This window comes from Musca vetustissima, unplaced genomic scaffold (assembly GCF_032173495.1).
Source record: "Musca vetustissima isolate MV318-11 ecotype Yass unplaced genomic scaffold, APGP_CSIRO_Mvet_v1 utg561, whole genome shotgun sequence".
NCBI lineage: Eukaryota > Metazoa > Arthropoda > Insecta > Diptera > Muscidae > Musca > Musca vetustissima.
This window is the reverse complement of record NW_026886958.1, coordinates 64066-136154: the sequence shown is the minus strand read 5'-3', so window position 1 is coordinate 136154 and position 72089 is coordinate 64066. Positions and strand designations below refer to the sequence as shown.

Genomic DNA, 72089 nt, shown 5'->3' with positions numbered 1-72089 from the left:
TAAGAATTATAAAAATGGGTTGAGACGTCGGGTAAGTTGCCGTACTCGGAAAACCCCTCCTACTATGAAAAGACAAAGAAAAAGAAGACAAAACCCCCCTAATGACCCCCGCAAACGTATAAAAAATCACGATCTGCGAATCTGCACTTGGAATGTGCGCACGTTGTACAGAACAGGTGCAGTTTTCGCTTTGGCGGATGTACTGAAGAAGAACAAAGCCGATATTATTGCCTTACAGGAAATGCGATGGAAATGGAATGGCGTAAGTAAATCAGAATATTACGCCCTGTATTATAGCTGTCATGAAACGAGACGTGAATTTGACTGCGGATTTATGGTTAACAGGAGAATAAAAGACCTCGTCTCCCGATTCACTCCAGTAGATGAGCGAATTGCTATAATCCGCATAAAAGCGAAGTTTTTCTAAAATAGTCTCACTTGCGCCCATGCTCCGACCGAAGACAAAGATGAGCAGACCAAAGACATATTTTACGAGCGCCTAGAAACAGCATATTACCGCTGCCCTGGCCATGACATTAAAATTCTACTAGGAGATTTTAATGCAAAAATCAGAAGGGAAAATATTTTTTGTCCCACCGTCGGGAAATTCAGCTTCCATGAAGAAACATTCGACAACGACATAAGGTCGATTGAATTCGCGGCAGCAAAAAATATGGTAGTTAGCAGCACCAGATTCAAGCATCTCGATATACACAAGACCACCTGGATTTCTCCTGATCAAGCAACGAGAAATCAAATTGATAATGTTGTGATAGACGGAAGGCCTTCGTCCAGGAGCGAATATCGATTCGGACCATTACCTTGTGGCAACCAAGGTTCGCACCCATCTTAATGTGGCAGCAAAGGTGCGATCTAATGTAACACGGAAACTCGACATCGAAAAGCTGCAAACACAACAGATAGCAGAAGCATACTCCACTCAACTTACCCACTAGCTTGACGAAAGCACTTCTTCACCCGATAATAATATAGAAGCACAATGACAAAGATTTGCCCACTCCCTACAAACTGCAGCAAAAGCAAAACGTGGGTACCTAAAACCACCATCAAGAAGCCCGTGGCACGATCAGGATTGTCGTAATGCTACTGATGTGAAAAACGCAGCGTATAGGGTTACGTTCTTGGACTTCACTTATTCCCGTGTAGACGTTGTTTTATTTCCCGATACAGTTCGTACCAAATAAAACGCGGGTTCGTTCAGATTACGATTATTACAATGACTTTATTCACACAACATTACTTTGCACTTTACTTTACACGACGGTTTCAATTCGCGATCTGATTCACAACTGACTCACTGCCTTTCCATTCCCTCTATTTATATGAGCACTGCCTGTCGCTACAGAAGTTTCTAGACGATCTGGTAACACCTAGATCACGAACAATCTACCAATGCAACAAACACATTGAGTAACAATAACAACAACAAACTTACTGAGTGAACAATAACAACAACAAACTTGAGTAAACAAACTTACAATAACAACAACACATATACAGGCGAGGGAATAACAAAGAAAGAGGAATAACAACAACACATATACAGGCGAGGGAATAACAAAGAAAGAGGAATAACAACAACACATATACAGGCGAGGGAATAACAAAGAAAGAGGAATAACGTTTAACAAGAATTGTACGACAATAACAAAATAGAAAATGAAAGAGGAAATGGAAGGATGTAGAAAAATCTATACAGTGGTTGTTGTTGTGAAGTTATTCAAATAAACTGCGTAGTAGAAATTTACGTTACAATTCAAATTCTTAAATTAACGGAATTCATCTAAATTAACTTAAATCTAAAGTTATATTCGTAACATTGCCCCCCGCTTAAGCCTGTTCGTCCCGAATAGGCACAGTTCCCGTTCCGTAGGGGGTCAGCCGCTCCAAATGTACAACTTTCATCTTCGACCTGGGACTGTCGCTCCTCTGGATGCGATAAACGACGTCATTTATTTTCGTGACAATCTTGTAGGGTCCTTCCCAGTGCGTTTGCAATTTGGGGCATAGTCCTTTCTTTCGTTGTGGGTTGAACAATAGTACCAGTTGCCCTTCTTGAAACCCATCGGTATTTGCCGCTCGATCGTACCTTGCCTTCATGCGGTTGCTAACCATTTTTATTCGATGTCGGACTGCATCGTGGACTTTACTAAAAGAGTTTTGGCTGTCTTCATCTTGGTTCACATCGTCGTTTGGGGTAGCGCCGAATATCAAATCGCCAGGTAGCTTTAATTCATTTCCGAACAGAACTTTGGCTGGGGTCCGGGATGTGGAATCATGAATGGCCGATCTATAAGCCAATAAAAACTTTGGAATATGCTCATCCCAGTCTCGTTGGCCACTGTCCACCACTTTCCGTAGATGTTCTTCAAGGGTGCGATTGAATCTTTCCACCATGCCATCTGATTGTGGATGTAGGGGCGTCGTTCTGGTTTTCTTAATTCCGTAGGAGTCACACATTTCCTTGAAGATCGCTGATTCAAAATTCCTACCTTGATCGGAATGAACCTCAGATGGAACACCATAGCGACAAATCCAATTTTTGCTGAACACCTCCACAATTGTCCTGGCTTCTTGATTTGGGATAGCATAAACCTCCGGCCATTTACTGAAGTAATCCATGACCACTAAGACATACCGGTTCCCAGAGTCGCTTGTGGGGAACGGTCCAGCTACATCCATTGCGATTCTTTCAAAAGGGGCTCCTGAATTATACTGCTGCATGTAGCCTCGACTCTTCCGTGTTGGACCTTGATGCGCCAGTATCTAACGTCAGAACTCGCTTGTCACCATTGATGTACCCAGTTGTTGTTAGGTTGTGACTTTTCTGTTGTACTATTGCTATGGAGATTGTGGGGCCATCGTCGATGGGAGCCAGTTCATGCCCCGCTGGACTGGCTCGATTTAGTTTAACGGTGACTCCTTGGTGGACTGTTGAGCCATTCTTCTACCATCTTTCGTTGGAGGTGGTGACGATGACCTGGATCGTTTGCGCTTAGCTCTGCATTCGCGCGCAATATGACCTGCTTTATCGCAGTTGTAGCATCTAACCCTGGGCTTAGTCATCCCTGCTAACTTTGTTTCTTCTATTACCTGCCTCATGGCGTCCTTGATCGAGTTAACGAGAGATTTGGGTTCGCAATCTTCGGTCTCCAGTTGGCGAATCTTGTGGGTCTGGGGCTTAACAATTATTCTTGCCGTCTCTTGGGCAAGGGCAAACGACACAGTTTCGGCAAATGACGCTTTTGGTGACGCATATGTTGCACATTTAATCTCAGGGTCACGTATGCCATTCACAAAGGTTTCGATTTTCATACGGTCCAGCAATGGGTGATTCTCTCCTGGATACGCCATTAGCACCAAACGTTCCACCTCAGCTGCGAAGTCTTGTAACGTCTCGTTTGCCCTCTGTACTCTTCCCCTTAATTCCATAAGGTAGATGTTTTGTTTATGTTCGCCACCGTACTTACGTTCCAGTGCAGCAATAACATCTTCATAGTTGCTTCTAGAAGCGACAGGAATACTCTGTATAACATCAGCAGCACTGCCCTTCAATGCCAGAAGTAGTGCAACCGCTTTGTCGCTGTCGTTCCACGAATTTCTAGAAGCCACTGTCTCGAACTGTAACTTGAAAACATTGAATGACGTAGAGCCGTCGAATACAGGAGGTTTGATTTTTAGCGTGTTATCAGGAACTCGGACCGGACCACCTTTGATTTCCAGTTCCGACATTTTCTTCTCCAGATTCGTAAACCTGTGGTCGTGGGCCAGAAATTTTTCATCCACAGACAGAATCTTCTCGTCGACCGACTGCACTTTCTTATCCAACTCTTTAATTTGGACCTCCACGGTTTCCACTCTCCTTCCAATAACTTCTGTAATTTTCTCGAGTTTCTCGTCAAACATTCTACAATTCTCCGCCTTGAGTTCATCTAACTTTCTGGAATTCTCTTCGAACAATCGTCTCGTGTTTCTGGAATTCTCTTCGAACATTTTAGCCAGCATTTCCCTGAAATCGTCACCCCTGGCAGCTACTGACGAGACTTCCCCACCGTTGGATTCGCCCATTTCCGATAAATCCACTTCATCCTTACTGTCAAACTCATATGTATCGATGTTCATACCACGGCGCTCGAACTCATCCAACAGACGTTTTTGGAGTTCAGCCTTGTTGCCAGTAGAGGACAATTCCAATTTATTCAGCTCCTTCTTCAAGTCTTCCACTCGTAGATCCTTAAACTTCATCGTAGTACTATCGTAATCCCACTTCTGACACCAATTGTTACGTTCTTGGACTTCACTTATTCCCGTGTAGACGTTGTTTTATTTCCCGATACAGTTCGTACCAAATAAAACGCGGGTTCGTTCAGATTACGATTATTACAATGACTTTATTCACACAACTTTACTTTGCACTTTACTTTACACGACGGTTTCAATTCGCGATCTGATTCACAACTGACTCACTGCCTTTCCATTCCCTCTATTTATATGAGCCCTGCCTGTCGCTACAGAAGTTTCTAGACGATCTGGTAACACCTAGATCACGAACAATCTACCAATGCAACAAACACATTGAGTAACAATAACAACAACAAACTTACTGAGTGAACAATAACAACAACAAACTTGAGTAAACAAACTTACAATAACAACAACACATATACAGGCGAGGGAATAACAAAGAAAGAGGAATAACAACAACACATATACAGGCGAGGGAATAACAAAGAAAGAGGAATAACGTTTAACAAGAATTGTACGACAATAACAAAATAGAAAATGAAAGAGGAAATGGAAGGATGTAGAAAAATCTATACAGTGGTTGTTGTTGTGAAGTTATTCAAATAAACTGCGTAGTAGAAATTTACGTTACAATTCAAATTCTTAAATTAACGGAATTCATCTAAATTAACTTAAATCTAAAGTTATATTCGTAACAGTATTTTCAGAAAGAACAAGTGCGAGTAAAACACCAAACCAAAGGCTTTGGTGCAGCACATCCTCCTGTAGAGATGAAGAAGGAACCCTGATGACAGATACCGACAGCGAGTTGAGGATCTGAAAGGAACATTTTGAAAAGCTTTTGGTATCAAATAGTGGCGATGAAGAAGATACACCTGAAGAACAATAAAGCAGCAGGTGCCGATGGATTACCAGCCAGAACTATTCAAGACTGGTGGTCGGATGCTGATCAGGAGTATGCAACAGAGAAGTGGTCTGCCAAAGTGGGTCTGGCAGTAAACGGCGTGAAGACCAAGCTGATGATATAAACGCGCAAGACGTCCAGTAAACTCGGACCAACTGTGGAACTTGAAAACGACAGCGTCGAGGTAGTAAACGATTTAATATACCTCGGTCCCGCCGTAAACAAAACTAATAACATCAGCTTAGAAATCCGGAGAAGAATGGTTTTGGTCAACAGATGCTACTATGGTCCGAGTAAGCAACTCAAAAGCAAGGCTACCTCTCGCCAGACCAAACTCACACTTTACAAGACGCAGATGCTACCCGTGCTGTTAAATGGATCTGAAACATGGGTACTTGCGCAAGCAGACGAGGCTGCTCTTGGAGTGTTTGAGAGAAAAATTCTCCGGAAGATCTCTGGGCCGACCTGCGTCGATGGTGAATATCGCTGTCGAATGAAACATGAGCATACCTATGTCTATTCTCGGACATCGACATACTCAGACGGATCGAGCTGCAGCGACTACGTTAGCTAGGCCATCGTGTGAGTATGGATGTAAATTCCCCAGCTCAAAAGGCATGTAAAAGCGAACCAAGTGATGGTTCACGCAGAAGGGGAAATCCACGATTCCGATGGACAGCAGGACAGCATCTCGGAAAATGGTCTTTCAAATTCGATGAGATGTGCACAAGACCGACGCGCCTGGAAATCTTTTTTAAGCTCGGCTTATGGAACAACCGTTCTGTCATAAACCAGATAAGTAAGTAAGTAATATGACACCATAACATCAACCCTTCTGACTATGGCATTCCTGAAAGTCAGTTCGTAATTGTACTTATTTTGATACTTATATTACGTTCTTCTCCATGTAATAGCTCTTCTGGGTATCTCTCCTTGAATCCGGAAAGATTCATAATTTCGATAATATCATGTATAGTTTTTAAAAAATATATTCCTTTCCTTCTCGATTTTTGTTGGTGGCGGTAGTCTTTTTGATTCGTCCTATGGGATATGGTACCATGACATCACCTCTTCTGTCCGACAAACCCAAAAAGTTTTTTAGCAGATAGTTTTTTTAGTAGATATAACATCCTTTTAGACTAACAGTAATATGTTCTGTTGGAAATATGACACCAAAGCCTCACACCTTCTGTCTGCACTCTGCAGACTCAGATATGGTATTTATTCGTTATGCTTTGCTTCTGACTTAAAAATCAATATCGAAAACTTTGAAAAAATCAGAATCTGTGTTCTATATAACATAGACTTTGAATGCACTGTGAATATCCTGCATAGTCCGCGACGTGATTGCGTTAACGACCGCATGACTATGGACATAACAAAACCTTACAGTCGATATCTGTTACAGTGCCTTCCTCTATTTTATAATAACCTGCAGAGATTCCATCCATAAGTTATACGCCACCTTTCCAGATACTCCATTAGGAATGATTGACGACTTTCAGTCTTCGTGTATATGTCAGTGTATGAAAGTTAACCTAAAATTCGACTGTAGCTAAGAACCAATGTGCACCTTCACATGCTGCCGAATTTGTTTTAATCTAATAAAATCATTTATTCTTGCAAATAAAAAAATCCCGTTGGTCTTTATGGATCCTATACATTTATTATCACGATAAGCCCAAGTAGTGCTTCGGATTTTTAAAGTGTTTTTTCATTTTTTGTAGAAAAACAATCCTCGTATATCCTCCCCAAGACGCCAAGTAAATTAGTGCCACTTTTTTTAAATTCCACTACGAGTGCAGTTCGGAAAGTTCTTAGCCTAGCACAAAAAGCGCGGTATAAATAGAAAAAAGTTAATTGTTTTGAAAACGTCCATCTCTGTTATGAACACATGTTTAATTATGTTGTGTTCAAAAAAGACGCTTCCACAATTTTTTTACCCTTCACCACACTGTGGTACAGGGTATTATGTCTTTGTGCATATGTTTGTAACAGGCAAAAGGAAACGAGATAGACACATGGTTCCTTTTGAGAATATGCATAGAATCACTTTATAACTAGATTTATTCATGTCCGTCCGTCTGTCTGTCTGTCCATTTATGATCCGAATTGGATGAAATTTGGCATAGGTCTCTTATTTTGCCCAAGGACAAACCCTATTGAAATTGGAAAAAATCGATTCAGATTTAGATATAGCTCCCATCTAATTTTTGTCCGATTTAAAGTAAATATTATACCAAAGTCCCCATATATCTTTCGATTTGCACGAAATTTGGCACAGCGTACTGAATTAGGTCTAGATGTGTTAAGGTCTAGGTGTGTTAAGTTTCCTGAAAATCGGTCCAGATTTAGATAAAGCTCCCATATATATTTTCGTCCGATTTAATGTAAATGGTGTACCAAAGTCCTTACATATCTTTCGATTTGCACGAAATTTGGCATAGCGTAATGAATTAGGTATAGACTAATGTGTGTCAAGTTTGATGAAAATCGGTCCAGGTTTAGATATAGCTCCCATATATATTTTCGTCAGATTTAATGTAAATGGTGTGCCAAAGTCCCTACATATCTTTCGATTTGCACGAAATTTGGCATAGCGTAATGAATTAGGTCTAGACTAATGTGTGTCAAGTTTCATGAAAATCGGTCCAGATTTAGATATAGTTCTCACATATATTTTCGTCCGATTTAATTTAAATGGTGTGCCAAAGTCCCTATATATCTGTCGATTTGCTCGAAATTTCGCATAGCGTAATGAATTAGGTCTAGAGTGATGTGTGTTGAGTTTCCTGAATATCGGTCCAAATTTAGATATAGCTCCCATATATACTTTCGTCCGATTTTATGTAAATGGTGACCCAATGTCCTTATATATCTTTCGATTTTAACGAAATTTGGTACAGCGTACTGAATTTGTTCTAGAATGAATGTAAGTTTCCTGAAAATCGGCCCAGATTTAGATATGACTCACATATATATTTTCATCCGATTTAATGTAAATGGTGTATCAAAGTCCCTATATATATTTCGATTTGCACGAAATTTGGCATAGCGTAATGATTTAGATTTACATATAGCTCCCATATATATTTTCCTCCGATTTAATGTAAATGTTGGGCAAAAGTCAATATATATCTTTCGATTTGCTCGGCATAGCGTAATGAATTAGGTCTAGAATGATGTGTGTTAAGTGTCGTGAAAATCGGTTCAGATTTAGATATAGCTCCTATATATATTTTCTTCCGATTTTATGTAAATTGTGCACTAAAGACCCAAAGTTTGTCCGATTGTCACACAATTTTGTACAATGAACTGTAGTTAATATGAGTTAATCTCTGGCAAGTCTCATTAAAATCGGTTCACATTATATATATATATACCAACTCTATATCTGACCAAATAAAAAATTTAGTATAGGTAGCAGAATGACATGTTTATGGATCCATTTTCGTGTTTATGGTCCTTCAACGTCTGTTATATATCTTTCGATTTGCTCGGCATAGCGTAATGAATTAGGTCTAGAATGATGTGTGTTAAGTGTCTTGAAAATCGGTTCAGATTTAGATATAGCTCCTATATATATATTTTCTTCCGATTTTATGTAAATTGTGCACTAAAGACCCAAAGTTTGTCCGATTGTCACACAATTTTGTACAATGAACTGTAGTTAATATGAGTTAATCTCTGGCAAGTCTCATTGAAATCGGTTCACATTATATATATATATATACCAACTCTATATCTGACCAAATTAAAAATTTAGTATAGGTAGCAGAATGACATGTTTAGGGATCCATTTTCGTGTTTATGGTCCTTCAACGTCTGTTAGGATTCATCTGTTGAATATACCCAAAGTGGTGAAGGGTATCATATAGTCGGCCCTGTATGACTTAACTACTTTCCCTACTGGTTTTTACAATAACATCACGCATTTCTAATTTGTCCATTGTAAAAACTGCGGATGCATATTGTTTGAACACCTGTTCTATATGAGAGAGTTGCCATATCGAAACATTGATGGACGTCTCCAAAACACATAACTTTTTTCTGTATATACCGCGCTTTTTGTGCTAGGCTAAGAAGTTTTCGAACTGCCCTCGTACTGCGGGCGCTCTACCCCAACATCTATCTAATGTTGTGGAACTCACTCGTGTTTACAGTTTAGTTTCAGTTACATAGTTTCGTTGTTGTAGAAAGTTTCTATGATTGTTTTCATTTAAGGTGTGCGTGTGTGTTTGTTGGTTTGTTTTGGTTTTGAGAGTTTCCAGTGCATGACATGAAATAAATCGTGAAAATAAAATAAAAACAAAACAAAAAAACTAAGAAGATGTCGACAAAGAAGCAACAAAAATATATAAAATATATAAAACAAAAAATATGTAGAATACCGCTACAATATATTTGATTGTCGACAATTGAAATATAATTTTTATGACCCGGGCGAAAGTGGTTATGGTAAATTTCGTATGTTCTAGGAATTCTTGAAATAGCGCCATTAATAATAGTAAATGGGAATAGAAGTAGAAGTAATTTAAATTTTCATCTTTCAGGATTATAAAAATTCGGCCTTGAGCATTATTTTTATTAGCACTCTTCCCTTCAGTCTTGCACAGCCTTAAGGGTCAAATATGAAATGTAGCCTTGGTTATTAATTTTGTGGCGGATTTTTTCTTTCTTTTTTGCAACCAAAATATATATATATATATATATATAAGATGAATCACAAAATTTCCATATTTAATTATGATTTAATACAAAAATGTAATAATACACCAAAAATTATAATATAATAATTAGCGCCAGAGAATTGTTCGTACAATAAAAAAGAAACATAGCAATTTATATGTTAATCTAAAACGTAACATTTCGTACCATTACTTTTTCGGAGTTTTTCCTCCTTTCTTTGTCTTCTTCTGTATATTTTTTATTTATGAATAGATTAAATCCATCCAATGTCGAGTAACAAATGAAAGTTATTCATTTGTACAAAATTTGATTTAATATTTTTGTTTTGTCATATACAATATCGTTTTTGGCAACTTCCTAAAGAAAAAAAAAGAAACACACACACACAAAGGTTAGTCACAGTACAAAACTTCACACACTCACAAAAAATAATTTGCAATTCATGTTAACAAAATCAATGGTAGAGTAACATGCAATGGCATTTTGCCCCAATCTCTTACCGCATGGATCCAAAAATTCCCTACGGTTTCTTGTTGAAAAATTATAATAAAATACAGTAAAAACCAGTAAGCAGCTGATTTAATAAACAATGCAATGCAAACGATTGTATCGTTGTTTTTATAACAAAAGTAAGTAGGGGAGACTGGGGGCACCTTCGGCACTTTTTGTTTAGAGCTCTATATCTCAGTACTTATTCAACATATATAACAACTTTATGGCTGATTATTGTCCTCTGATACTTAATTATAAAAACTAGTACCATAAACATACAATAAATTAGTATAAGTTAAACATTTTTACAGTTTTGTAAAAAAAGTCAAATTCGCCGAATGTGCCCCAATCCGGAGTAGCTTCGGCATTTGATGGGACACATTCGGCAACATTGCCATAGCCTGTTAATTATCACCGCTATCAGTGTGGTTGAAATTCAGGTCCTCTAAATGTTCCATTTTATTTTAATATGCGATTCAAAGTTTGACTTTAAAGGCTATATTTTCTAGCGGCGTTTGATAAAATGGTAATTTTGATAAAATTTGGGGCCCACAGGCAACCAAATGTTTTAGAGCTTATATTTAATATGCAACTAGTAAAAATATTTTTTTGGATTTCATATGTCAAGACCTGATCGACACATATCAAAAGAAAAATCAAAAAGATTCAAAATTTTGGTAAAGTTATGAACTTTTCAATATAGAGATGAGGGTAAATTTGTGTACAGTACTAATTTGTGTATACAGTCCAAATTGTTTAACCCTTTGAGCCCCGAATTTTTTTCCCTGACTATAGAACTATTTTCTGTGCACAGGTTTAATGTATCTATCCTAAGTAGGATATGCACAAAATTTGACGTCGCTACATCCTTGCATTCGGGAGATACAGTACCTTCTTTCTGAAAAATAAAAGTCCAATATCAAGTAAAGCAAATGCAATATCGACGAAAAAATCACTTTTAATTATTCTTTAGGTTCTTTTCTACAAGGCTCAACAACAATTTGGTGGATACAATTCGTACATTTCTAATACGAAGCTATTTAAATAATTTGTACTGTATACGCTAATTGGTACTGTACACATTTTTTATATTTGTCTTTTGATATGTGTCGTCTATAATCAGCTCTTAACATATGTAATCCAAATAATATACATCTACTAGCTGCGTATTAAATATAAGCTCTAAAATATTTTGTTGCCTTTGGGGAACATTGGGCCACAAAGGGTTAAATCGCTTAGAATTCAAATTGTACGGGTTCTGCCAACACAATTATTTTTGATTCTTTTAAAAATTAATATAGAGAATAATTTAAAATGATTTTTCTGTCGATTTTGCATTTGGTTTTCCTGATATTCCTGATCCGGAATGCAATGATGTAGAGATGACAAATTTTGTGCATATCCTAGTTAGGATAGTTGCATTAAATCTGTGAACAGGAATTTGTTGTAAGATTGCGGATAAAATTTGGGGCTCAAAGGATTAATCAGCTGTTTTGTTATGTTTTGTAAACAAACAATAAAAATTGTTCTGAACCAAATTGATTGTTTTGTGAATTATATTTTGATTTTGTATTATTAACCCTTTGTGGCCCAATGTTGCCCACAGGCAACAAAATACTGTAGAGCTTATATTCAATACGCGGCTAGCAAATGCTTATTTTTTTTTTATTAAATAAGTTAAGAGCTAAAAAATTCAAATTGTTCGTCAAGTTATACGTTTTTCAATACATAGATGAGTGGAAAAATATGTACAGTACCAAATTGTGTGTACAGTCCAAATTATTTAAATCACTTCGTTTTCGAAATGTACGAATTGTACCCTCTAAATTGTTGTTGAGTGTTGTAAAAAATAACCTAAAGAATAATTAAAAGTGAGCTTTTCGTCGATATTGCATTTATTTTTATTGATATTGGACTTTTATTTTTAGGAAAGAAGGTACTGTATCTCCCGAATGCAAGAATATAGCGACGTCAAATTTTGTTCATATCCTATTTAGGATAGTTATATTAAATCTGTGCACAGAAAATAGTTCTCTTGTCACGGGAAAAAATTCGGGCTCAAAGGGTTAAGCATTAAAATGGATGAAGAAATCGCAAGTATTTATAAAAATCATCATCAATATTCCGCCTATTACCAATTTTTTTAATAAAGATGCTGCATTTTTGTTTCGGCCAAATTGTTTGTTGTTTTAATCAGCTGTGTCGAATCAATTATTTTACTGGATGTGGTTCGTTTACTTTTTATAATTTTCTCTCTTGAAAAAATCGTATTTACTCTCTGTAATTTCTTATTGAGTAAATTTTACTGGGAAAGTAAACAAACGAACCTATCGGCGAGAAAAAAAAATCGAAAAAAATTGTTACTGTTGGCAACCCTTTGCATGTACAAACAGCTGTTAATGTTTACATTACTTTTAGCACGCATTATTACAATTTAAACAGCAATATTTTTGTAAAATAAAAAACCGCTTTTACTATATTTAAATATATTAAGAATTGACAGTAAATGAAGGAAATTAAAATGTACACAGTTTTCCGATAATACGTATAGTACATTTCGTAGGAACCCTAAGTCAAAAATTCAAAGTTTATGCCAATGTTTTCGCTCAATACCAATGTTCCCATTTTTAGTACATAACATAAAAAATTTTAGGATTCGAGTTTTAGCCGTTTCTTATGGGCGTTAATGAAAGTAAGTAATAATTTTAATATATTTTAGAATATATCATACATTTACTGTCCGCGACTTAATGACCTAATCATTACATTAAAATCGTGTAGTCACAAAGTCACGACAGTTACATAAATCGGCTAAAAACCTTTGCTCACTATCTCTCGGAATAGTTTTTGCCTAAGAATTTGAATTTACAGTCTCTTGCGAATACATTACATCTATGTGGACTCTAGTCGTTTTAATGGACATTTATAAAGAATTTGGTCATTTATCTTAAACACCTTACCTTATGCAAGTTAAATCTCATCGTATGAAATTTTTTTTGAGCTTCTGGAGGGCGTCTCTTACCTATAAGGAAAAAATGTAAAAAAGGATATTAAAAATTATATTTTTTTTATTAAAATAAATGTATATGTTAAGAACAAGAAAGCGGAAAATAAAAATATATACTAAATATGGATAGGCATAATTTTGTATGCAGACTAGCTACGAACTTTAAAGTTCTAGAATCGATATATAATGCTACTCAACATTATATATCAGACATTTCCATTTGATTTTCTCAAGCATTTCCTATTATAAGGAACCCTTTATTTCCAAGGAAATAGTAATAACCGAACGAGGAAAAACATGACCAGCCTTTCATTGTGTACTCAAATTTGATTCTTTTACATTTCAGAGCAAGTCCTTTATATCATTAATAAAATTCCCTACATTAACAACATAAGCGATAATACTATTTTTTCACGCCATTATAAGGTTCGCCCTACAAAGGTACGAACAAAAACTCCCCCACAAACCTCTTTTGTTCAACTCACTGTACAAATGGAAATGGAAATTGTATTCATCATGGAATTGCCTTGAACTTCAGCCATGAGTTTATTTAGCCTACAATATCAGCAGCAGCTACTACTACTACTAGCTGCTGCAGCGGCAATGGAGTGGCTTATGTTGCTTTGTTGCCTAAATACTATACATCACGCTGATGTTCTCCATGAAATTCTTGTTCTACCCACAGACACACTTTTTTGTTTCGACAACTGTGCTATCGTGAATTAAATACAAAAATTGGGTTGATTCTCTTCGAGTAGCTTTTATTTAAGGTTTGTTTTTGTATTTAAATCATGAAAACTACAAACATAGGCAGACAGTTTTATGTTGTTGGCCTTAAAACCAACAAAAATATGGAGTCGATGTTCTATTTTATTAATTAAAAATTAAATTGATTTAAAATTAAATTACAGACATTTCAAAAGTATAGAACAAATGTCCATCGTCCAATAAATATTTTGTCAAAGTTTTGACATAACATTATAGGTCAATGTTTTAACATAATAATCTATAAAAGTACCAGCCTATTTTCGGAATTTTTTTCGGTATTAGACAATTATCCACGCCAAAGTGGCTGTAATTTGGCATTTCAGATTTTAGGAAGCTGACATAATTCTATATTGAAAAATATCATTAAAGGACCATGTCTTGGCATAGCCTCCATATAAAAGCCCCGCCCAATCTATATTAATAAAATAGTAAAGAGATTGACTGACTGACTTAACGATTAATCAATGCCCAAACTGAAGCTAGAATTTGGAAATGTGGGATGAGGGTCACTCTGAGTCCTAATAGGTCAGTTAAGCCTGGGTTTTTGAAATTCGTACTAGAACAGCACAAAAAGTGCTAAAAAGTACTAAATACTGTACCATTTGTATTTGGGGAACCGGTGGACCGGTACTGAACAGTATTAAATTTGGTACAATTTGAAGATGGAGAAACGAATGGAGTTGGAATCCTAAAATTCGAAATCAACATAGTTGGGTAGGTAGTTCTTGATTTTTGTACTTATGAGTACGAAAACTACTAAATGGTACTATATTTGGTACAATTTGGATTTGGGGGAACCTATAGAACTGGAACACTGAAATTCGGATTACTTTTGCAGTGTAGGATTAGGGTATGTATGTTGTTTTTTGATATGTTGTACCTATGGGTAATAAATGATACTAAATTTGATACAATTTGGATTTAAGTGGTTCAATAGAGCTGGTATCCTGGTACTAAATTTGATACAATATGGATTTAGGTGGTTCGATAGTGCTGGAATCCTGAAGTTTGGAATTAAGATTACTGTTGGAGTGTACGATTGGAGTATGTGGGAAGTTTTAGGAATTCGTACTTATTGTTTAAAGAGTATGTAGGATGTTTTGGAAATTCGTACAGTACAAATACTAAATGGTACCAAATTTGATACAATTTGGATTTGAATGATCCATCCGATCGGGCTGGAATCCTGAAATTGGGAAATATGACTTCTTTAGGATTGTTGAATGACCAGTAGGTTTTCGTATAGTTGACCAGAAGGTCTTTGTATAAAAATTATAATATTTTTATTCTTTGGAAAACTACTTGATATTTTTTTTTTGGAAGTCCTCTAGAGAACACACTCCTTACAGATTTTTCGCAGAAGGTCTTTGCCAATTCGCCAAAGCGTAACTAAAATACTTATATGTGAAATACTGTTATATAGGGTAATACCTAAACATAAATCAATAATGATTTTTTGTGTTTCCACCCAATGCCAAAACATGGACCTATAATGATAATGATTGCTGCCTAGGTAAAGTGACAAATGTGACATTTTTAACATCCTGCTGGAAAAGATCATACGAGAGGCAAAGGTTAATGGAAATTAAACTCTGTACTACAAAAACACAGGCATAATGGGTCGAACATTGCGAGCAGTATCCGCCACCTTTGAACAAATTGAGAAGGAGTCTGCCAAAGTGGGTCTGGCAGTAAATGACGAGAAGACCAAGCTGATGGTTTCAACGCGCAAGACGTCCACTAGACTCGGACCAACTGTGGAACTTAAGAACTACCACTTCGAGGTAGTGAAAGATTTTATATATCACCAGCGATCCACTGCTTCTCATAAAGTGGCACATACATCGTAATATTTTTACCAAATCCAGATCAAGAGCGAAAATGGGACCCATTGGTCCACACCTTCTGTTACAAAAAGTACTAAGGGCTATTACATTTGATACGAATTTTAAATGGAAAAGTACTAAAGTCAAATAAATTTAGTACAATTTCTAAATGGTACTAAACTGAGTTTTTTGACTTGTTGGAAATATCTGCATTTATTAGTCAGAATAATTGTAATCAGTTTGCCTGGCAATAATTATTTATGCAAATATTTCGTTTTATATTTATGGACAAAGAACTTTTTGTATAATTATTATTGTTCGCCATTTTTTGGAGAAATTTCACGTTGTGATTAGTCACTTGGGGGGGCCTTTTAATGTAAGTACTAAGAATGGAAGAACGGCTTAATTAATTTTATTTTAGGCGAACATTTCTTGTTGTTGTTATTGTCTACTTTGGGATTAATAATAATATTTTTGGTAGCAAAAAGTAATAGCAATGCTTAGACCTGGCATAAAATAATAGCAGTGTTTAGACCTCTTGACTTAAGTTGGTCAACTCGCATACGAGCAGTTTTTTTTCTATTGTTTTGTTTTTCCTAATTTTTTTCGAAACAAAAAAAAACATTTAAAGTTTTGTTTATTGTTGTTATTATTATTTTTTACATAACCATTTTTTTAAACTTTTGTTGGTAGGGGGTACTTTGTTTTTTATAGTTTTTTTCGCTTCTCATTTTTTATTTTACTTCATTGTTGTTGTTACCTTTGTTTTCTGTCATTCTTTGTGGCGTCTCTGGTTTTTTTGTAGATTGATGTGTGCGCGCCAAGCGCCAGTAATAACCAACCACAAGAATATATTGTCATGAAATACCTATAGCGAAAAAACAAAACAACAACAAACAACACGACTTCGAACCAACTACTGAGAGATTTCATTAAAATATTTTGCCGGTCTATCGCGCTAATGTTTAGAGAAACGAATACGTGCGGCACACACTTTTCTTTTATTCGAGTACCGTAAAAATGGCTGTATTTGGTGGCGACAAGGAATCGGACGGGTCATTCGAAGTACCGAAAACTGACAAAATAAACAAAGTATTCGTCATTTATTAGAAGAACCAAAACAAAGAAGGGGGGAATGTAACGTCGTGCCTTTTTGCTCATTTGCCAAAGTGACGAACGTTGAACACTTACGACGGACGACAACATTTGAATTTTATATGAGCTGACTAATTACACTAGTCCACAAATATGCTTAGTTGTGTTTAGTGTAGCCGTTCGGAACAAATTTGAGCCGAAAAAGAAATATGTTTTCAATTTGGTCCAATGTTTTGTCATTGGTCCAATGTTTTGTCCTTTTTTATGAATTTCGTTTGACATTTTAATGTTGGTTCAAAAGTCTGACTTTGGTCCATTTTACGTACATTTTGGTCCGATTTTTTCCGAACTGCAACATATAATAACCTTATATAACCTTCCAATGTAAGGCACTGAATTTGTCATTCCGTTTGCAACACCCTGAAATATTAAATGTAGACCCCATATTATTTTTATATATAGTCATGATCAAAATAAAATTTTTAACCATATCGGTATGCTGATTTGTAATTACGACAGAGATCACAATATTTAAGATATGGCTTTGAAATTTTACAATGGCATTGCTATTAGGATGTTTGGTATAACAAATGGTGTATATTGGTCAAAGTTTTGGTATAGCGGCATTGCCCAATTTTCGGAATTTTGAAGATTTCAGCCGCATTTACTAACTCAAAAGGGCAGTTGTTTTTACAAATAGGATTTTTGATGTCTGAAATCTATTCAGAAAAATGTAATTTGGCATACCTGGTTATTTACCAAGATGACGCAAATCGGTCTACCTCTTCTGATTCCGACTCACCGTTAAAGTGACAAAAAATTGAAAATGTGTAAATACATTATCAAAGAGATCGAGCTCGAACATGACATCAATTGGTCCACCTCTTCTGATAACACCTTACCGTTAAAGTGTCAAAAAATTTTAAAATCAATATCCGACTTGATCCAAACTTTGTATCCGCCAATGTTTTTGTAAAAATCCCATAAAAACCTCTAGTTCCGCTCAATTTTCGAAATTTTTAAAACTTTATTCCCACATTTCATTTGAATTTGAGAATTTTTTAACCGAATCAGCACTAATTTTATAATTTGGATGACAAATCTCCTCACCAAAAATATATATTCAGGTACACTCCCCCACACCCAATAGTAGTTACATTGATGGCTTTAGGCAAAAAATTTGGTAATATCTAAACTATATCCATTAAAGACATCCTTTCGATAAAAAAAAAAAAAACAGAAGATATGCTAGGGACATTTCATAAACAAGCAGACCTTCAAGAGAATTTGTGTAAAAAAATGACATTTTATATGTCCTCATTAGACAGAGGGTCTTTCAGAGGTATTTTATAGATGCAATATTTATAGGTCTATAGGTCTTCTTCAGGCAAAATTACTTTGTGTGGTCTTCTATATCCATTAGATATCTCTGTGGGGCGTCTATAAACTGCAGACCAAATAGAGGTAAAACAAAAAACAGAATATCCTATATGTTCCCTTGGACAGAATACCTTCTAAAGGCCTTATCAAACCAATGACATTGTAGAGATGATCTCTATACAGAAGAACTTCTTGGGATTCTTCTAGGCATCAACCACAGGTAGGATAGAAAAGATACCTTCTAAAGATGTTCTAAGAGTTTTTTATAGAAAGTTAGTTGAGATATTCTATAGAGAGAAGAATCTTCTAGACAGAAGATATTTTAAGGGGGTAGGTACAAGATTTGTTTATACGCTCAAACTTATGGCTTCTTTTTAGCTGGTTTGTTACCGAACGATTGTTCCATAAGATGAAAGACCACGTTCCAAGATGTTGTTTTATATTCGGTCCTTCCATCTAAATCGTGGCCTTCCCCTTCTACGGGAACAATCAGTAGGCTCGCTTTTATATGCATTTTGAGCTGGGACATTCTCATTCATTAGCCACCGTAGTCGGTGCAGCTCAATACGACTGACTATGTCGATGTCCGCGTATAAATTGTAAAGCTCGTGGTTCATTCGACGCCGATATTCACCGTCGACGCAGATCGGCCCGTAGATCTTTTGGAGAATTTTTCCTTCAAACACCACAAGAGCTGCCCCATCTGCTTGCACAGGTACCCATGCTTAAGATCCATAGAACAGCATAGGTAGTATCAGCGTCTTGTAGAGTATGAGTTTGGTCTGGCGGGAGGTGGCCTTGTTTCTAAACTGCTTACTTAGAGGTAGCAGGTGGCCTTGTTTCTATAACTGCTTACTTAGCAGACTCCTTTTCAATTTTTTTCAAACACCACAAGAGCTGCCCCATCTGCTTGCACAAATACCCATGCTTCAGATCCATAGAACAGCACAGGTAGTATCAGCGTCTTGTAGAGTGTGAGTTTGGTCTGACGGGAGGTGGCCTTGTTTCTAAACTGCTTACTTAGGTATATAAAGTCTTTAACTACCTCGAAGCTGTATTTCTCAAGTTCCACAGTTGGTCCGAGTCTACTGGACGTCTTGCGCGTTGATACCATCAGCTTGGTCTTCTTGCCGTTTACTGCCAGACCCACTTTGGCAGACTCCTTTTCAATTTATTCAAAGGTGGCTGTTACCGCTCGCAATGTTCGACCAATTATATCGATATCATCGGCGTAGGCGATTAACATGTGTTGTTTGGTGTACAGAGTGTCATTTCTGTTAAAAAGATCACACGACAAACTGTCAGCTTGTCTGAAACCTCGTTCGGTATTGAAGGGCTCCGAGAGGTCCTTTCCTACTTTAACTGCCCTTGTGCCACTTAAAGTTATCCTGCATAGCCGTATTAATTTTACAGGAATGCCAAACGCAGACATGGCTTTAAACCCCTCTGAACGGATAGGGTTGCCGAATGCGGCTTTATAGTCGACGAATAGGTGGAATGTGTCGAAGTGTTTTTTGTGGGTCTTTTTCAGTATTTGGCGCAGAGTGAAAATCTGGTCAATGGCGGATTTGCCACGCTTGAAGCCGCATTGGTATGGTCCAATAATGTCATTGACCATTGGCTTCAGTCGTTCACACAGCACGCTGGATAACACTTTACATGAGATGGGAAGGAGACTTATTCCTCTATGAATAGTTCGGCTGGTAATCCATCGACATATTCTGCTTTATTGTCCTTCAGCCGATTAATTGCTACTCTGACCACATCTTGGCTAGTTGGTATACCATCTATACCGTCATTTCTTATTAGTTCTGGGGTATCTTCTTCACCGCCACTATTTGGTACCAGAAGCTTCTCAAAATTCTCCTTCCTGATCCTTAGCACGCTATCCGTATCTGACAACAGGTTTCCCTCTTCTTCTCTACAGGAAAATGTGCCTGCACAAACAGAAGGCTTTTCTGTTTGTTGTTTTACTTGTTAGTAAGATTTCCGCACTTCATTCTTACTCCTGTATACCTCGATTTGCTCACGCTCGGGTTTTTCTTGTTCTTTCTTCGTTTTTCTGAAAATACGTTTCTTCTCTCTTTTTTAATTTTCCATCGCATTACGTATTGCTACTGTCTGCATTTTTCGCCTCAGTAGCATTACGACCCTCCTGATCGTACCAAGGGTTTCTTGATGGTGGTTTTTGGTACCCAAGTTTTGTTTTGCTGCACTTTTTAGGTATTGAAGAATTCTTTGCCATTGTGTTTCTATATTATTATCGGGATAAGGGGTTCTTTCGACCAGCAGGTTGTAAGTTGAGCGGGTCAGGCTTCTGCTATCTGTTGTGTTTGCAGGTTTTCCACGTCGAGTTTCCGTGTTACATTAGATCGAACCTTTGCTGCTACATTAAGACGGGTGCGAACCTTGGCTGTCACAAGGAAATGGACCGAATCGATATTCGCTAGAAAACTTTCTATAAATCTTTTATAAAGAGAAGACCTTCTATATAGAATACTTTCTAATGGTCTATGTACATGCATTTCTTTATTAAAGGTGTTCTGTATAAAAAAATTCTGGTCTCCTATACGAAGATCGTATTTTCAGTTATAGAAAGACCTAGGGACCATCTATACGAAGAACTTCTGGAATTATAATTACATTGATGGTCCTAGGCCCACCTTCTTAGTGAATATGCTATAATTTATAGGACACACTTTATAATTATCTTTAAAAGAAACGTTTATTTCATTCACACCTATACCCCGAGACCTATATGATGTCATTTAAACAAATTTCACCAGCCTTATCAGCTTGGAACAAAAACACACATATTTATAACACTTTGTGTTTCTTTTTTCTTATTTTTTGTAATATCGGTATTTTGCCATAAAACCTGAATATGACGTTTTTAAAATATCTTCAAAGAATCATTAACTAAAGTTGTTTTTCGTTTATTTCCCTTTTTCGTCAGTTATAAAAGATATTAAAATCCATTGGCCTCATACTGAAAGAGATCGGAAAAGAGAGAAAGGGAAATAGTCACTTTACAACCATCTCCATAGTAATTTAGTATTTAAAGTGTTTTTTATTATAACACCTGTTACCTACCTCCCTACCAAATGAATGAATGGCATTTGTTTATTTTTTAAGAAAAAATATTGCATTGCGCTGCAATTTTTAAACAACTTTTGTTTCAGTTTTTTGTCGTTTTTTTCTGTTGCAACATTTTTTTGTAATTCACTCTATTGTAAATGATATCAACGCCAGTTACTGACTGACTGCTTGATTGTCATCGTCGTTGTCGTCTAACTCCGTTTGCTGGCTACTACCTTTACATTTGTCATAGTCACTGACCTATCACGTTCCGCTAAGACAAGACTACTACCTGACACCCATATCGATTATTAGGTAATCCATTGTAAATTTAGATGTAAGTGGAGGCAACAATTGCTTGGGCTGATCGTATTTCCCATGATAATGTGGCAGACCAGTAGACATGTGTTTTTAATTTAAAGTTCATTGACTTTGAGTTGGGAAATGTAATACTGAAATTTGTTCATCATGTGCTTGGAGATCACTTTCAAATATTTTTTTTAAATATATTATAAGAGAATTTGTTGCGGAGTTAACAACCTATGATTTTATAGCTCCTCAATAGATTGCAAATGGCTTAGAAGGGGGCATTCTTCCATTGTCTGTCCCATTTTTATTTCATTTTAAATAAAAATCTACGCCTATGTTAAGACATATTATTTAAAAAAATCCACGCCTATGTTGAGGCACAAACATAGTCTAGCCCCTAACCCAATAGGTTACATTGCTAAGCAACCATAGGGTTATATGGGAAATGATTGGCGAAACCAATTAAATAATTGGAATTAGATCATCAGAGCGCCACCTGTATTTGATTGTTTGGTTAGAATTTTGTCTTAGCTATTATTATTGGTGTCTTTTCTAAGTATAGTCTAGCCCCCTAACCTAGTAGGTGACGTTTCTGAGCAACATAGTGTCATATGGGGAATGATTGGCGAAACCATTAAAATAATTGAAATTGAAACTTTGGAAACCCATTAGTGACATTAGTTTTTGTAAATGCTATGTAGAGCACATCTAAAATATTTTAAAAAACAGTTTCCTATGTAGATCCTTCCTAAAAGTATTTTTTATAGTATATGTCATTCCATTCAGCAACACTTCGAAATATTCAGCGAACACCCCGATAAGTTATTATATATATTCTTCTTCATAATAAAATTTTATATCGATTTAGATATGTCCAATTGTCTGTTAAAATCACGATAGAGAGCACAGAAATAAAGATGGAGCTTTCAAATTTGGCACACACACAAACATTGCTGTCATTCCTAGAATATTTGGTATTGCAAATGTGATATATCGGACGACTTTTTGGAATATATGGGGTGTACCCGCATAAAATATTTAATATTTTTGGATATTGAGTAGCCCCCTTGTAACGGTAACCTCCATTATTCGGTATTTTGAGGATATGGGGCACGTTCTTCAATCAATTGCCCACAGTGGCCTGACTTATTTTTCATATGAAGGGAAAATAGGTTAGGTCCCACGTAGCAAAAAAACGGCGAGTGTTACAACGTCCTAGGTCAATATTTTCTTCAGACTCGAAGTTATTTTTAATTTCTACAGTGGCCTGACTTTAATTCCATATAAAGGGAAAATAGTTTGGGTAGCACTAGTGGTGGGCGAGGAGGTTACAACTCTTTGGTATGTATTTTCAAAAAGGAAAATGCTACTAGGTCCATATTTGCTTGATGCTATTTTTAATTTCCACTATGGACTGACTTAAGTTCCATATAAAGGAAACATAGGTAAGGTCCCAATGTAGGAAACAATGAGGGCTAGAACTTTTTGGTATTCATTTTTGGAAAGGCTATCGAAAATGCTTCTAGATCCATATTCAGAAGCTCTAAACTATTTGCAATTTTCACAATGGCCTGACTTAAATGACATATTAAGAGAAAATAGTTTAGGCCCTACTGTAGAAAAATGGGAAGGTTACAACTTTTTTGTATTCATTTTTAGAAAGGATGTCGAAAATGCTTATAGATCAATATTTTCCAGGAGCTCTAACCTATATTTAATTTCCACAGTGTCCTGACTTAAATTCAATATAATGGGAAAATAGGTTAGGTCGCATTGTAGGAAACGGGGAAGGTAAAACTTTTTGGCATGCATTTTCGAAAAGGGCATCGAAAATTATTTTCTAGAAGCTCTAGCCTATTTTTAATTTCCACAGTGGCCTGCCTTAAATGCCATATAAAGGGAAATAGGTTAGGTCTCACTGTAGAAAAGTGAGGAGGTTTAGAACTTTTTGGTATGCACTTTTGGAAAGGTTATCGAAAATGCTTCTAGACATATATTCTCCAGAAGCTCTAACCTATTTTTAATTTCCACAGCGGCCTGAATAAAATGCCATTTAAAGGGAAAAAAGGTTAGGTCGTACAGTAGGAAAACCGATAAGGTCGTAACTTTTTGGTATGCATTTTTGGGAAGGGCATCGAAAATGCTACTCGGCCAATATGTTCCAGAAGCTTTAACCATATAACGGATCTCCCAATTTCGGTAATTTTTTTCGATTTTTGGTATACAGGATGAGATAAAAAAGCTGCAACAAAGTCAAACGCCATAATTTTTAAATTTTAAATTGAATGAAAGCAAAAAATGTCGGAAATGGCATCAAATTTTAGAATAAGTTTAGATTTGTTCGAATTGGTCACCTTTGGCACGAATTATGGCCTTCAAACGGCTAATGCAACCGTCACACGCTGCCCGAATGTTCCTCTGCGGTATTTCGGCCCATTCCCGGCAAAGAGCTTACTTGAGGTGATCGACACTTTGGTATTTTTTAGTGCCAACCTTGCTTTCCCAAATACTCCAGACACAATAGTCCAACGGAATGGTATCCGGAGATTTTGGTGGCCATTGTGCGCTGGAAATGAAGGGAGGAACCTCATTTTGTAATCATTCGTGGTTGCCGCGTACTGAGCGCCATGTTGCTGAGTTTTGTTGGAATGACCAAGGTCTGCGATCAAAATGTTTGCGTGCCCAAGGCTTTAATACAGCCTCAAGAATATTTTCGCGATAAAATTCGGCACTTATTCTGATGGCACGGTCGATTAATACGAGCTTAGAGCGACCATAGGCTGTTATGGCGTCCCACACCACACAGTGGGCGGCGCTTGAGTTCTGGTGGCCAACCGAAGGTGCACATTTTCAGCTGACCTCTTGGCAAGTAAATAAGATACGAATGTTTTCTCATCGGAGAAAACCAAATTCGGCAGTTCACAACTTTAGGTCAAACGAAGCAACTCTGTAGCACTTTTGAGTCTATTTTCTTTCTGTTGCGGTAAGTAAGTTCTTGCACTTTTTGGAATTTCAATGGATTTACCTCGAGAGTTCATTTTTCAATATTTGCCGAATGGAATATTGCGATATGTTTAGCTCACGAGTCATTTTTCGGCCACTGCGACGCAGATTTCGATCAAGTCACTTCTTTATTTTTCGAACCATTTCTGCTGATGTAGCTGTTTACTTCCGTCCATTCCCTTGATGTCGGGCTACGCTACCAGTGTATCACGGTAACGAGCGATAGTACAAGACACAAAAGATTTATTCACTTTTAAATGCTGGAGTGCTCTAACGATAGCCACTTGTGGTTTTCCAGACAAATATAAAGAAATCACACTATCCCGCTTGAATTCCATAATGAATAACTTTTTTCTCTGTAAAATTATCACCAAAATGCTTTTGTAGATAAATTTCCGATAAAATGGGCCACTTAAAATCGGAAAAATTCCCATCTCCGAAACTCTTTTTGCCTACATGGTCCACATATTCTGAAAGAACATTCTTAGACCTTTCGTTTGGAGGGCTCAACCCCAAACCCTTCTCAATTTTTTTACAATGGGGTATTTGATATGAAATTTGCATAAGGCCGGCCGCAATTTAGTTCTGCAAATTGGTGGCGCATTGTCAAATACGCTCACATACTGCCAGTGTTGCCAAAACTTGATTGAGAAAAAATGCTAGATTTTATTGAAAAATATGCTAAAAAGTGCTAAAAATTTTAGAAAAGTGCCAGAAAAAAGTGCTAAAAATGAATATAAGAAAATTGATAATATTTTATAATGAGATCTATATTTCTTAAAATTTAAATTAATAGCTATGTTGTGAGGGTATTGCAAGTGTTTGTGCTTCGAAAGTTTGGTCCTGGACTTACATTTTGGTATACGGATCGTTATATCCCGGATAGCTGAGTCGATATAGATGTATGTGACTATTCGTATCACCATTAATATTTATAAACAAAGTAAAGGTCATAGCTGTGAACCAATTGCCACGATATTCTGCATATCCGGTTCTGGCCAGTGAAGACACTTATTGTGTTTGGTAAAAACGGTCAATATTTGGCTGTTGAAGTCAACCAAAGCATTTCATATTTGTTTCTGGTCTCTCTAGGGGTCACAAAATTGTACATGGGGAAAATGCTAATGAATAAGCAAATTGAGCAAGTCAAGTTGACCCAGACTTTTGTTTGAAAAAATACAAAATTTAAACTATCTCGAGCCCTTCCCGCGAAAATGTTGTATGCGACAAAAACTAAATTTTACAGGAGACGGTTTTTGTTGTATATCATTTTATATAACCAAAATTTTTGAATGAAAGTCTACATAGTGTCTTTACGGAACCGTATTTATGATTTGAAATAAAAATTTTAATTGTTTTTGCAATATAACGGTACTCCTTGTCGCTTACATCTTTTTCGTCGTCACAAAACTCAACAAATTCTCTTTGAAGTGGCGTTTACAATTAAGAATCTCAGAATCAAAATACAATTTTTGTCATTAATTCAAGGAATTTATTTTTTTTTCTTGAAAAGTCAATAGATTAATAAGCAGAATTATAATCAAACTTCATCCTAATCTGTTTTGGTATAGCTGCAATATATAACTGTCCAATTTTTGATACTTTGAAGCTTTTAATCGGAGTTTCCAACTGAAGTGGTTGTTATATTTTCATTCCGGGGTTTTGGAGGCTAATATTTATCTATACAGAAAGTTATCAGTGTAAGTTATGGTTTTGAAATAGGTTCCATTTAATCGGGGCTTTAATTTGGTATGTCGACTTCTTGGATGTTCAGAAATATTTTTGCAAACAATTTCGACATAGGTCCTGTTTTTGACAAAAGCCCCAATTAAAAGTCCCCACGGAATTTTTAGTATTTTCAAAGTCGAATTTCTCTGAAGAAGTGGTTGTAATTTGGCATTCCGGATTCATAGAGAGCGAACAACATTTTTCTGTGAATAAAAAATTTCAATATAGGTCCTTGTGTTTTACTAGCTTCCACACAATAGACCCGATAAATTTGAAATTGATATTTGGTGTTTATAAAAATATGAGGATAAGTGTTGGAGACAAATTTATTTTTGTATGCCATCCATTTGTCTCACCCATTTGCCATGGCCTACATATAAGGTCATTCAGAAGGCGAATTTCAGGAAATATACAACCTCTGTGAATAAAAAATTGCAATATAGGTCCTTGTGTTTTACTAGCTTCCACACAATAGACCCGATAAATTTGAAATCGATATTTGGTGTTTATAAAAAGATGAGGACAAGTGTTGGAGACCGATTTATTTTTATATGCCATCCACTTGTCTCACCCATTTGCCATGGCCCAAATATCAGGGCATTCAGAAGACGAATTTCAGGAAATATACAACCCTGTATCTACTTTTTCTGCCAAAAGTTGTTGGTGTGGCGAAAATGTTATTGAAAAAAATTTCGATTTATTTCGACTACCTGACTATTGACCATGGGGCTAATATGAAATTTTAATGCAAGCGACATGTCACCACAAAATGTAAACAAAATACCAAGTGTACTTTCATTAAAATTGTTTTTGCTGTGGTTTAATAACGGTTCATGATAGAATTAAAATATTTTGAGAATAAGCGTAATGGAGTATTCTCTATCGATTGAGATCCAAAAAACAAAATCGGAAAATTGTCGCTTACAACATTTTCGCGGGAAGGGCTCGATATGCTCTTCACATTTATTCTAGAAGAGCAGATTCTAGAAGGTGTGGAGCTTTACGTAAATATTTACAGGGGTCTATCTATTCTAGATTATAACTATACAATTTTGCATAAAATTCCGGTTTTGTTGAAGTGCGACATCTATCGGTTTTGAACGGATGATATTTAGAGTATGAAATAGTACAAAAAAAGATTTTTTTTCTAAATGCACTTTTATATCCAGCACTTTTATATTGTTATCAGTCTAAGTATTGGTCTAGCCCCCATATAACGGTACCCCCAATATTCGGTATTTTGGGGATTTTGGACACATTTTCCAATCGAGCTGGTTGTGATTTATTATATAGTTATAGAAGTTATAGAAAGTTCGGCCGTTTACATAGTTTTTTACTTGTTATACTCTGATAATTATTACAACACCAGGAGGTGGATATTTCACAGAATATTTCACCGACACGGACATTAGTTTCGCAGAAAATTTAAGACTTGTGGTAGTTACGTAATGTATCATATGGATAGCCCTGTGCGACTATACTGCTCCGCTCACTAGAAAAAACATTGGAAAATCAAATCAACCATGTGAAATTTACGGAAACTTCAATGTGAAATCGAGAAACTGCAATTTTTTGGAATTATACTAAAAATTTTGAAAAAATCTTGGAACAAATTAAAAATGCTAAAAAAAGTGCTAGGTGCTAGATCAATTTTTTTGGTGCTAAACGAGTTTAAAAAGTGCTAAATCTAGCACTAAAAGTGCTAAATTGGCAACACTGCATACTGCGCACAATTATGTTCTGCAAATTGTGGCACATTCTCAGTTACGCTCACACACTCTCTCTCTCTCTCGATTTAGTTCTGCAATTTCGCATTCTCTCACTCTCTCTCTCTGTCTTAACCCTATGTGAACCAGCGGAACAGTTTAGTGGTTTGTGTCTTTGCTAGTTAAATTTTAAATTTATCTTCACGGACATTTTGTACGCTTGTAAACAATATAATGAGCTGTCACTGGAAAAATTTTAACAGCTGTCGGACGAGTGGCTTTTAGAAATGACAGCAGTCTGAAGTTGGTTGCAGTTTTTTCATCTCACCCTGTAGATATTATACGTTCCTGCACAAACCGACTATAACTTGGTCTTTGAGGAATTGATTTCAAATTGTTGACATTTTGTTTACATTTGAATCAAGAAGTAATTTTGAAAGTTATGAGGTCATTATTTTTTATAAAAAAAATTTTTTTAATTATAAATTTTCGCGAAAACTGTCCGAATAAAAAACAACAACAACAAAAACGTAACCCGATAACATTTATCAAAACAGTTTTTAAATTGGTTATTTATTTGTCAGTTTGTTTGGACAATGTGACATCAAAAAAATTAAAGCAATGATTCATATCAACAAATAAAACAGCTATGACTTAGTTTTTTATTTGTTCGGAAATGCATTTGTATTTAGTGGGAAAAAGATAACAGTTCTTTTTCGATTTAATTTTTTTATTTATTTTGCAAAATAAAACTTCAAGAAAAACATGTCAAAATAAAATCGAATATCAACATTTTATGATATATTAATAAATTCAAATGAAATATGTTCTGATCAATACTAAACGACTGTGTTGATCAGAACATAATCTTTTTTTGTCATAAATATTCCAAAAATAAACTAGACTTAAAGGATCACTGACCTACCCCATTCTATGGCATTGATCTAGAGGCTAAATAAAATTAAATATCGTTTACGTTACCCTAAATGTGGGTAGTACTCAAAGGACAGGCTCTACAACATCATATTTTGCATTCCAAAAAGGTGGGTAGGTTGGCCGGCCTATCGATCATTGTGGTCTCTCACTGCACTAATGTAAAGGTACTACATTCCGACACCATGGATTTTCTGCTACAGCTTTACATTTTACTTGGCCACTTTTTTTGTAATCATTCTTTATCTGATAGTTGACTCATCCGTATGTAAATTGAATTGATATACACACACAAATATATATAGATATATACATGATGTATGTCCCCACTATGCTATATAATCCGCAAAAATAAAAAATAAAGCCAACAGAAGAACAAGTACAGAATTGGCATATTCACACGTACATACAAGTCTGAAAATATCAATTTGTTTAGCGTGGACTCTGGCGCGTTGTTATTTATTCTTGGAAGAATGGTCGTCTTCGTTGTTGTTAATTTTCGAAAAAAGGCGTCGTATGTCTTTTTCTGCTGTGTGTGTGCAAATACACGTCCATATATCGATCATAGACATTTGCTTGCAAAACAGTTTTGGTTACGACTATTAACGAGGGGATTACAAAAAAAATGGTTAGAAAGAATTTCCAGGTTTTTTTTAATGGAAGTTCTCTGAGAGACCGTCTTTATATAGTAGAACTTCTAGAATTCATTTATAAACAAAAACTATCTAGAACTCTTATATATAATAATAATTGAGTCCTCCTAAAGCGGCAAAAAGCCTTTCAGAGGTTTTCTCTAGAGACATAAGTGCTGCCACACTTTATTTATAGACAGAAGTCCTTCTAGAGGTCATTCATAGACAAACTACTATATAGAGTTATTTTTCAAAAGGTCCTTTTTAGAATAGACTTATAGAAATGCATTCCAGAGGTTTCTACACAGACATGATGTCTGATATAGCAACAGAAGGCCTTCCAGTAGTCTTCACAAAAGGCCTTCCAGAGATTTCTATGCAGACAGAAGGCATTCCACAGGCCTTCCAGACGGCTTCTGTAGACAGAGAGAACTTATACGGAATACTTTCTAGAGGTTTTCTATAGACAGAATACCTTATACCTTCTGGAGGTATTCTATAAACAAAACGTTCTTGAGTTTAGGTACTAGGTATCAGAAACTTTGGTCTTACGGTTTGTCTTTCTGATCTTCTAGAAGATTTTCTGGGCTTCCATAAAAATCCTTCTACATACCTCACTTTCTTCTATATAAATATCTTCTTCTGATCTTCAATAAGAATACCTTTTGGCCTTCAATATGAATATATTCTGGTCTTCTATAAGAAGTTATTCTGGTCTTCTATATGTGGACCTTGTGGTCTTTTATATGAATACTTTCTTATACTCTATATGAAGACTTTCTGGTCTTCTATACGAAAACCTTCAAATCTTCTGAGCCCCTTCAAATCGCCAATAAGAAAATTTTGGAGTCGTCTATACGAAATCTATCTGGTCTTTTAAGCGGAGACCTCCTGGTCCTCTAATCGAAGACTTTCTGTATTTCTATAAGACGTTTTGATCTTTAATAAGAAGATAGTCTGATCAACGATCCGAAGACCTTCTGAAATTCTGTAAGAAATTCTACTGGTCTTCTACACAAAAACCCACAGGTCTTCTAAATGAAGTCCCTTGACAGTAGTCTTTAGGAAGACCTTCTATATAAGGACATTCTGGCCTTCTTTACGATGAGATTCTCGTCTTCTATACGAAGGTCTATTAGTTTTCTATACGAATATCTACTTTTTTCTATTCGACGAACTACTTTTGTTCTATAGGAAGACCTTCTGGTCGGCCTTATGATCCACGCCTATTTCTGCACTTCAAAAAATATTTTTAATAAAACCACGCCTATCTGCACTTCAAAAAATATTTTTAATAAAACCACGCCTATGTCTGCACTTCAAAAAATATTTTTAATAAAACCACGCCTATGTCTGCACTTCAAAAAATATTTTTAATAAAACCACGCCTATGCCTGCACTTCAAAAAATATAATTTTAATAAAACCACGCACTTAAAAAACAATTTTAATAAAACCACGCCTATGCCTGCACTTCAAAAAATATTTTTAATAAAACCACGCCTATATCTTCAAAAAATATTTTTAATAAAACCACGCCTATATCTATACCTCAAAAAATATTTTTAATAAAACCACGCCTATATCTATACCTCAAAAAATATTTTTTAATAAAACCACGCCTATATCTATACCTCAAAAAATATTTTTAATAAAACCACGCCTATATCTATACCTCAAAAAATATTTTTAATAAAACCACGCCTATATCTATACCTCAAAAAATATTTTTAATAAAACCACGCCTATATCTATACCTCAAAAAATATTTTTAATAAAACCACGCCTATATCTATACCTCAAAAAATATTTTTAATAAAACCACGCCTATGCCTGCACTTCAAAAAATATTTTTAATAAAACCACGCCTATGCCTGCACTTCAAAAAATATTTTTAATAAAACTACGCCTATGCCTGCTCTTCAAAAAATATTTTTTTTTTTAAAACCACGCCTATGCATGCACTTCAAAAAATATTTTTAATAAAACCACGCCTATGCCTGCACTTCAAAAAATATTTTTAATAAAACCACGCCTATGACTGCACTTCAAAAAATATTTTTAATAAAACCACGCCTATGTCTTCACTTCAAAAAATATTTTTAATAAAATCACGCCTATATCTATACCTCAAAAAATATTTTTAATAAAAACACGCCTATGCCTGCACTTCAAAAAATATTTTTAATAAATCCACCCCTCGGAATGCCTAAATACAGCCGCTTCGATGGGTTAAAACTGTAAAAATATCGTATGGGGTTATACCAAAATTAGATCGAAATATTCTATTTGAAAAACTAAATTCCCCAGGGGAAATAGCAACATAATATCGATTTCAAGAGGATATAAGACGTAAATTTCAAAAAATACGAACGGAATATCATTTTTGTAAATACACTCTCCATAATCCCAATAACCGAATACTGTACGTCAAGTGTCATGACTATGTACAAAAGAACAAAAAAGAAACAAAAAACGAGTGGCCGTTTTATAGAATTTATTAAGTGGTAATTAATATTGTCCGGCTATAACAAAGTGCCTGCTGGACGATTATAGTTTTAGCACAGTTTTTCGTTTTGTGTTATAGTTGCCTCTTCTATTATTTTTCTTTCTTTGTTTTTGTATTATTTTTGTGGTTGCCTGGTTTTCAGCAAATCATGTAGAGGGCATTTTTGCCTATTTATGTTTTCACATTTTCATATTTATTCTAGAGCAAAAAGTCATTAACTCCATAATTGCGTAGACAAAAAAATGAATGACGATGAGCCAAGTTCGTATGCATAGCTTCTTTCATTTGTAAAAATATTTTTTCTTTCACACACTTATTAATTTTTGTTGTTGGTGTGGGCATTATGTTGTGTGCTCTAATTTTTCGTTTCGAATAAGAAAATATATTTCAAAAACGGTGCTATAAGCGGGACTGATATTTGTTCAACGCCCATCATTAGGAAAATATTTGTTAAAGTTTAGCATAAAATGGAAAAAAGTTTTAATTTAATGTTAAAAAAATCTACTACTCTACTATTACTCTTGATCCTTAAAAAAATCTTTAAAACCCCTAGGCTCGTCCTTGAAATTCTAGTTTTGGACTGCTTATTTATTTGTTTGTAAAAGTAATATTGAGATGGAAATTGTGTATGTATGTCAGTCTGCAAATCTTTTGGCCAAGTCATACATAAAAAAACAAACTATGAAAAAAATTATATTTCCAAAAGACATAACAAGACCAGTGGTACACCAATGACTTGTAGAAAAACGGGCAGGTTTTTAATTATACAACTAACAGCCAGTTTCAGAAAAAAACTAACACAAATTTACAATTTGTTTGTATTTTTTGTTTTGGTGAAAGTAAATTTTGAAATGTGTTTTATAGGTTTAAAAATAAAATTTCCTTTTCATTTCATTTTCTAAGAATAATAAAACAATTAGATAAGTTTCCCTTTCATTTTCAAGGGGCAGATTATATCATAATGTGTGCATGAGATTTACTAATATCGGTTAAATGAATACCCAGAAAACATTTTCTTCCGAATACGGTCCGAATCTCTGAACAAACTGCCGATTCTGATGCTGAATTCGTTCCGATTTCGGCACAAATGTTGTATGGACGTGGTCACCGAAATCGGAAAGAAATTCGGATGGAATTCTGAAAAAATATTAGAGTTTCCAACTGAAATCTGTCCGAATTCGGATAAAATTTTTTGGGAAATTCTGAGGAAATTTAGATTTTCTGACAGAAATAGGTCGGAATTCGGAAGAAAATTAAAATTTTCTGACAGAAATCGGCCGGAATTCGGAAGAATTTTCTTGTGTATTCAAAAGAAAATTTAGATTTTCTGACAGAAATCGGACCGAATTCCAATTAAAAAATTAAGATTTTCTGAAAAATATATAAAAAATTGTTTGTAAATTATTTTTCTTCTCTTTTAAATCTTCAATTATATATGTGCAAAGTTACAAACCTTAACAAGCATTGGTATTGATTTACCAGCCCATTGAAAATCTTGAAAAATTAAAATCGAGAATGGGGGGGTGGGGGTTCCCTTAAGGCAGAACCTTTTTTTTGAATTTTCATTTTTTCAGTGTGGTTAAGGGAATACGGTTTTGTCTTAATCTTCTAAAATATATGACGCTTTCTTCTGCAAATTCTTTTGCATGATTGTTAAATATCGGTAGATTCATCTGATAAGAGTTTCGACGTTAAAAATGATTAAATATATTGCACTTACAATACATAAAAATGATCAATATTGAAAAGCATGCAATTCGCGTATTCGTGGAAATCAGTTGTTGCGCATGCGGTTTTCGTGTAAATCGAATCAATCTCTTCCAATAGTTATGAATTTTTCGATGTTTCATTTAGCGGCAAAAGTGTGGCGCTCGATGCACTTTACTATGCAAAAACTCTAAAAACTGATAAAAATGACGATAAGATTTTTATGCGCATCCGATTTCAGTAATCTCCTATGAAAATACACAAAAGGACACCTATTTTAAAATGATCGGTGAAGAATCGCGGATGTGCCTCCACAATCGATTTTGGGTAAAATACGTATATTATTCGCGTATCGATATATTTTTGACCTATTTTCACACACATTCGCGAATATGATAACACAAGCATGAATGTATTTAAAATCAATTCGAAGAAAAACGCGAATTCGTCAAAATATATTTTTGAAGTTTTTCCCACATTCAAGGTACCTATATCCGCCGTTTTATTGGGCGGAATTTAACATGGATGGGCTCATTAGATCCGAAACGTAAAAAAAACTAAAATCCACGGAATTTGAATGGACTTTTTTAATTTTAGACTCAAAATATATGTTTTTTATAAAAATTTACGCACCAAATTTTCGTCTTTGGAACCAAGTTTCAAAGAAGCTACGGTGAGATATACACTAAACAAGGCAAAATCACGAGTTCTACAATCCTATAATTAGTTTAGTCCATTATCTGGATGCGCATGCGAATTATAAGAAAAATTCAAAAAACACCGAAAATCCGGCTTCAAAATGTCAGCATCCATTTTGGGTGGATGCAGTGATTATATCGAAAAATCATACATTAGAACCATATTGTCCATGGGGTATTCTGCAAGTTAGTCACTGATCACATGTGCGTGCGTCGTGTAGTTTAGCCACAAATCAGGAAGGAACACAAAAAAACTCGTTGGCTTCAACACATTTTTACCCATATTTTTACATTACCACCATCAACTTATTATTTATTACCAATATTTTAAGATTTTGACAAAAACACTTCATTTTATAGAAATGAATTTAAATTATATGCAATATGTGCATATTTCGCGAGTTATAACCTTGCAAACCTCAGCTTCAAGGAATTTAAAAGATTTTTGTAATTTCCCATATATATATATATATATACAACTATGAAACTATTACAATGACAGAATCCGTAAGATCAAAATCGATTAATTAATACCATAGTTCGATATCTGTATTCTCGTCGTGTCTTTTTGATCACATTTCCGGATTTTTGATGTTTTCTGGGCTGCTCTTTCTTTTGTTTTGTCAACTATAGGCTATTGTAATTATTTTACAAAGTATATAAACATCAGCCACCACTGTTCTTACTAAACTTCTTCCCTTTTTCTCATTCGTTCGTGTGAATCAATTAATCATACCTAGAATAGGACCTCGGTACAGATACTCTACTTATGAAATAAATCTTTTTCCATATTTCTCTGAAACCACGTTTTTTTTCCTTAACAAAATTTTTTATAATGGTATGGAGGCTATATTAATTTTGTCATTCCGTTTATAACTCATCGAAATATTCATTTCGGACCCTATAAAGTATACATATTCATGATCAGGGTGAAATTCTAAGACGATCTATTAATGTCAGTCCATCTGTCTGTTCGTCCGTACGTCTGTTGTAATCACGCTATCTTCTGAAGGAATTGAGATAAGGTGCTGAAATTTTGCATAGGGTTGTCTTTTTTCTGCAGGCAGGTCAAGTTCGAAGAACCCCCCATTTTGCGGTTCTTGAGCGCGTTATAAGGGGTAGCCCCCATATAACAGTACCTCCCAATTCACAGTATTTTGGGGGTATTTTAAGTGCGTTTTTAAACTGAATTCGCTGAAATTTGATACAGTGGGTTCTTATTGGGTACCTAATTTCTTCTCTAAAAATTATAAATATAGGTAAAATTTTTCGAATAGCCATATAAGCGTACCCCCCAATTTTCGCTATTTTGGCGTTCATGAGCGCGTTTTTCCACCGAATTCGCTGTAATTTTGTATTTTGTAGCCGTATATGGTAGCAAATCTCCCTACCAAAATTACACTGTGCAACACGAAGATTATTTAGGGGTTCTAATGTACCAATTCTGTTTAACTGAAATCCCTGGACCACAAAACGACCTTTGGTTTTTCTGGGTCATTTCGAAAATTAGTTTAATAACGGTAAATGTAGAGAATAACATGGTTTCATAGATTTTCAATTTAATTTTCGAAGTGACCCAAAAAACCCAAAAGTATTTTCGTGTTCCAGGGACTCCAACTAAACAGAATTGGAACATTAGAACCCCTGAATATTTTTTATTTATTTATTTTTTTGTAGCACAGTGTTATAATTATTCGCCCTCTTTTTGGTGTAGTCCCCATATAACCCCCTTTTTATATTAAAATAGTTATCTGATTTTTCTACGTTTTGGTTTTATCCACCATAGTAGTGTATATATTCTGTATTCGAAATATGGAATTCTAAGCCATCTGTTTTACTCATTCTACCTTGGGGGGATATCGAGGTAAAAAACTGGAACGGCCAGTTTTGAGAATGAAATATAATATATCGGCCCCAGTTAGGCCTATCCCCCATACTGTGATACCTATTCATTTTTGATATTTTAAATATTTAGCATGAAGAAGGGTATTGTGTTTGGTTAGAAATAGACCTATATTAGTCCTCAATTATGCATAGAAATAATTACAACTCCAAATGTACGGTAATTCCTACACGATGTAATAGCCTCCAGAAACCTACACATAGAAATGTTTTTTTTTCTGTAATGACAATTTTCATATTGAATCAGCAGATTCCACCCCACTCACGAAATACAATCATGTGTACGTTGGTGATGGCCTCATAGCGACAAAATCAGACCACATTTTGGGGTTTTGCGATTTTAGAATTGCTGAAATTTATATTTGGTATACATTATGGCTTACAATAACAATTATTGGTATAGGTATACTTTTTGGCATGTTCCCCATATTTTCATTTCATGTAACTATCAGTATCCCTATGGTGGAGGGTATCCAAAGTTCGACCCGACCGAACTTTTTTTGTTTTCACTTGTTTATTTTATTTTCGGTCTATGGCTGATACTGATGAGAAAATACTTTTTTTACTTTTTTCATAAAGTTTTAAAAATAATGTTTCCATGTAGCAGCAACTAAGTAGTTTTTGTTAGTTGAGATCTTGTTATATATGAGATCTTTGTTATATATTCCATCATTAAAAGCTTTGTCAAAAAATTACCATAACGTAGTTAGCAAAGTAAATCCTAAACCCCATTTCTTCTCACTCTTTACCTACTCTATGTCCAAATAATTTTCCAAATTACAGACTTCATTTCTCCTCAAATCGTCCACCTGTAGTATTTTTCGCCCCCTTTTTTTAGTCATATGCAGTGCTGCCAGTTAAATTTTATGAAAAATCGTCAATTTTTCAGAAAAAAATCGGCATAATCGGCATTTGTATTTTTAAAAATCGGCAAAAAATCGGCAGCATATAATTTATAAATAAATTCATATTTTTTGGTTTATAACAAATCAATATTGTTTATTACATTAAAAAAGATAACAAATTCAATTCTGTATAAAAAATAACATATAAGATTCATTTTTCTACAAAAATGTAGATTTTTCTAAAATATATTAATTATGGTATGGTGTGGTATTAAGGTCATAAAAATAACTTAAAAACTAGTACATATTTGTATTACACATTTTTAGTAATTCATTATCAATCTTGATATTAAAACAATTTGAATTATTTAGTTTGAGGTAATCTTTAGAATAAAGAATCCCTTCCAATGAATCATTCTCAAGTGAGCTTCTAATTTTAGTTTTGTTAAGGTTTACCTGACCAAAAATTCGTTCCACATTTGGTGTGGAGTGTGGAAGAACCATAATTCTTTGTACAAATTTAGACAAAACTGGAAAAGCTAAATTGGAGTCCCCACGTTTAATTTCGGAAATTAAAAAAAAAAAAACTTTTTAAATTATATTCTGCATTTTCAAAAATTTCTTCAAAATTCAGAAAGTTTAACTTCCTAAACTCGGAGTCTCTCTCAGTTTCAAAAATAAAATCGGGGAATTCTTTTAAAATATCTAGAAAAGAATTATTGCTCTTCTTCATTACTCTTCCAGGATCAATAAGTTTTAAGCATTTAAATGAATTTAAATTAAAATCAAAACGTTTTAATATATCTGACAAAAAATGCAGATATCTAAGCCATTGAAAACGGCTGCGGCGAGTCGCCGATAGTTATAATGATTTAAAGCTGCCAATTTTATATGTTTGTATGGTAACACCGTATTAAATTAAAAAGTTAGACAATTTGTGTCGATTGTTGAAATATCGGCAATTCTGAGGCAAAAATCGGAAAATCGGCATTTTCCATTTTTAGAGTGAAAAATCGTCAAAATGCCGATAAATCGGCAAATATGGCAGCCCTGGTCAGTTTACCGAAAAAAGTAACACATTGTCATTTATGACCCATTTCACACGCAGACAATAGAGATAACATCAGTTAGTCGCAATTACTAGAATATTTTAGTTTTATATCACAAATAAATAAAAATTTTTATTATTGTCTTCCAGTTTATTTATTGTGTTATTGTAGTGAATCACTTTAATTGTGGGTAGAAATTAAAATCACAGACGGGAATATTGACTGGCTACAGGTTGGATTCACACTTTCAGACCGATTTCTTTCCAAAAACGCTCAATATTGTATATAGTTTTGCAAAGTATTTTTTTTACTATTATTTTTTTAATAATCATTCATATCACTCTCAGATAGCAGAATTGGTATAACGAAAGTTTTCTTATCAGATTAAAAAAGGTCTAACATTCCGCAAATATTTCTTTTTGTTTCATTGTGTAGTATTTTTGAAAAAACATTATTCCCTGCACTAAGTAGCAGTAACGACATAGCGAATACTGCGATGTAAAATTATGGTAAAAAAATATGCATCGTACATTAAAAAGGGATCCGATATATCAAATATATTTGTGCAAAATTTAAGAGCTATATCTTAAATATTGAAGCAGACAGAAATAATTACAAATTTAATATACCAAATTATCAGGATCACTAAAATAAACTTCTAGAGCTTTGGTAATGACAATCGATCCCAAAGATGATTTTTTTTTTCAAATTGGCGAATATTTTAGGCTTTTAATAAGCAGGTGAATCATGGATGTCGAAACAAAATAGTGTCAAGTACAGTGTTGCCGAAAGTGGGCATACAAATTTAAAATTTATGACTTGTGCGGACTTTGGGCATTTTGTGTATTCATCATATCGATATTTTTCTTTTTTATATTTATTTATCCGATGTTGCGAAGTGTATTATAGGCCCAAGAATTAAAAAAGGCGTAATATTGCTCCTAATAGTATACCGATATATCTGAATGTGTCCATCTATACATGTTTGGCCGCCCGTCTGTCCTATATAATTTGTAGTTATGTATCCTGCGTCATTTGCATGTAGGTTCTGCACAAAGACGACACCTATCCGTAACGGGAAATGATCGATAAACATTTGGAGGATCAAATGGTCCAATATTTTTTTTGTCTTTTTCCTGGTCCCTCTATAGATCACAATCTGCTTTGGAAATAAGCATAGATGATCTCAGGAATATCGTTCAATATTTGGCGGGTCCAATGGTCCAAGACTTTTGTGTGAAAAATGAAAAAATTTACTCCGCAAAACGAAGACCTTGCAAGGTGACACTATATCGAAGAGGAGTGTTTGGCATTTAAATACATACTAGAAGTTACGATGTATAATTTAATTCCAGTGGTATTTGTATAAGGAACCATATGTCCCATCCGACTATTCTGCTCCTCTCAATTTTCCTATTTTAGGTAAACAAGTAAAAACTGTGGGTTTGGTACCAGAAGTAGTGGTTTGATATTCCTCATCTGCGATTTTTATTTAAGTTTGAAGATACATTACGATTTGCAAAGTTTGGATGAAATCGGTAACTTTCTTCGAAAGTTATCGTGTGCACCAGCCATCCACCAGACAGACGGACATTTGTAAGTGGACTCCAAAATGTCTGAAATGTTTACTACATTTCGGAACTGAACTGTTTTTAATATTTACTAGACCAAAAGTGGGTTAAGGTTTTTTTTTATTTTTTTCTTTCAGTAATCTAAATTCTATAACGCACTCCAATCAAGATAATAGTTAACTAAATGTAGAAAATCATTACTATTTGCCAACATTTATTATTTTCAAATTGTATTTTTTCAATCAAAACTGTTTTTTCATTTGATTAACCCCAGAACATATTAAATTAAATACAGACAACTAACTATGCAAGTATAAACCAAAAAAAAGAGAGGGAGGAAAACAGATGATTTCACGACTACAACAGTTTATGCATCGTTGATACGGTTATCAATATTCTGTCACACACTTGCAATTCCTTCCAATCAGACCAATAACAAAAACCAACAACACAACAACAAAAATGAAATGTAAATTCGTAAGTGTGTAAAATATCAAAAATAAGAAGAAGAACAACATACACAGACGATGAGAACGAGAAGAGAACACATTATATGCCGAACAAAGAGGGGAGAAAGAAGAAAACGAAAAAAATGGCAATAGTGGCAATAGTGGCAGCAGCGCATCTACTGTCGCTACCACCGCTGCTGCCGTCGCTTACTTGTGTACACAAAAACATTTTTTTATTGATTTTTCGCTTTGCAATTTCTGCAATAAACATAAGAAACAAAGTAAGCAAACAAGAAGACAGTCAGGCGGCTGATTGGCAGCAAATAGAATATTGGTCACATTTCCAGCTGCTCGATATACAAAACTAATAATCGCATATACAAATTGGGTATAGTGTTTATTTCATTAATTAATTTTTTTATTTACATTTATTATTGCAAAAAAAAAATATTTCAAAACGTTTTCATTTTTATTTTATTTATTTTTTGTTGCTGCTGTAAATCTACATTTACAGAGATTTGTCGCATTGTTTGCGGCATGTGTATGTATGTACATATTTAAAGATGGGATCAGAAGAACGAACAATGATGAATACCACCTACATACATAAGACACAATGCAAAGGGGCAAGGCATACGAAAAACAAAAATGGATGAAAAATGCACACATACCTTAAATTAGTAGAACGCGTAGGTCTCAACTCCACATCCATAAACACATAATTTTAGTTGCTATTCCGTTGTTTTTGTTTTCGTTGTTTTTCTTATTTTTTATGGGATTTTGTAAAATTCGTATTGTTTATTTAGTGAAACACTTGAAAAAATACACTCACTACTCTACTCCAACCAGAGAGTTTGATTAATGATAAACATTCTAGCCATTACCCCTCCCTTATTATCGACGATGATAGCGGTGGCGGTGGTGGTGGCTAGCAATTTTTCCTCTTCAACGAATTTTTTTCTTGTGGGTATTGTCACCCTTTTGAAGAAGGGAACATGATAACTTTTGTTTTGAGGGGGGGAGGTTTTATCAAACTTGCAAGAATTTCACAGATTATTCACACACACACACATTTTTTTCCAACAATTTTAGCAATTTTTAAGAAACTTTTGTATTTTTATTAATTCACTTTTAGTTTCGACTTCAATTCCTGTTAGAATTCTGTAACAAAAATTGATTACAATTATTATTTGCTTCCTTTTTGGTATTCTTTTTCTTCTTCCTTTTTTTGCTTGCCCAGAATTGTTGTGTATGTATGGCACTGTAATATAATTCTAATAAGAAGTTCACAATCCGACCGTATCGTTTGAGGTGTTTACCAAACGAAATTTGACAGAAGACTCAGCAATAGCTCTCTTGCCTAGAGTTGATAACAGGGTGGTACACTTAAATTATGGCGTATGGCGCCATGCAATGTTGTCATATCGTGAACATATGTTTGGGTTTGTTTTATTGATTTTTTTTTTCAATTAACGTTAAGTTTTTCAAATAGATAAATATTTGAAATTGTGAATTAATTAATGAAATTAAGAAATATGGATGAAATTAATAACAAAATAGGTATTTAATAAAATTTGTAGATTAAATTATAAATTAAATATACGTAAAATTAAAATAAAAATAGTTTTGAAACCGAATTTGTAGATTAAATTATAAATTAATACAATAATATTTTTTAAGAATGCTTTACATTATTATGAATTTAAAAATTAGTCATATGTGTAATTTTAATTACATTTGCAGGCACTGTCGTGGACTTTAGAGAATACTTTTCGGAGTTATATAAAATTCTATATAGATACGTCGTCTGATGAAATCACGATAAAGATCGCAATATTTAAGATAAAGTTCTGAAATTTTGCACTCCTTTGGTGTAGCCCCTTACAGCGGTGTACCCAATATTCGGTAGTTTTGGTTATTTTGGCCACGCTTTATAAACGAATTGGCTGTTATTTGGAATTATCCTTGGGTACCAAATTTCACTATCAAACATTATTAATATTGCCCATGTTTCAGGTAGTGGCCAACGTTTCAGTATTTTGGAAACGTTTTTCAAGCGAATTGACAGTAATTTGATATTCTTTTGACCCCCAATGAGAATACCAAAAAAACTACAAATCAGGTTGAAAAACGTTTCCAAAATCTCACTACCGAAAACTATCAATATCGGTCCCGATTTGGTAATTTGAATAATTAAAAATATCATTTTCTCGCGTCTATTTCGATATATTTAAGGTCCTACCCAAACATGAGTATTTTTAGACGCCCCCATTAATTTTAGATATTTAGAAAGTCAACATCGTGGTGGAGGGCATGCAAATTTCGGCCCGTCCGAACTAACATCTGCACTTCTCTTATTTTCAGAAGAAAATTGATATCTTAACTATATCACAACGCATCAAAATTACCAAATCTACTATTGAAATGGCGAGTTTTCCACATAAACGTATAGTGCTTTAAGAGGAGATCATAGTTTACACAATCGTCCAACTAGGCAAGCAATTGGCAAATTTTATGATACTGGAACGGTCTGTACATCTTCGCTTCGCTGTTTCCGCTGAAAATATCGCCGTTGTAAGTGAAAGTGTTACCGAAGATCCGAATATGTCGATTCTTTGTTGTTCTCAGGAATTAGGACTGTGTTACCGCACATTATGGCCTTTTTTTGCATTTACATATATAAAAATATTTTTTTTATATTTTGTTGCTACTTTAGACCTAATTATTGGGTTATCTGCCTTATTTACTTGATAATAAGCGTTAAATATATACCCTTACAAAGTTTTTCACATTTTAAAGAAACTTATCTATCACAACCAACAAGTATAAACAATAAATGACATACGTTCTAGTTTTAGATGCCATCGTGTATTGTCAAATCAGCTGATGGTATTACATTACAATACGTCAATAACTAATCAAACGGTAATGTGTATGGCAACGCTTGTTTTTCCCTCCATTTCAATTCTGACAAAAATAAAACTTTCTTCCGTTTTTTTCTTTCTTTTAAATTATATCATAAAAATATCGAAAAAATATATATATATGACAGTTTGCAATTGATTAATTATATTTTTAATACCGAATTAAAGTGAAAGTCGTCTCAGTGGATCAAAAAGAAGAGTGTTTGTTATTGGATGTATTTGAGACAAAAAATAAAAATGCAGCAAACCACAAAAAATGCAGTGAAACAAAATTGATCATGTTGTGTTTCCCCCAAAAAAGCTTTTTCTTCCTCTAACTGGCATTTTTCTTCATATAAGAGTGCTGAATGATGGAGTTTTGTATAACTTTGGATCCAAATAAATTATCACAGCAGCGGTATACCGAGCCCGTTCAGAAGTATCAGCAAAGTCAATTCAACAAGCAAAGATAACAAGTTGCGGTAAGTGTATTAATTCTATATTTAAGTAGAAAAATTATTATATAAATATTAGGTAGTAGTTTTCCCATACACATTCTGTAAAGCTAAATTCCAAATATATTGGCAAGTGAGATTGGGCCATCATAAATTAAATATTTAACAACAATTTGTAATAGAAACAAGTCAGAGGTAGGACATGTTCCCAGATACTTTTGAAATTTTTACCACATAAAGTCTAAAGGATACTAATTACAGTGATATACCTATATTTTTCTTGCAAAAATCCATATTTCCTGAGATGTGCGCATTCAAAACTCGGCTGTGCCTCATTTAAAATTCACTAAAGCAATATGGGTATCGATTTGAAGCGGACGAAGTCTTGATTGCAAAAATTTTAAATTATATTTTTGGAATCAGCCGATTAACATTGAAAATCATTTTGCCTTAGCGAATTTTAAAAAAGCATGGGAAAATACAAGAATACCAGCGGTAGTTTTGGTGGACTATATGTCAGGAAATATTTAATTCCACAATAAATTTATATGTCGTTGTAATCAGAGCAACTAAAACTATTTATGACAACAATTACAAAATGATCTGTGACCGGACTTAAACATTGACATTAGCAGATTAGAAAATGTTGATACAGTTGATTCCGTTCGGATGTTCGTTGAAATCACCAAAAAGTATACACATTCTTGATTTGACTCAGAAGATTATATGTCGATTTAGCCCTGAAATAAATTTAAGATATACTTTGGAAATTTTGCACATACACTGCTCCTAATCCTAGGATGTTTTGTACTGCTAATGGGATAATATGTTCCTTATTTGTTGGTATTTTGAAGGCTTAATACCCATTTTCCTATCAGAAGTGGTTGTAGTGGTGGTCAACGAATTTTTATGGACCTCATATAAAGGATTTTTCTTCATTTTCAGTATTTTACAGCGAAATATCATTCATACATATTGGGTAGTAAAACACTTCTGCGCAGAAAATTGTAATCAGTGTAATTTCGCCCCATTTTCGGTATGTTCCAACTGAATGGACTATAACAGTGCCCTCAAAATCTTTGGATAGTAATGAACTTTTTTACAGAAAATTTTCTTAATATGTCCATGTATTAAAAAACCACATAAAATTGCCGCCCAATTTTCAATGTTTCAAAAGTTGAAACCGCAATTTTCTTACTTTGGTGGTTGTAATTCGGAAGATTAAAAACTTTTTTGCAGACAAATAGGCCCACGAAAATTTTTAATTGTTCCAAACATCTCTGAAGAATATTTTCGATATACGTCCATATTTTGACAAACTTCCCCTATAAACATCACGACCCATTTTTGTTAAATTCATGTTTAACAAATCCGTCATAAAATAGTCCCACTTATTTTTTAATATGTTATAGTTTCTATTACAGTTTTTTCACCCTGAGTCTCAGTAATTCGGTACCTAATAACCTACTAGCAGACAATTCAAATTTTAAAACTAGCAGACAATTTAAAATTACATCGGTATAAGGAATTTTTAAAGCACACATAGTTGAGGATAAACATTAGGCATGTTCTATCTTAACGATCATTTTGCCAGTTTTATTATAAAAATGTTGACCATTTGATTATTTTGTAGGGAGATTCCAAATACAGGGGAATTATAGACCCTTTTTTCGAACTTGAACTAAGTTTTTTATAACTATCAAGATGTGAGATCGTTTTCAGAAATAAAGACGGATTTTTTGACTTCGGACTTGATCTGGTTTAAACATATTTGACTCACATAGAATATTCTTCATTTTTAATAATAAATTCATTATTTGATATCATTTTTCGATATAATGAAGGTTTGGTAAAAAGTTACAATGTTCAGTTGATGGATCAAATCGATAGCAATAGCGCAAAGATGGGAGGATTCCAGTAACACCTTCGATAGTCCGATCAATACTTCCAATTAGAATCCAATTGGTCTGAAACGGATTTGATCCAATGGCACTTCGAAACTAAACCCCATATTTCTAGAAGACACATTTTTATACCCTTCACCACACTGTGGTACAGGGTATTATGTCTTTGTGCATATGTTTTTAACAGGCAAATGGAAACGAGAGAATATGCATAGAATCACTTTTTAAGTCGATTTATGTATGTCCGTCCGTCTGTCTGTCCATGTTAAATTGTAAACAAATTACAGGTCACATTTATGATCCGAATCGGATGAAATTTGGCCCAAGGACGAACCCTATTGAAATTGGGAAAAAATCGGTTCAGATTTACATATAGCTCTCATATATAGTTTCGTCCGATCCAATGTAAATGGTGTACCAAAGTCCCTATATATCTTTCGATTTGCACGAAATTTGGCATAGTGTAATGAATTAGGTCTAGAATTATGTGTGTTAGGTTTCCTGAAAATCGGTCCAGATTTAGATATATATATATATATATCTCCCATATATATTTTCGTCCGATTTAATGTAAATGGTGTTCCAAAGTCCCTATATATCTTTCGATTTGCACGAAATTTGGCACAGCATACTGAATTAGGTCTAAAATGATGTGTGTTAAGTTTCCTGAAAATCGGTCCAGATTTAGATATATATCTCCCATATATTTTTGTCCGATTTAATGTAAATGGTGTACCAAAGTCCCTATATATCTTTCGATTTGCACGAAATTTGTCATAGCATACTGAATTAGGTCTAGAGCGATGTGTGTTAAATTTCATGAAAATCGGTTCAGATTTAGATATAGCTCCAATATCTATTTTCGTCCGATTTTATGTAAATGGTGCTCCAAAGTCCCTATATATCTTTCGATTTGCACGAAATTTGCCATAGCATAATGAATTTGGTCTAGAATGATGTGTGTTAAATTTCATGAAAATCAGTTCAGTTTTAGATATAGCTCCCATATATTTTTTCGTCCGATTTTATGTAAATGGTGCACCAAAGTCCCTATATATTTTTCGATTTGCACGAAATTTGGCATAGCGTACTGAATTAGGTATAAAATGAAGTGTGTTAAGTTTCCTGGAAATCGGTCCAGATTTAGATATAGCTCCCATATATATTTTCTTCCGATTTAACATAAATGGTGCCAAAACTCCTAATATTTGTTCGACTTGAATGACGTTATTGGGGTTTGTTGTGCGGCGTACTGAATAGCGCGTATCAATTGTGTTTTAAATTGTTTTCCACAAATTTGTCCCATGGTACGCAGACGACTCTAAATCTACCCGAATGAAATTAAATTTATCATAGGTTGCAGAAAGACGTGATTATATTCCATCGAGGAAACATTGACACAAAATTTCAAGGATTCATATGTATAATATACCCATATTGGTAAAGGGTATCATATAGTCGGCCCAGTCCGACTTTACTACTTTCCTTACTGGTTAATCTTATCAATGTAAATATTTCCTATTTGACTTAAGTCTTAGGTATATAAAAAGTCGATTTTTCACCAATGCATCTTTGATGCATTAATTACATGAAATTGTACAAAATGTGAGCATTTCAGAATCTACAAATAATACCAGGATTCCAATTTCTCATGTACGCTAAAAATTTTAAAACTTTTAAATGGGGGTTTCCTTTTTTTGGAAATATTACTTAACATCTGACTGGCTATTTTGATTTTAAGCGATTTCTAAGGGTCAACATTTTTTACATGATTAAAAATTGTTGACTTCAATTTAAGCCAAACAGTGTTGTATTTGGGTCTGAGAAATCGAACATTTTTCCCGTATGGCAGCACTGATAGGGATTGCAGCTATTTTTAGGAGTTTCTGGTTGGTATGGTTTATTTTATGGTCTACTACTTAAATGGAACCTTATAAATTAAAAATCATTTTCAACTGTGGTGTTGAATACAAATTATAAAAACACACTCCATTCCAATATTCTCCCTGCGGCGTGCCTCTTTATGGCCACCCCTGATTTTGCCAGTTCAAATGAACAAAACAAAGATCGCTCTTTATGTTATCATCTTCAACCTCATCATTCATACGGCAGCTTTCATCTGAAAATGATGGCTTTGTTTACTGTCGGTCGTGATCGTCATCGTCGTTCAGCAGCGGGGCGTTTTAGTAGTTTTTTATTAAATGTCGCAATTTCATTTCTATTCTTGGGGATTCTTATCTCCCCGGCTAGCTCGGAAACCTATCACTATGAGACAAAAGAAATCGAAGTTCCTGTGGATCATTTCAATTTTGCTCTAAATGCCAGCTTCAAACTGCGATATCTGATCAATGACAGCTATGTGGATAAACAGGCAGATAAGATTCCAGTGTTCTTCTATACCGGCAATGAAGGTGACATTGAAACATTTGCCCAGAATACAGGATTTATGTGGGAATTGGCCCAGAAGTATCGTGCCTGTGTTGTGTTCGCCGAACATCGTTATTATGGCAAGTCGCTGCCATTTAGCAATGCGACCTTTAATCTGACCCAGAATTATGGCTATCTGAGTGTGGAACAGGCATTGGAGGACTTTGCATGGTTGATTGCCAGCATGCAGGAGAAAAATAATAAATATGGTCCGGTTATTGCATTTGGTGGTTCGTATGGTGGTATGCTGTCGGCCTGGTTGCGTATGAAATATCCTCATTTGGTTTATGGTGCCTTGGCAGCCTCGGCCCCAGTTCGTCAATTTGATGGCCTCACAGCCTGTGACATCTTTGCGAAAATAACAACCTCGATATTTGCCACATCATTTAATAATCGTTCCTGTGCTGATAACATACGCAAATCATGGGAGTTATTTAAACAACTGGCCTCTTCGGACGATGGCAAGAAGAAGCTGAATACGGTCTTTAAATTTTGTGATCCCATTAAATCCGAAGGAGATCTAAATAAATTCTTTGATTATCTAGAGGATGTCTATGGTAATTTGGCCATGGCCAATTACCCCTATGCAAATGATTTTCTAAGTCCCCTGCCACCATATCCTGTGCGGCAATTCTGTTCATATCTACAATCGCCGGTGACGGGAGACAAACTCTTGGATGGTATGCAACAGGCAATCAATGTATATTTCAATTTCACCGGTTCGGCAAAATGTTTGGATTACAGATCAGCCTATGACCCCACTTCCATTGGTGGTGATGCCTGGGATATACAAACATGCAATCAAATGGTTATGCCTATGTGCTCCACCCCCGAAACAATGTTCCGCCCCAAAGAATGGAATTTCAAAGAGTATTCGGATAAATGTATGGAAAAATATCACATAAAACCGAAACTGAATGACATCACAGTGCGTTATGGTGGACGAAATGTTCGTGAAATAACCAATATCATATTTAGTAATGGTCTGCTGGATCCCTGGAGTGGTGGTGGTGTTTTACAAACCGATAATCCTTATGTTCACATAATTATTATACCCGAGGGGGCACATCATTTGGATTTGCGTGCCAAACATCCTAAAGATCCGAATTCGGTGTTGCAGGCTCGCGATCGAGAATCGAATATTATTGGAAAATGGATTAACGATTATCGTTGGTAAATGAGGGGTGGAGTTTTTTGTTTGATATTTTTGAACATACAAAGCAGAATAGTTTTTAAGTTTTATGAACATGATTTAATGGAAGGCAGCTTTAAATACAAGAATTTTATTGAAATAAAATTGTAGATTTTAAAAAGTGTGTATGCCCTAATGAACAAATAAAGTAACTTATGCTCGAATAAATAAGAATTTGTTTTTAATTTTCTTTTAGAGGTCTGAAGATCTGTCTCATAGAAGTGCTGGAGGTCTTTCTCTTCATAGAACTGGTGATTTTCTTCCTCGTAGTAAAAACGATGTTCCTCATAAACAAATTGGAGATCTCTTCATAGAAGAGCTGGAGACTTCTTCCTAAAAAATGGTATTCGTTATAACAGGAAAACTGGATGTTTTCTTTACAGAAGTGCTGGTGCTCTAAAAAGATCCGAAGGTCTACCTTTTCATAGAAGCGGGTGGTCTTCTTCACAGAAGAGCTGGTAGTCCTCTTCATAGGTGTTGGAGATCTTCACAGAATAACTGGAGATTTGTTTTCTCGTAGAATAGCAAGAGGTCTTATCTTTCATAGAAAAACTGAGTTTTTTCTTTCTCATAGAAGAGCTGGAGGTCTCATAGAAGACCTGAGAAAGAAGACTTCCCATCATTCTCAACTGGAGGTCATCTATATTGAAATGAAAAGATATAGCTGAAGGTCTTCAATATAGAAATGCCGGAGCTATTCTTCCTAATAGAATAACTGGATATCTTTTTCAGGAAATAGCTGTGGGTCTTCTTGATCAAAGATCTATAGATATTCTTCTTCATAGAAAATAGAAAAGCTATTGGTATTGCCCTATCATAGCTAAAAGAGGTAGATGTATTTTTCCTTATACAAGTGCAGGACATCTTCACTCTTATAGAAAATCTGAAGGTCTTCTTCCTCATAAAATGGCTAAAGATCTTCTTCCCAATAAAAATGGGGAGCTTTCTCAAAATGGAGGTCATAGAAAAGGCGCAGGTCTGGTTCATTTAAGAGCTGAAGAAGACATATATTTAAGTGGATACCGCCAAAGATCCAATTAACCATCTTTAAAGATTGACAAACGCTTCAGAAGTCCCACAAAATGCTACGTGCCTGATCGAAATATCGGATTCAGACCCAAGTGGACCAAATTCGTAAATAAACAAATAAGTAACTCTCGAAGGGAGTGGCCGATTTGATCCAAATTTTATACATCGTAATATTTCTTTTAAGCTTAAATCATGTTCGAATATAAGAAATATTGGAACGCTTCTTCTGGTACGTTCCGCACAAGGGACCAAGATTTATAAAACCGATTGAAATATTCGATATGACAGATTTCTTATAAGATTTGTACTCCGTAAAGCTTTTGTACCCAAAGATGAGACCGATCGATCCACACCTTTTGGTAGCTACCAACTAAATGTTCCACGCCTGAATATATGACTTCAAATGGTCCTTGTAACGATAGATTTCACAAAAACACTCCCAAGGTTCGTTTCCACAACACTGGTTTCTATGTCCGAATCTCACTCGGTCAACGATTCTCATCTCAGTCTATTGTGAAAAAAAAACGGTAGGGATGCTACAACAACTTGGTGTATATGATCCGAAACGTCTCGAGTCTCCTCTTGATCTCACGCGGAAGTTTAAAACTGCCGTATATGCGAAAATCGATTTGAAGACCTTTTGAAGATATTTCATTGTGTGAAAAAAACGGTAGGGCTGCTGCAAAAAATCCTAAGGATCGATTCCAAGATAGTGGGGTCCTTGATCCGGATCTCACTCGGCCAACAACTCTCACCTCAGTCCATTTTGAAAAAAACGGTAGGGCTGCTACAAAAACTTCTAACGCTCGTTTCTACGATAGGTATGTCAATGATCCGAAAATACCAGAGTTTCACTCCACTAATCTCAAGCCGAAGATAAAGACTGCTGTATATGTAAAGATCGATATGAAGCCCCTTTGAAGGTCTTTCCTCAATGACCAAGCATTGATGGTGACCTACAGCTGGAGGACCTTTCGAAGATTGTTCATATATATCGATCTTATTTTGAAGGCTTTCTGTAGATAGATCATCTTTTGAAGGTCTGCCATAGCTAGAAGCCCTTTTGAAGGTCTTCCATAGTTAGAAGCTCTTTTAAGGCTTGCAGCTGTAGATCAACATTCTTATATATCTGCCTAATCCTATAGTCTCTTATAGCTAAAATTTCTTTTGAAGGGGTTCTATAGGTAGGAGACTTTTTGAAGCCATCTATAGCTAGAAGCTATTTTAAAGGACTTCCAGCTCTTTGAAGAAGGCTAAGGCCTTAGGAAGCGGGAAGACCTTCTATTCCTTATAAGATCACATCGTATAGGCATTTTGAAAGAGATCTACATCTTGAGGTTAGTATATACACAAGAGTTCATTTATGGGTCCTCTGCAGCTGGAACCCTCCTTCGAAGGCCTTCTATATCTATAAGACCTTTTGTATGTCTAATAAAGCTGAAAGGCCTTTTTGAGATTTCTAAGGCTTGAACCATATTTGATGGTCTTCCATACCCATAAGACATTTTCTAGGCCGTTAATTGGCTTTCTATATTTAGAATACATTGTAGGGGATTTATGCAGACCAAAGCTGGCTATAAAGCTTCGTTTGAATGTCTTTCATAGCTAGAAGAGGACTTCTATTTCTAAAAGATCTCATAAATGGCTTTAAAAATCTCATCTCTTATCGCAAAATAAAAGGAACACAAAACATATTTTCTTAAAAATAAAACTTTTGTACTTGGTCACCTTTATTTAATTTTTTTTATTATTCAAATCATCATTCGTCTACTTCTTCTTATCCTTAATGGTATACTTATCATAGGATTTGGTGGGATCATATGGTTCCCAGCGGCTAGCAGGGAATATGTGTTTATTTCTTTCGTACCATTGACGCAGCAGTACCTTACCGGCATGTGATTCTTCCTTTTCGACAGAGGCATCACTTATCAGCCGGACATCATCGTGAACATCAAATTGAAATAGCGGCCCAGATTTACCTCTGGCCTTGGTGACAATGAAATCATAAAATGTATAATGGTGGGGTAATATTAAATCCTCCTTGACATACATCAATTGATCGGCCATCACGGTTTTCAATTCATTGAATTCTTTGCGTAAAACTTCGAGGCATTTTTGTAGGAATTGATAAATGGAATTGCCTTTTTTCATGACAACACTGCGACGATGGCCAGAACCATCCCAGTAACTGAAGGTGATGGTTATCTCCTGGTCCTTCAGGGCAGCCTGTTGCATTACCCATTCTTGGCGTAATTGTTCTCGCAGGCGATTTTCTTCTTCCTCACGATCACGATCGGGCAGGAAACTGGTGTCAACATCTGGATTTTTGCAAATTCTTTTTTTGGGTACAACTTTTAAATCTTCCGGTTTCAAATCGGTCCATTTCTTTTTTTCTGTCTTTGGCTGCTCAGGTTTGATTTCCAATTTCTCTTCGTCTTCCTCATCCTTGTCATCATCCCCATCTTCTTCCTCCTCCTCATCATCATTGAAACTGAAAGACAATGTCTTGATCTGTTTCTTTTGTTTATTCTTCTCCGCCTGTATTGCCTCCAAGGCCCGTTGCTTTTCCCTTTCCTTCTCATCGATTTTCTGTGCCAATTTCTTTTCCCGTTCCCTTACTATGTCCTCCTGCTTGGCTTTCATCTCATCCAAGGTAACCAAACCAATGGTTGAGGTTTTGAGCTGCTGTTCCACGGCATCATAATGGGTCGCGAATTTATTTTCAATTTTGTCCAGCTTCAGCTCCTCTTCGATTTTCTTTTTGCGAAATTCAATTTCCTGCTGTTGGATTTCACGTTTCTTCATCAGCTGGGCAGCACGCCCAGCTTCACTGGCAGCTCCTTTGTAGTGGGCCATAATTTAATGGTGGGGAATACGGATTTCTGAGAGGGATTTGGAATGCGTTCGATTTGTTTGTTTCTAGAAGAGTTCAGTGCACGAATGAGACCGTTCAATTCAGCGATTCTCTGAAATGAGCATGTGAAGTAGTTGCTTGTATTTAGTGTTTACGGATGAGACGAAAGCAAACCAGACAAGGCTCAGCTGTTTTTAATTGTTTATTCACAATAGTTGTGATATTATTACAACAGTTGTTTTAAGGGTTGCCAACAGATATTTAATTGTGGTAACCTATTGGAAATGAAACAATGGAAAGTGTTTCGGATATATCTGTTTAATTATTTTATGGAAAAGGAAGGACTTCATGACCTCCTAAATTATGTTCCGCTAATAGAATTAAAAATGGCCGTAAATAGAATGGTTCTTGAATGTTTTCGGAAACTTGAAAATACAGACATTTGAAATAATGCTCCCGCAGTAGACGCTTATCGAACCGATTAGATGAGGAATCGAATAGTTTAGGAGTGATGGGTAATTAAAAATTTACCCTAAATCGGAAGGTGGGTGGATTTCAAGACCTTTCAAATTATGGCTTTCTGGTAGAAGCACAGTCGAAGCTTAAACCTTAATCCAATCTTATGCAAAACCTATGCAAAATTTCAGCACCCTATCTCAATTCCTTGAGAAGATAGTGTAATTACAACAGACGGACGGACACGGCTAGATCGTCCTAGAATTGTACGCTGATCAAGAATATATATACTTTATAGGGTCGGAAATGAATATTTCGATGAGTTACAAACGGAATGATAAAATTAATATACCCTCCATACTATGGTGGAGGGTATAAAAAGGAGTCTGAATAATATGGGCCCAGACTTTTGTGTGAACAATTACAAAATCTTTATTCTGTGCGTATATTGTTACTCCCGAAGGACATAGACCACAGAAGTTGATAGTATATCCAAGAGGAGTGGCTGAACTTTAAGTCGACAACAATTATATTTTGTATGTGGTCGGATGCGGTGTTATACGTGTTATACGTAACAGACAGACAGACCGAGATGCTTAAATCGTCATTTAATTTCACACTTATCAAGAATATATTTTATAGGGTCGGAAATGATTATTTCGATGAACCAAATTAAAGGAAATGTCCAGCCTACGTCTGTTCAATTGACACGAAATCTCAAATCGTATGTTTAATTTCATTTATTATTCACTACAAGGAACTGCCTGTAGTCTCTCAAAAAATATTTGTAGCATTACTGTAAACCCTACACCATATGAAAGACATCAGCGTTGCCAACCTCTAACAATGTTATGTTAACCAACATCTGACCGTTACTTTCAAAAATGTTCACTGTTACAGCTTAACAGACATCGCCTTTACAGATAACACGCGCACACATACCCTCCCCCCACCCACAAAATCACAACAACATCAACATTCGTATTCGTTCGATAACAGAATTTCCGAAAGGACATGCAGACGATTGATGCAAAACAACATAACGGCTCAGTCACAACGGGACTTTCAACGGAAACGGATAGTCGTGGAAATACTCGAATCAATTCATTTTCGCATTGACATGTTTTGTTTTGTGTTTACATATAAATATACATAGTACATATGGATTTGTACTTCTGTGTGTGACTGTGTGAGGAATAATAAAAAAACAAAATCAAAGTGATAATAACAATAACAACAACAAAAAATAATGTCAAATAAATTCAATTGTGAAGTGAAGTTTTGAAAAAAGAATATCAAGCACAAAAATATATTGCTAAAGAAAAAACCCAAAAAAAAGATAATCAGTCGTGTGAAATAGAATATAGAATAAAGTAAAAATAGGTGAAATTAAAATCGCCAAAGGCAAGGAAGTAATTTTAAAGAATGTTTGGAGTGCAATTTTGTGAAAGAAGTGAAGAGGAAGAAGAAGTGAATTTGAGAGTGTTTAAAGTGAGTGTGAAAATACATATTGAAATTTGAAGAAGAAGAGGAGGAAAAAAAGCGTAGGGATCTATTCGGTTATAATATATCTTTAAATGTAATAAATAAAACTACTGAGCTTACATTTTGTGTCCAGTGAAATTTATTATAACCTAATTGAATTTCAAAACATAACAAATCAAATAAAATATTTTTTTCTGAAATTGAATATAAAGTCAAACAGATATTGAGAATTTACGATCGCAATTATTTGGAGATATTAACGATTTACAAGTACGTATATATACATATACAACAAAATTAATGTTGAATGTTTGTAGCTTGAGAATTTATGACAATTTAGGTTAGGTTATGAACAATTTCTCAATATTCTAATGATTGATTTCTAAACCCAATCCCCAATAATGACGATACATATTAATTTAGAGATATGATATTATTTGTGGAAATTCGAAATCATGATAGAATTATGAAAATTTTGAAATTTTTTGTAATATTTAGTCCTAAGATTTCTGACAATAAACATATCTTTTGTGCTCCGGTATTCTTTTCGAAGCCGTATAAGAAGCGTTATTTAACCCTTTGTTGCCCACTGGCAACAAAATGTTTTAAAGCTTATATTTATTATACAGCTAGTAGATATCCATTCTTTGGATTTCCTATGTCAAGACCTGATTATGGACGACACATATCACAAGAAAAATCTAAAAATTTCAAAAATTTTTGGTAAAGTTATGAGCCTTTTAATACAGAAAAGAGGCCAAAAATGTGTACAGTACTAATTTGTGTATACAGTCCAAATTATTTAAATCGCTTCGTATTCGAAATGTACGAATTCTATTATCGGAATTATTTTTGATTCTTTTAAAACAGAATATAGAGAATAATTTATAATAATTTTTTCGTCAATTCTGCATTTGACTTTGTTGATATTGGACTTTTATTTTTCAGAAAGAATGTACCGTATCTCCCGAATGCAAGGATATAGCGATGTCAAATTTCGTCCATATCCTATTTAGGATAGTTGCATTAAATCTGTGAGCAGAACATTGTTCTATGATTACGGAAAAAAATTTGGGGCTCAAAGGGTTAAAATTTCGGGTCGTTTGGACGAAAGTGGCGTCATTGGTGTGCCATTAAAATCAAATTGGACAACATTATATGTGTTATATATAAATCTAAACCGAATTAATGAACTTTATTTCGAATCAATTGGACAGACTCACTATGGGCAAAAATATTTACATGAAATGATGAGACATTAAAGACATGGAACTGTTGATTATAACGAAAGTGAAAATTATTAGTAATTAGAAGATAATCATAAAAAAGTTCGTATGTAAAACTCATTAATATTATTTTTTTTAATATTTGAGTTCCAGAACCTAGTGCCAAATAGTGCCAGAGGATATATCTATCCAGATGTTTGCGACCGTTCATAAACTTAAGAGTTATTGCCAATATTTTAAAAATAGTCGTTGGAAATTTCAAAAAAAAAAAAATAATAATAAATAAATAAATAACCAGTGAGAGGAGCAGTATTGTCGGACGGGCCGACCATACGATACCCTACACAACTACCACGGAACTCAAATTTTCTGCGAATGTTTATTCCGAGCCTGGACAATATTTCGTGATATTTGCACCCTCTTGCCCGATTAGAGGTAAACAGAACCTTTTCCTCACACTGACATATTTTCCGAATATTACGAGTATTCAGTACAACTATTGTCCAGATTCCCTTCACCGTGGGTTGTGTTCTGATGTTCGGCTTTCACTTGTGGTCTATAGATCGACTCGAAAATAACACAAAGAATTAAGTTTTCGGTCCACTTCATTCCAAAATTATTATCTGATCATCACCATCTATTATAGGCGTTGTACTTGACCATAACTGAAACCTCATGGAACATTTCAAAGCGATTAGTGCTATAGTTCCGTGATAATGGGTTACCTACTAATATACGAATACGGAGATACCTGTAAATATTTAGGTCTAACTCCCACATCCGGGCACATACAACAATATAATTGGTATTAATTTAAAGGTCAACCACTCCTCTTGGATATAATATAAACTTCTCGGGTCTATGTCCTTCAGGGGTAAATATATACGCTATAGAATACAAATTTTGTCATTTTTCACACAGAAGTCAGAGTCCATTAAACCCCCTAAATATTGACCGATCTTTATGAAAACAGGCATGCTTATTCTTTGGCCCGATCCCCTTCTCCATGGAAAATTTCACTAAGTTCGGGCCATTATTGCGGCCTCTGGAGCCACCAGAAAAACCGACAACAATTTAGTATTTGGCCCATTTCATCCCCTAAATATTAACCGATCTTTCCCAAAAACAATAGGGGTCTTCATTGGCCAGAACCCAACCTACATGCTAAATTTCGTGAAGATTGGTCCATAATTGTGGCCTGTATCGTGTTTACAAATTCTAATGGACAGACTAGACACATGTCTAGATCGACTCAGCTAGTCGAGATATATTTCGCGGCGTTACAAACTTTTGGGGCTGCACAAAGCTATAATACCCTGACAAAATAGTTGTGTAGGGTAGAAAAATAATAATAATAATAAATTATAATTGGCAATTAATAACATAGCATGCTGATGAAAGATTTAAGTCTCACCTTCAACCAAATTCATTGCAATTTGGTATTTTAGGTTCGCATTGTGCAGCACATATTCTTACCAAAAATTACCAATTTTGGTCCATTATTTAGGGTAACCCCCATATAAGATTTGGATTTTGAGGATTATTTGTGCGTTTTCCAACGAAACTATATATGGGAGCTATATATGGGAGCTATATCTAAATCTGGACCGATTTTCACGAAACTTGGCACACATCAGTCTGGACTAAATTCAGTACTCTATGCACCATTTACCTGAAATCGGACGATACTATATATGGGAGCGATATCTAAATGTGGACCGATTTTTGGCAGACATCACTCTACGCTCAATTCAGTACGTTATGCCAAATTTGGTGCAAATCGAAAAATATATAGGGACTTTGGTGCACCATTTACATGAAATCGGACGAAACTATATATGGGAGCTATATCTAAAACTGGACCGATTTTCACGAAACTTGGCACATATCAGTCTGTACTAAATTCAGTACGCTATGCCAAATTTCGTGCAAATCGAAAGCTATTTAGGGACTTTAGTGCACCGTTTACTTTAGTGCACCATTTGCATGAAATCGGACGATACTATATATGGGAGCTATATCTAAATCTGCACCGATTTTCTCTAAACTTGGCAAACATTACTCTAGGCTCAATTCAGTACGTTATGCCAAATTTGGTGCAAATCGAAAAATATATAGGGACTTTGGTGCACCATTTACATGAAATCGCACGAAACTATATATGGGAGCTATATCTAAATCTGGACCGATTTTCACGAAACTTGGCACACATCAGTCTGGACTAAATTCAGTACGCTATGCCAAATTTCGTGCAAATCGAAAGCTATTTAGGGACTTTAGTGCACCATTTACATTAAATCGGACGAAAATATATATGGGAGCTATATCTAAATCTGAACCGATTTTTCCCAATTTCAATAGGGTTTGTCCTTGGGCCAAATGAATGAGCTGTGCCAAATTTCATCCAGAGCTCCGAAATGCTCGCTCGATTTCGAGTAAAGAGTGAAACTCGCTCGAATTCGAGCGGGAGTACTCCTGCGAGTAGAAAAAGTAAATAGAGTATACTCTATTTTTCTCTGCCACTCAAATAAGAGCTCAAGTGCTTCGCTCGTTTTCGAGTGGGAGTGAAATACGCTCGAAATCGAGCAGATTACACTCTTGCCGAGTACTCTTTTATTTTTATTTATTTATTTTTTGTGATGTTTGGTTTGCTGTACTGCTGGGAAAGCATGCATCAACAAGCTCGTTCTCTGCGTTCACTTTATGTAAGTCTGAAATAGTGACAGCAAGACGAACCAGCCTCCAAATTGAAACCCTCGACAATATTTTGATACTAAAATTAAATAATGAACCACTTATGCATTCATGGGTTTTCTTTCAAACCAGCGCTTTTAATATTTTTGGAGAATACTTTTCCACATTTTTTAATGAATACCTTTTTAAAAATTTGTATGGAGGTGTTTATGTTTTTAAAAAAATATTGAATTAATTAAATCACACGGTTGAATTCCTTTTATAAATATGAAATATAAAAAAAACATATAAAAATCTTATATGGTATAAGATTTTTATTTGTACCTCACATGTGTAAACATTTTCAATAAACAAAATAATCGATGTCCTCTTATGTTTTTTGTACATGTACATCAAAAAATGGTTGCTACTACTCACACACACACACAAATAACCAAACAACCAAATTTATTTGTCCACTCGATTTCACTCTTAGAGTGAACTCATACTCTATTTCGAACATTTTGACTCACACCCTTTTTCTTCAACAAGGAGTACTCGCGAGCACTCCCAAACAAAATAAAAGAGTGGAGAGTGTACTCCCTAAAAAACTCGTACTCTTTACTTACTCCCACTCGGGAGTATTTTTCACTCGCGAGTAAAATCGAGCAAATCGGAGCTCTGATTTCATCCAATTCGGATCATAAATGCGACCTGTACTTTGTTTACAATTTTACATGGACAGACAGACAGACGGACGGATATGCATAAATCGACTCAGAAAGTGATTCTATGCATATTCTCAAAAGGAACCATTCGTCTATCTCGTTTTTTTTTGCCTGTTACAAACATATGCACAAAGGCATAATACCCTGTACCACAGTGTAGTGAAGGGTATAAAAACTGCAACAAAGACAAACGCCATAATTTTTACGTTTCTTTAAATTTTATTGAATGAAAGCAAAAAATGTCGGATTAGCATCAAATTTTAGAATAATTTTAGATTTGTGCGGCACGAATTATGGTCTTCAAACAGCCAATGAAACCGTCACACGCTGCCCGAGTGTTTCTCTGCCATATTTTGGCCCATTCCAGGCGAAGCGCTTGCTTGAGGTTATCGACACTTTGGTATTTTTTAGTGCCATTGTGCGCTTGATATGAAGCGAGGAACCTCATTTTGTAACCATTCTTGGTTGGCGCGTGCTGAGTGCGATGATGCTGAGTCCTGTTGGATGTTTTGGCCCATTCCAGGCGAAATGCTTGCTTGAGGTGATCGACACTTTGGTATTTTTTAGTGCCATTGTGCGCTTGATATGAAGCGAGGAACCTCATTTTGTAACCATTCTTTGTTGGCGCGTGATGAGTGCGATGATGCTGAGTCCTGTTGGAATGTCCAAGGTCTGCGGCCAAAATGTTTGCGTGCCCAAGGCTTTAATACACCCTTCAGAATATTTTCGCGATAATATTCGGCATTTATTCTGATGTCGCGGTCGATTAATAAGAGCGGAGAGCGACCATTGGCTATTATGACGGCCCACACCATCACCATGGCCGGCGCATGAGTTCTGGTGGCCAAACGAAGGTGCACATTTTCAGCTGACCTCTTTGGCAAGTAAACAAGATAATTTTGTTTGTTTACAAACTGCTGGACAACGAATGGTTTCCCATCGGATAAAACCAAATTCGGCAGTTCACCACTTTCGGCCAAGCGGAGCAACTCTTCAGTTTTTTTGAGTCCATTTTTTTCTGTTGCGGTAAGTGAATTCTTGTGGTTTTCCAGCCAAATATAAGGAAATCACACTATCACGCTTAAATTCAATTACGAATAACTTTTTTTTTGGAAAAATCTCACCAAAATGCTTTTGTACGCTTGTAAACAATATAATGAGCTGTCACCGGAATAATTTTAACAGCTGTCGGACGAGTGACTTTTAGAAATGATAGCAGTCTAAAGTCTATATATGACTAATCTGGACATTATCGAATCTATTGTACATAGAATAAAAAAAATCTGGCGTGTAATCTGAGCTATGAAAAAATTAACTGCCTTCAAATTAAGCAGTTACTAAATAATAAAAAAACTGTTATATATTTTTTTCTCACAAATAGGGTTATACTCGCACCACACCATAAAAATAAAAATCCATTTTGTGAATGAAAAAAATTTACCTTTATATAAAATAGAAGAAAAAAAAACAAACTCACACCCCCTCAAAACATAGGTCGTCAGCAGAACCACACACACACAAGCCGACATTGGCACACCGTCAACCAAACTGAATCCTCCGAATAATAATCCAGTCAAACGGAACAACTTTTCCAATTCAGAAAGAGCCAACTGCAACAACAACAGCAGCAACAACAACAATTCTTCACACAATCAGCACCGTGTGTTAAACGTTGTCATTATTGTTGCAGTTGTTGTTACTGTTGTTAGCTATGGCTTTGGCAGTTGTGTTCTGCTCGGCATTGTTATTTTGTTGTAAAGTGCAAGGACAAAGGATACGACGTGAGCAAGAATAAGGCTGCACAACAACGAAGAAAAACAAAAAAGTAGAACAAATGCAACATTTAAATGTTACAATCCGGACCCTTTGGCGTTTACACAAGTTTGCATGATTTTCATGTTGTTGCTGTTATTGTTGTAACGGGTAAAAAAAACATTTTAATTATATAGAAGCCAAAATAATTTTACTAATCTATTTTCGTTAAGGATTAGAAGTTCGTGTTTTTGTTCTGAGGTATTGTTTTCGATTTTTGTCTGTTTAAGAAGCTGAATAATTTATGGAAAACCTGAAAACATTTTTTTTCCGAACTGTCACTAGACCGTGACATAGCCGTAAGAATATTACATTACCGCAAATAAATTTGGCATAGCAAAACCAACCTTTTTTCCCAGATGTGTGTGTGTGTATGTGCCAAGTGCAAATGTTTAGATGAGCCATGAAAATTTAATATCGGTCTGTCTGGATATTTTTTTTTTTTTTTGAGAAAAAGAGATATTTTTACAAATCAAAAATTCCGATCTATTCGCAGAGCTGAAAAAGGAGTTAATTTAAACGAACATGAGGTCAGCATGTCTTTGCACAAGTACTGAAGTCCAGAGATTCTGGAGAACACGAAATTAAGTGCTGGGATTCTTACCATACTGGGAAGAACTAAATGTCTGGAAGTTTGTATAGGCTGGAGTCCCATTAAGACAAATGATTCTTTATGAAAAAAATCCTCACTGAAACAATAAAGTATTTTTTGCATGAACTGAAGGTAGGAATTCTTTATAGAAGTATTTAAGACAAAGGCATCTGAAAACCAGTGAGCGGAGTAGTATAGTCGGACGGGGCCGACCATACGATACCCTACACAACTACCACAGAACTCTCTCATTCTGCAGATTTTTATTCCAAGCCTTGGTAATATTTCGTGATAGTTGCACTCTCTTGCCCGATTAGAGGTCAATAGCACCTCTTCCATACACAAATATATTTTCCGAATATTACTAATGTTCAGTACAACCCTTCTAATTACTAATTCAGATTCCCTTCACCGTGGGTTCTGTTGTGATGTTCGGCTTATAATTGTACAATAAAAATAAATAAATAAATAAATAAATAAGTTTTCGGCCCACTTCTTCCAAAAATTATTATCTGATCATCAACGAAAATTATAGGCGTTGTCCTTGACCAAAACTGGAACCTCATGGAACATTTCAAAGCGATTAGTGCTATATTTTCGCCCTCTAGTGTGGTAATGGTTTATTAAATAATATCTGAATACGTAAGCACCTGTAAATATTTACGTGTAATTCCCACATACGAAAATAGAATTGGTATCGATTAAAGGCCAACCACTCCTCTTGGATGTACTATCAACTTATCGGTTCTATGTCCTTCAGGAGTACATGTATATGCTATAGAATACAAATTTTGTAATTTTTCACACAAAAGTCAGGGCTAAATATTGACCTATCTTTATCAAAACAGGCATGCTTATTCTTTGGCCCAATCCCCTTCTCAATGTAAAAATTCGAGATGTTTGGGCCATAATTGCGGCCTCTGGAGCGGCCAGAAAAACCGACAAAAATTAAGTATTTGGTCCATTCCATCCCCTAAATATTAAACGATCTTTACCAAAAACAATAGGAGTCTTAATTGGGCCGAACCTTTCCTACATGCAAAATTTCGTGAAGATTGGTCCATAACTGTTGCCTGTATCGTGTTTATAAATTATAATGGATAGACGGACGGACGTACGGACACACATGTGTAGATCGACTCAGCTAGTCGAGATATGACGATCGGTATACTTAAATGTGGGTCTAGGACCTATATTTCGCGGCGTTACAAACTCTTAGGGCTGCACAAAGCTATAATACCCTGACAACATAGTTGTGTAGGGTATAATGATAAAATAAAGGTCTGTAATCTCTGGAATGAACTTCACAGGGGTTAAAGCTCAAGATGCCTTTAAAGTATTCAGTTTCATAGTGGAGTTAAAGACCAAGGGTTTTTTCATCGATGAGCTTAGCGTGGAGGTGAGGGCCTGAAGGATCTAGGCCTATGTTTTATAGGTCTAGGTCTAAGTTTTATAGGTCAAAAGTCTTGGCCGGGATCTCATAGTCGAGTTGTAGACCAAGGGGGTTTGAATGAAAGAGCCTATGGTTGAGCTGAAGCCCAGAAGGATCTAAGCCTGCATATTTTTTATTTTTTTGCCAGGAAAATATCTTTTGTGAAAGTTGAAATAAAGAACTGGCATTTCTGGTATGATCTTTACGCGAGCCTAAGACCAAAAAGTCTTCAATGGTTTCGGTTTTATAGTCGACCTAGGGTTCTTGAATGAAATACTTAAACTATCTTATGAACTCAAGTTTTCAGATACATATGTCTGCATAAAAGAGGTCTGTCCCAGACGGATTTATTTGGGATCACTGAAAGCATATACTGACGGAATGCTGTTAGATTTAGCAAATATGGGTATATCGAATGGAGGGAGTCTCATAGTGGAGTTAAAGACCAAGGGTTTTTTCCATCGATGAGCTTTGCGTGGAGGTGAGGGCCTGAAGGATCTAGGTTTTATAAGTCAAAAGTCTTGGCCGGGATCTCATAGCCGAGTTGTAGCCAAACCCTCTCGGTTTAATGAAAGGGCTTATGGTTGAGCTGAAGCCCAGAAGGATCTAAGCCTTCATAGTGTTTCTATTTTTGCGAGGAAAATATCTTTTATGAAAGTTGAAATAAAGACCAGGTATGATCATTACGCGAGCCTCTGACCAAGAAGTCTTCAATGGCTTCGGTTTTATAGTCTTAGGTTCTTGAATGAAAGACCTAAACTCTCTTATGAACTCAGGTTTTCAGATACATATGTCTGCATAAAAGAGGTCTGTCCCAGACGGATTTATATGGGATGACTGAAGACTGGAAGCTGTTAGATTTAGCAGATATGGGTATATCAAATGGAGGGGCGGGGTGGGATTTCAGTAGGGTTCTGGAAGACAATCGAACCCTTAGTTTTTAAGTAGTTTTGCTTGAGAAGCGTTTAGGAGAATGGCAGTTCTTAGTGGTGGCGGTCTTCCTGCCTAACCCTCTTGTAGGAGGGCTTGACTGGTTGCACCGGGTGATGGTGCGTTGGTGTACCGGCTGGCGGTGGGTGTTGGTGCGGTGGTTGGCGAGGAGTGAGTTGGCTGCCGGTGGCTGTTGCGTCGTGGGGTTTTCATGCTTCTACTAGGTTTTACGTGATTCACACCTCATGTGAATGTCGAGAAGGCTGTCGGTGAGGGCGTTTTTTTTTTTTGAGTGTTTGTGTTACGTTGTTCGTTGCCGCGGTCCTTTGGGTCCTTGGATCGGTCTCGATCCTGATCGGAGGTTATCCGTACTGCGGGAGTGCAGCCTGATAGTTGGTGTGGCCCAACTATCGCGGGGATTGTGGTTTCGCCCCTCAGCAGGGGAGAGAGTGGGCCTTCTGTATGTTCTCCAATTGGTACATCACTTCGGTGCTGGTGGCTCAGCCACTGTGAGGTAGGCCACATGGCAGGAACTCACATTATTTTCTCCGGATACTGTCTGCCCGAACATCCCAGGTGATCAAAAGGTCTTTACAGATATCCTGTAGACCTGAAGATCCTGGTGAAGAGGGATGGAAGGTCCAGTACGAATTTCATTAGACGGACTAAAAGTAAAAAATTCTTTGACGGTCATGGAAAGGCTTGGCTAAAGGCCAGAATTACCTCAAGGATTGAGGAGTCTGCAAAAGTGAGCTGAAGTGCCAGACATATCGTTATTATAATGATGAAGACATCAAGTCTTTAAAGAAGATCTAAAAAATAATAAAGGCAAAATAGTAAAGGTATCGGAAGATGCCTGGCACGTATGTAGGAAGATCCATTTCGAGACCTTGAATTCTTAGTACGGACTTTACATTGATGAACTGAAGGTTTATAGGTCTTATAGTATCTTATGAAGATCAAGGGTTCTTTGTGGAGGATCTTAACGTAGATGTGAAGACCTGAAGGATTAAAATAATCTCTGGCTGCATATTTTTTTAATCTCAGGCTGTATATGGGCAATATTGCCAATTTTTTAATATTCCATTTTCAAAAAATCAGCTTTTTTGTTTTTGTGGCACATCTATGATTTTTGGTACACATATAGAGAAAAGTGTTCTGACTCCGAAACCGTTCGCGATCAAATTTTTGGTTGATGCGCGCAAAAGTTATCGAGGTTTTAATTTTGGGCATAAGAAAAAAATCTTAAAATTACGCCGTTTATTATATTGACCAAAAACGTTGATATATATCTTCCTCCGTAAAATAAGAATATGAATATATTATAATAATCACGATAAAGTTGCACATATTCGCGAAATATGAGAAAAATAAAAAATATATAGCAGATTACATCAATATTTTCATTATATTAATGACATACACACACCTAAAAATTAATTTAAAAATATCTACATAATCTAAACACGATGGTGAATCAAATGATATCAAAATCACACAAGTCCGTGTAGCGGTTTATAAATCAAAGCGACAACAAAACAAGATATTGAGGAAAAATATTTGTTTTTGGTTCGAAAAAATAATGTCATCATATTTATTTTTTAATTGTATTCAAGAAATTTCAGAAAAAAATGTTGGGGGTATTCTGCTATTTTACCCGAATTTCGCCGAAAAATTGACATATATAATAATAATCACTTTTTGTGTATAAGTATACGCCTTGCGGATTATATCAAGACCCTTCCGATATAGAATTCTATAAATAGGAATAAATCTTAAAATAAAATAATATTATGAAATATATATTTTAAATTGCGTGTAAATCGCGTAATTCTCAAAATCATTTGATGCGCATGCGGTTTCCAGGAAGTACTGAAGTTTATCTTCCAATCTATATATATTTTGCGAAATTTCATTTGACGGCTAAGATGTGCCACATGTTACATTGAAGTACCCAAAATATCGTAAAACGCGAATAATATCCGAAAACTCCATATGCCATTAACGTGCATCCGATTTCGGTGAGCACCCTAAAAAAATACATCGATCTATACCGATTTCAATGTGGTCCATTAAGAACCATGGATGTGCCAGCACAATCTATTTTTGAGATAAATTGCGTACATCTCTCTTTCGGCTGAAGTTTTTAAAGTTCTCTTTTCGAAAAAGATCAAAATCCGTATGAGGTCATTTATTGAAGCGGAAATTATCAACAGAAAACGCAAATAAATCCGCGATATTTTCAAAAACATTTTTTGCCAAATTTCGTGTTTTTGGAAGGCCAGTTCCCGCCGTTCTAGTAGATGGATTTTCACGAAGACGATTTTATATCATCCGAAACGTAAAAAACCTTATTGATCGCGGGTACCCATATCATTCAGTTGACAGATCTAAAAATTTGGCAGAGAGGCGTGGATTTTTTAAAAATATTTTCTAAAGGCCTATCAGAGAGGCGTGGATTTTTTAAAAATATTTTTAAAGGCCTATCAGAGAGGCGTGGATTTTTTAAAGAATATTTTTTTTAGAATGGAAAACAAAGGCCTATCAGAGAGGCGTGGATTTTTTGGAAAAAATATTTTTTTAAAGAATATTTTCTAATCAGAGAGGCGTGGATTTTTTAAAGAATATTTTCTAAAGGCCTATCAGAGAGGCGTGGATTTTTTAAAGAATATTTTCTAAAGGCCTATCAGAGAGGCGTGGATTTTTTAAAGAATATTTTCTAAATGCCTATCAGAGAGGCGTGGATTTTTTAAAAAAATATTTTTTAAAGGCCTATCAGAGAGGCGTGGATTTTTTAAAAATATTTTTTTCCTATCAGAGAGGCGTGGATTTTTTAAAAATATTTTTTAAAGGCCTATCAGAGAGGCGTGGATTTTTTAAAAATATTTTTAAAGGCCTATCAGAGAGGCGTGGATTTTTTAAAAAGATAGGCGTTTTTTCTAAAGGCCTATCAGAGAGGCGTGGATTTTTTAAAAATATTTTTAAAGGCCTTCAGAGAGGCGTGGATTTTTTAAAAATATTTTTTTCAGAGAGGCGTGGATTTTTTAAAAATATTTTTTTGGAAGTGGTTTAAAAGAGGCGTGGATTTTTTAAAGAATATTTTTTAAAGGCCTATCAGAGAGGCGTGGATTTTTTAAAGAATATTTTTTAAAGGCCTATCAGAGAGGCGTGGATTTTTTAAAGAATATTTTCTAAAGGCCTATCAGAGAGGCGTGGATTTTTTAAAGAATATTTTCTAAAGGCCTATCAGAGAGGCGTGGATTTTTTAAAGAATATTTTCTAAAGGCCTATCAGAGAGGCGTGGATTTTTTAAAGAGGCCTGTTAGAGAGGCGTGGATTTTTTAAAGAGGCCTGTTAGAGAGGCGTGGATTTTTTAAAGAGGCCTGTTAGAGAGGCGTGGATTTTTTAAAGAGGCCTGTTAGAGAGGCGTGGATTTTTTAAAGAGGCCTGTTAGAGAGGCGTGGATTTTTTAAAGAGGCCTGTTAGAGAGGCGTGGATTTTTTAAAGAGGCCTGTTAGAGAGGCGTGGATTTTTTAAAGAGGCCTGTTAGAGAGAGGCCTGTTAGGAGGCGTTTTTTAAAGAGGCCTGTTAGAGAGGCGTGGATTTTTTAAAGAGGTGGATTTTTTAAAGAGGCCTGTTAGAGAGGCGTGGATTTTTTAAAGAGGCCTGTTAGAGAGGCGTGGATTTTTTAAAGAGGCCTGTTAGAGAGGCGTGGATTTTTTAAAGAGGCCTGTTAGAGAGGCGTGGATTTTTTAAAGAGGCCTGTTAGAGAGGCGTGGATTTTTTAAAGAGGCCTGTTAGAGAGGCGTGGATTTTTTAAAGAGGCCTGTTAGAGAGGCGTGGATTTTTTAAAGAGGCCTGTTAGAGAGGCGTGGATTTTTTAAAGAGGCCTGTTAGAGAGGCGTGGATTTTTTAAAGGCCTATCAGAGAGGCCTGGATTTTTAATGAATATTTTCTAAAGGCCTATCAGAGGCCTGGAATTTTTAAAGGCCTATCAGAGAGGCCTGGATTCTTGCCCTTATAGTACGGATTTCCAAAAACCCAGCCATTTCACACACCTATGTACCAATACCGACCATCACACAAAATTTCAGGATTCTAGCATCAGTCGCCTTGTCTGGGTGTAGATTATTAGAAGTACTAAGTTTAGTATTTTCCGTTCTCTTATAGTACGAATTTCCAAAAACCCAGCCTTGGCCCTCACACAAAATTTCTTGATTTTCTGATTTCCCAAATTCAGCCTAAACGTCCATCTACATACCAATACTGACCCACATCCAAAATTTCACGATTCAAGCTTCAGGTGTTTTGCCTGGGCCTTGATTATAAACCATTTCCATGGCAAGTGGGTATTGAAAACCAACCTGAAGGACAATTGTCCTGCATAGATCAGGGAGTCTTTATAGACTCCTTGACCTGAAGATAAGGGTGTTCATAGAGAGACCCGACGACCCAAACAAATATTTTCGTCGCTTTGTGTAATCGTCCTATTTAAAAAAGAAAAACAAAGCGGTAGGCAAGCACTCATTCGCGCCAGAACATTCACACATACATACAAATCCCCACATGAACTTGCACACTTGGCTTGAGCGTCCGTTGGTGCTTTAATTTTGTTGTACCACTTCTGCGTGGGAGAGTGTGTGAGTGGTGGTGGCGAATTAGACTATGACTATGTGAAAGCATGGTATTATTTCTGCTGGTATATCTGTGTGTGTATGTCAGTGTGCAGCCAAACAGGCGGAAACGGATGTGACAAATTGAAATGGCATTTGTTCTGCGAGAACAAATAAATGAATGAGCGGCAGAGTGAACGGACGACTGAATCCTGGCACGAAAATTAAACGACAAATGAATGGATGGTATGTAGAATGTATGAAATTCACTTCATATATTCTAACATACATACATACACACACATGTATGTGTTAGACAGACACATGGTTAAATAGTCAGAGAATGTTGTTGCTGTTGTTGTGATTGAAGTGATTTTGCCTTTTACATGTGAAAAAAATAAATAAATGTCGGTTAATGTTATTGTCGTTGTAATTTTTTGCAGTTAAATGGCAGTGGTGCCATTGAGGCAAATGTCCTCCTCAACCGGTTAACTGTCTGTGAAGGCATGTTGTTGTTAAATGTTATGCTTTGTTTAATGATTGTTTTTGGAATTTTTTCCCCTCTGTAGCTATTCAAACACAAAACACAAGGCCTCGACTATCCTTGAAGTTGTTGTTTTTTATAAACATCCTTAATTTTTTGTATTTCTCCATGAGTGTATTTTCTATGTCGAGTGTGAAGAGTTCTGTCATGTGTTCTTGTTTTTACAAGGTTTGCATATTATTATAAATAAAAAGCCAAAAAAAAAAAAAACACAACAACAACACTTTTTTAACTCAACACAAAGACAAATATATAGGCGGTTGACAAAGAAACAAAAGTCAGGTTAATTGTTTTTGTTCGCTTGTTTTTTTTTTCTATGGCAGATTTTTAAGGTTTTGGTTTGGGGTTGTTGTTGTTACTTTTCGCTACCTTGTCAGAGAGTGTGTGTGTGTGCATTTTAAATAACCTGCCGATTTGTAATGACAGATAAGTGAATTAAACCGACAAGTATAACAACTTAATGGAAAATGATACTCCCCTCTGCTCTGTCAATCACTCACTCTCAGTTTCGAAGGAAGGGTCTTGAATTATTTAATCAATGTGGTAGCTAAAAAAAAAGTATTTATAAATGTGTTTTTTTTTCGAAATGACTTTTAAAGAACCTTCAGTATAGTGTGTGGGTCTTATAAAATTTAAATTGAGGTACACAATTAGTTTTTAAGGATTTTAGGAAAACGATACTATGGGAAGGGAAAATAAACTTTGAGTAACAAATATGGTATGAGAAAATTTAAATTGAATGAAAAAACCCTGGTTAGGATTAAAACTCTGCAGATAAAGTGAGCATATGTAGATGTGCTAGATGATTGGATGTTTTTATTAGAGATCTAAAGAGTAGTGTAGCCGTTTTTTTTATATTTCGGACTAAATTTAATCAGAAAAAAATAAATAAATAAAAACAAGTGAAAAAACGTTAAGTTCGCTGGGCTGAACTTTGGATACCATCCATCATAGCTATACTGACAGATACTTTAACATTCAAAACGTGGGAGCATACCAAAACTCGAACCTATACCGCTAATTCTACAAATCGATTTATGTACACCAAATACAAATTTCAGCAATTTCTAATGGGGATTTTTCTTAAAATCTGAAAATCCCAAAGCGCGGACTGATAGTAATAACGCATGGTAGAGTGTACAATCCTCAAACTACTGCAATTTAGATTGCATAGTTATATGAGGTTATGCCTAAAGGGAGGACCAGTATTGACTACATAGTGTAGGAGTTAGCGAATGTTTGTGGCTATCATTATATGAAGCCTATGCCTAATCAATGACCGATGTATGTCAATTTCGATCCCAATATTTATAACCTTCACCACACTGTGGTACGGGGTATTATGTCTTTGTGCATATGTTTGTAACAGGCAAAAATAATCGAGATAGACCCATGGTTCCTTTTGAGAATATGCATAGAATCACTTTCTGAGTCGATTTATGCATGTCCGTCCGTCCGTCTGTCTGTCTGTAGATGTTAAATTGTAAACAAATTACTGGTCGCATTTATGATCCGAATTGGATGAAATTTGGCACAGCTCATTTGTTTGGCCCAAGGACAAACCCTATCGAAATTGGGAAAAATCGGTTCAGATTTAGATATAGCTCCCATATATATTTTCGTCCGATTTAATGTAAACGGTCCCTATATATCTTTCGATTTGCACGAAAATTGGCACAACGTAATGAATTAGGTCTAGAATGATGTGTGTAAAATTTCATAAAAATCGGTTCAGATTTAGATATAGCTCCCATATATATCTTCGTCCGATTTAAGGTAAATTGTGTACCAAAGCCCTTATATATCTTTCGATTTGCTCGAAATTTGGCACAGCGTAATGAATTAGGTCTAGAATGTTGAGTGTAAAATTTCATAAAAATCGGTTCAGATTTAGATATAGCTCCCATATATATCTTCGTCCGATTTAAGGTAAATTGTGTACCAAAGCCCCTATATATCTTTCGATTTGCACGAAATTTGACACAGCGGAATGAATAAGGTCTAGAATGATGTGTGCAAAGTTTCGTGAAAATCGGTTTAGATTTAGATATAGCTCCCATATATATCTTCGTCCGATTTAAGGTAAATTGTGTACCAAAGTCCCTATATATCTTTCGATTTGCACGAAATTTGGCACAGCGTAATGAGTAAGGTATAGAATGACGTATGCCAAGTTTCGTTAAAATCGGTTCAGATTTAGATATAGCTCACATATATATATATATAGCTCCTATATATAGCTTCGCCCGATTTTAGGTAAATAGTCCACTAAAGTCCCTGGAAATCTTT

General features: G+C 35.4%; 2 protein-coding genes and 1 long non-coding RNA gene across 5 annotated transcripts; 1 reads left to right on the top strand and 2 right to left on the bottom strand.

Moving 5' to 3' along the window:
* Positions 1–24080: 24080 nt before the first annotated feature.
* LOC133334445 (uncharacterized) lies at positions 24081–61095 on the bottom strand. Of its 3 annotated transcripts, none has more exons than XR_009754494.1 (2): positions 60980–61095; positions 24081–25164 (listed from the first exon to the last, which is right to left on the bottom strand). It is a non-coding gene; the product is annotated as an uncharacterized LOC133334445 (long non-coding RNA). The 3 variants fall into 3 exon arrangements; XR_009754492.1 differs by lacking the exon at positions 60980–61095 and adding an exon at positions 28461–28590 and having other exon boundaries at positions 24081–25195; XR_009754493.1 differs by lacking the exon at positions 60980–61095 and adding an exon at positions 28461–28590.
* Positions 47936–49413, top strand: LOC133334439 (lysosomal Pro-X carboxypeptidase). The gene has a single exon (XM_061542734.1). It carries the CDS (start codon positions 47936–47938, stop codon positions 49409–49411), a length of 1476 nt encoding a protein of 491 aa, XP_061398718.1. The 3' UTR covers positions 49412–49413.
* Positions 52221–53311, bottom strand: LOC133334446 (protein FAM50 homolog). The gene has a single exon (XM_061542743.1). The coding sequence runs from the start codon at positions 53309–53311 to the stop codon at positions 52223–52225; it is 1089 nt and encodes a 362-aa protein (XP_061398727.1). The 3' UTR covers positions 52221–52222.
* Positions 61096–72089: the final 10994 nt, after the last annotated feature.

What these genes read in the sequence shown, in the direction of transcription:
- LOC133334439 (XM_061542734.1), top strand. Translation starts at nt 47,936, where the DNA reads ATGGCTTTGTTTACTGTCGGTCGTGATCGTCATCGTCGTTCAGCAGCG.
- LOC133334446 (XM_061542743.1), bottom strand. Translation starts at nt 53,311, where the DNA reads ATGGCCCACTACAAAGGAGCTGCCAGTGAAGCTGGGCGTGCTGCCCAG.